The sequence below is a fragment of the Alexandromys fortis genome, unplaced genomic scaffold, assembly GCF_014885135.2.
Source record: "Alexandromys fortis isolate MF-2015 unplaced genomic scaffold, M_Fortis_MF-2015_v1.1 scaffold_82, whole genome shotgun sequence".
NCBI classification, from domain to species: Eukaryota; Metazoa; Chordata; class Mammalia; order Rodentia; family Cricetidae; genus Alexandromys; species Alexandromys fortis.
In genome coordinates, this window is record NW_026067963.1 from 4,363,846 (window position 1) to 4,435,934 (window position 72,089).

A 72,089-nucleotide genomic window follows, 5' to 3' on the forward strand; every position below is an offset into this window, starting at 1 on the left:
ACAATGCCAAGAATAGAGGGATGATGGAGGAAGGTCATTGGTTAATTAAATAAAGAAACTGCTTGCCCTGATAGGTTAAAACATAGGTGGGAGGAGTAAACAGGAGGAAGAGGAAGTGAGGTAAGACTCCTCAGACAGACCCAACAGCTCTGCTCTCTGGAGCAGAGACACCATGCTCAGCTCTCCTGGGTAGACTTGCAATAGCTCTGTGCTCTGAGGCAGATGCATGACGCTCAGACCCAGGATGGACGTAGGCTAGAATCTTCCCGGTAAGCGCACCTTGGGGTGCTTACACACATTATTAGAAATGGGCTAAATTAATATGTGAGAATTAGCCTAGAAGAGGCTAGATAGAAATGGGCCAAGCAGTCTTTAAATGAATACAGTTTGTGTGTTGTTATTTTGGGCATAAACTAGCAGGCGGCTGGGGTGCTGGGGACACAGCCCTGCTGCTCTTATTTCAACAGAGAGAAAGGAAAGATAGGGTTTTTGTTTATTTGTTTGTTTGTTTGTTTGTTTTTCAAGACAGGGTTTCTGTGTAGCTATGGAGCCAGTCCTAGAACTTGCTCTGTAGAACAGGCTGGCCTCTAACTCACAGAAATCTGCCTGCCTCCTGAGTCATGGGATTAAAAGTATGTGCCACCACTGCCCGGCTGAGCTGATAGTTTTTGTTTTGGTTTGGTTTTTGCTTTTTTTGAAACAGGGTTTCTCTGTAGCTTTGGAACCTGTCCTGGCACTAGCTCCATAGACCATACTGGTCTTGAACTCACAGAGATCTGCCTGCTTCTGCCTCCCAACAGCTGGGATTAAAGGTGTGGACCACCACTGACCAGCTGAAAAGATAGTTTTTAAAAAATATAAATTTAAAAAAGTTTGGTAGTATTTACTGATTAAAAACAGTTCCCCCAAGAAATGACTCAGTTTGTAAAATGCTTGCTCTGAAAGTCTGTGGAACTGATTTCAGATCCCAGTAACACAAGTAAAAAGTCAGGCATGGCTGGGCTGTAGTGGGAGGCAGAAGCAGGCGGAACTCTGAGTTCGAGGCCAGCCTGGTCTACAGAAGGAGTTCTGGGACAGGCTCCTAAACTACAGAGAAACCCTATAATCCTATAGGGGAAGTGGAGATAGGAGGCTCGGTGGCCATTCAGTCATAACTGAAATGGCAAACTCCAGGTTCAGTAAAAGGCCTTGTCTCAAAATAAATAACTAAAAAAAAGTAGATGGACAGAGGAAGACACTGGATGCCAACCTCTGGCTTCCACACATGCATGTGCACACATGTCCACATACAAATCAACCTCTGGCTTCCACACATACATGTGCACACATGTCCACATACAAGCCAACCTCTGGCTTCCACACATACATGTGCACACTTGTCCGCATACACGTAGATATGCACACACCATATGCACAGTTACCTCTGCCTGAAAAGTGTCCCCCAAATCTTTACCAAGCTAAACTTCTTATTCTAAACATCTGGGTTCAATTCACCTTCTCCATGGCCCCATCTACCACCTCCATGACATCTAATTTTATGTATCCACTCACTTCGTTGTGAATGTCCCTTATTATAAGGCCTCTTCTGTGGGAGCAGGGATCTTTTCCATTGATGTCATTTGCCACCACCTCCAGCCCAGTGCCTGGCACACAATGACTATCTGTCAAACAGAGACGCTTATCTGCTAAGAGCCAGTGTTAGGCATAGCCACATGCCGGGCTTTGAGGAAAGAAGCCCCTCATTAGGACTTGGCTACTAGTGTCTAAGAGTTATCTACCTTTTTCTCAGGGACCAGGAGGCGATGCAGAAACAACAAAAAGTGTTTGGCTCCCTTGTGCCCCACCCCGGAAGGGCTACCCTGCCCCCCACCTCAGTGGTGACATCACATAGGGCAAGATTCTCTAACCCTTCTCATTCCTCCCCAGTGCTGTAAACAGTTGTTTTTCATTATGGTGAGGAGGGAGAAGGAGGGAGGGGATGGGGTGGGGTACCCCACCCCTGAAGGAAATTAGTTTAGGGCTCTCTATGTTCAAGTTCAGGAGAAAATGGGTAACAGAAACTACATTTTGGACTAAGCTATTCAAGTCAAGGAAGAGAAAGATGAAGGTGAGAAAGGAAAATGAGCTAAGAGTACAGAAGAAGGGGCGAAGAGAGACAAGAGGAAAACAGACAAGAGGACTCCACAAGTGGCTTTGGGAGAGAGAGAAGCACGAACCAGGTAGTGAAACAGCAGAAGAGGCAGCGGAAGGGGGAGCTGGACCTCTGGCGCCCTTGGCTTCCAACTCTTGGGTAGCTCTCAGCATGTTGTGGAAGGATGGTTGGCTGGCTGGGGGAGGGGGCTTCTCAGGCATCCTGTGCCCGTCACTTACTTGCCGGAGAAGCATTGTGAGAGGCCCAGGTGAGGCCATCTCAGGGCTGAGTCTCTGGGTGCATCCCCAATAGTTATGGAATATGGAATGTCAATCACCTTCCAATGCTTTTTCTTCTCTTAAAGTCAGGATTGTAGAGAAAATGGAGAGAGTATTGAGTGTAACTAGGGTCTAAATGTATACTAATAGATCATCTTTAGAAATGGGAGACTATTGAGCATAGCAGGCTTTCATTGCAAATTAACAGTGCATTTCAATACTAGACTTTAGCTTCTCTACTGTAGTCCTAGTCTTTGCCCAGGTCTCTCAGTCCCTAAGCGGCTCGGGCACAGTAAATTCAGCACTTTGAACCCAACCTTTCAGCTTCCTTCCTCAATGTTAACTAAAATAGAAACATCAGATTCTCCGTGTAGAATACGATAGTTTGAGATATGTAAAAAATGACCAAACTGATATGTCACCGAAACTTATTGTGAAGACTTCATACATGTGTTGGAAGATTAAGTAAAGTCTTATAGTTCAAAATGGAAAAACATTTATCCCCCCCCCTTTTTTTTTTTTTTTGGGTTTTTCGAGACAGTGTTTCTCTGTAGCTTTGGAACCTGTCCTGGAACTAGCTCTTGTAGACCAGGCTGGTCTAGAACTCACAGAGATCCGCCTGCCTCTGCCTCCCAGCGTGCTGCTGGGATTAAAGGCGTGCGCCACCACTGCCCAGCAACCCTCTTATTTCTAAAGTTCCTTCCCTCCTCTATACATTTCCCCTTCTTTCTAGGTATAAGATTTAATAAGAGAGCTGGGTGCTGGCACTCATCTTCAATCCCAGCACTGGGGCCGAGGCAGGTGGAGCTCCATGAGTTCAAAGCCAGCCTCTTCTACTCAGTGAGTTCCAGGACAGCTTAGCACTGTATAAGGAGACCCTGTTTCAAACAACAAAGCAACTTAATAAGACAAGGGAATAGCATAACCAACATTTTAATTAGGCAATATTAATATGTCTTATTCCAAGTTTTTAAATGTTAGCTTTACAGCACACAAGTTTCCTCATTTGAAAATGTCCCTGCAAATTGTGTCCAAAAATGAGACTTGGTAAGCACAGCTGACTGGCTGGCTGACGTACTGGGAAGACTCCTGGAAAAAAAAATCTCCTTAAATTGCATTTTTAAATTTTCTACCTCTCTTGTTACCCGGGCTTTCTAACAAAGGTAGAACAGAGAGGCTTCAGGAATGTAAACCTAGAAGAAGCCTGACAAAACCCTATAGCGTACCCAGATGACTCAGCTTCTCCTACAACAAGAATATTTGTTGCTTCGGGAACACTCTAGACAGGTGTGGTGGTGCCCCCAGGAGTAGTGAGGTGAAAGCCAAGGGGGGTGAATTAAAAGAGAGTTGAAGGTCAGTCTGAAATAAAACCCCAGCCCTGAAACACACACCCACACACAGAGAACTGAATGACGGCTGTCACATGACTTTGTATGGCAGAATGTTTATGAATTTACTAGCAAGCTCCTCCTGCCGTAACTTGTTGGAGTATTAAAAGTACTAAGAATTTAATTTAACCTGGTGTGGTGGAACATGCTGGTGATACCAGCAATCCAGGGGCAGAATCAGGAGGTTCACTGTATGTTTGAGGCTAGTTTGATCTACATAGAGAATTCTAAGCCAGCCAGAGCTACATAGAGACTCTGTCTCAAAAACAAAATGAGACAAACACAGGCACATACACACAAAAACCACCACCAGCAAAAACCCTAACCAGGGCTGAGGACAGAGTACAGCGATTGTATACATGACTAACGAGCAAAGGGCCTGACTTCAATCCCCAGCATCTCCACTTAACAATAACAACCCTAAATATATTAATATGTATTATAATATATAATCATTCCAACAAGGCAGCATTTTATTAAAAGATTTTCCATTAAATTTCATTTATTTTCAGCACTTGTGTAGAGAACTAAGAAATGCATAGCGAATCTTTAAATTCCTGGAAATCTTACATTTTCATCTTACTCCTAGATATTGAGTGATCTGGAGGTTCGGTGAAGATGTGGTCATTGACGTTAGGTGTCAGGTGTAAAAGTGAAGGAAACAGAATCTTCTCTCAAAAGCCATGCTGAAAGTATCGGAAATGGTTTCACAACTTCCCAAGTAGAGACATAGTTTGCTGGACTGCAGACAGAGAAAAGCAGTTTGCATTTGATCTAACAGCCAAGACAATGGAGTAATTTTAGGAGACACAAAGTAGCAGGGTACAAATTGCGGCAGTAAGCTCCAGCGTGAAAGAGGGAAGGCCTTAATGCAATTCATCTTCTTACTGGCCAGAACTCAATTTGGTCAATTAATTCGTATTCGTTTTAAAGTACTAGCTTATTTCAACAAAATATTTGGTTTTCCTTTGTATTATACCAGAATCTCTCTTAAACTTCGGTTCCTGCGAATTTGGTGGAAGGGTTAAACTGGTGACCGAGAAGCTGGGAAGGCACCCCAGCCAATGGGAACTCATAGTGGTGATGTACTGCTTTCCAGCTCTGATTCATTGGCTGCCTAGGGTTTGTCATTCTATCTCCCGGCGTCTGCAAGCAGCGTGGGTCGGGTTTTCTGTGGTCTAGCTAGCTAAACTGGATTCTGGCCGCCTGCACGTGCAGTTTCAACTACCTTTAGCGCATCCCTGGCTTTTCGAGGAGGCAGCTGTCACGTTTCTGATTGTCCTCTAGATTTTGAAAAACCCTCGGTTCCAATAACCTCATTGGAGGTCTTTGGAAATGCCCGTTGAGATGGAATCACGTGACCGTGTAACGTGCACATAAATAAAATTCGGAATCCTTGGAGCGACACAGGGACGACCTGCCAAAAGCTCTAGGCACGTGTCCCAAGGCGTGAGCTGATTACACGTACACACACGTATGCGGTATGTGGCACCCGTGTGGGACTCCTGGGGTCGAAGGGGAGGCTGACTCCCCCACGCAGGGCCCTAACCGCGACTGCGCCAGAAGATCGGCGTCGGTAGGCAGGTGTAAGAAGGCGGTGTGACAACGACGACCGGGTCTGGAGGGGACCTCAGCGCCCCAGCGCGAAGGTCTGGCGCCTGGCTCCCACCCAGGACTCCAGGGCTCCCTAGAGACCGGCCCCAGGCGCCGGCCGCCCTACAGAAACCCGCTAAGGAGCAGCGCCGGGCAGTGACGTCACCGCAGCCCCTCCCCCGCCCTCGCCGCAGTTCCGGCCCTCCCACATCCGGGTCCCTCCAGCCGCTGGGCCGCGCCGCAGCTGCCGGGCGGGGGGGGGGGGCGGGCGGCGCGGGGCGGGGCCCGGCGGGGGGAGGGGCGGCGCCGTCGAGAGCGCGCGTGCGCGGGGCCGCGCTAGAGGCGGCGGCGGCGCGAGGGGCGGGAGCGCGCGCAGGAGCCAGAACGCCGTGGTCTCCGCGCCGGCCGGGTCCGCAGCTCGGGATCGGGTGGCTGGGGCGGGGGGAGGGGGGCCCAGGCAGGTGGGGCGGCAAGCGATGAGTCCTCGGCGCCTCCTCCGCCTCCCGCGGGCCCCGCTCTCTGCCTCCCGCTCCGACGCCCGGATGATCTGAGCCGCGAGGGCTCCGAGAGCTGGGGGCCCGGACCCAGCCCGGCTCCTCCCCTCCTTCGCCCGGGCCCGGCCGCTGCCGTCGCGGGACCCCCGAGCCCGGCCGCCGTCGCCGCCGCCGCCGCCCCGGCCGATCAAGGGACCCGCCCGCCCGCGGCTGCTCCGGGTAAGCGCGTCGCTCGGGCGAGGGCGGGCGGGCGGGCGGGCCTGCACGGCGGCGGCGGCCAGGCCTGGGGCCTGTAAACAAGCCGGGCGTTTGCCCGGGCGCTCCCGGGAGGAGACGCGACAACTCCACCCCCTGGGCGGCCTCCTCCCGGAGCCCGCGGCTGGCGACGAGGGGTTAACGCGCGGCGGGGGCGGGGGAAGGCTGAGCGCGGTGGCGGGGAGGGGGGCGCGACCCTCGCCCGGGCGGGGCGGGCCCCAGCTGCCCCGGAACTTTCGGGGAGCCCGAAGCGGGGCCGCCCCTTGGAGCTGACCAGCCCGCGAGTCCCCACGATTTGGAGACTCTGCGACTGGGCTGAAAGTGAGGCCCCTAATTCGGTAATGATGCCTCCAGTTCATTCATTATTCCGACTTCAAGCAAACCCATTGAAGTCAACGACAGGTTTTGCATCATTTTGGCCGTGTATCTTGGAGGAAAGTTCTTTTATGTTAGAGTTTAGTTGAGGCGCGGCTCGTTTCTGTTTGGAGGTTGTAAATACACACTCGGATCCTTTTCTTGAAAGACAGCTGGCTGTGGAGAGCCTCCTGCCAACTGGAGTTTTAGATGCTTTGCAAATTTCACCATCCGAAGTTATTTTTCTCAAGCACCGCATGGTACTTAGACATTCACAGAGATCAGAGTCTTAAGCAACCTGCAGTGCCACCCCCACCCCAAGTTTCCTGCTAGTTGGAATAATGAGCCTGATGTATTTTTAAACGTGGTTAGTGTATAGGAGAATGGCGTGGTTTGGGAAGAATAAATGATTTGACGATATGGAAATTAGTAACTTTCAACATTTGTCAGAAGAAAAAAATGATTCTTTTAGACGCGGGATTTGAGATTTCAAACATGACCACTTTCTGGACGGAGGAGAAGCCTTTTGGAGATTCATAGAATTTAAACGGTTTCTCTTCTGGGCTTTAGGGTTCCTGAGCCTTCGTTCGTTCACTCCATAGTCAAGTAGTGCTTGGTTCCCACCTCCCTTTAACCGGACAGAATGCCCCACTTTCACACTTTTGTCTTTTATATATATTCTGGGCCCTTTCCAAAGATTATTTCTGTAGTTAGAGACGAGGAAACTTGAGACGAGGAAGATAGTGAGCAGTTTTACCCCTGTTTTTAAATCTTAGATACTACCTTTATTGGTCTGCTTTAGCGCTTAATGGTTTGAAGCACAAACCACATCCTCCTCCCGGTGTTACAATTCTTTCCTGGGGTTTTTATGTTTGTTTTGTTTTTTGCATTGTTGGGCATAGGTCTGACCCAGGGCCTCTCCCCTGGTGCAAGAGGTACACTGTTGGCCCACGTTCTCATTTGTCTACCTTGTATATATTGATTAACATTCAGCTGTGTTGGGATGACTGCCTTTGACCCGGAAGCTTGCAGCAGTAACGCATCGCAATTATAGCGAACTACATGTGTAAGTTGCTTCAAACATTTTTAGTTAATATTAAACACATCTGGGAAGTAGTTATGATGGTGGTATGAAATATTAAGACGGATAACATTCCACATTAGTTACCTTAATACGTGTTTGAGAAATAGTATAATTGGCTACTGGAAGCGTCAAGTTGCTTCTTGGGTTTGTATCCATATTTTCACATGGATTGGATAACTATATTTCAGTATGAAGGGCTGAAGAGCTGAACATAATTATAGTATAACCTGTTGGAAGGAACGCTGCCCTGCTGCAATTATGTAGGAATGGCTGTGCTCCGAAATATTTGTGTTCATGGACAAGTCCTCTACCCTCTGGAGTCTCGGTTCTGAGTCAGTGAAGCTGAGAGGTAGCTTATGTCATCACATGTCCACTTAGTGGATTTTTTGTTCTCTTGGCATCCTGTGGCAGTTACACATACCTTTAATGAATACATGCCTGATAGGTGCCAGCCACTTAGATATTTCAGCCTTCTGCAGCTTATTTTTCTCTGGGCTATGATGTATTTAAGAGAACATGAAATTTGGGGCTGTGCTTTAGGAAACTTCCTGTGGTGGCCCTCACAGGTCTTTCTCTTGCCATTGGGAAGCCTGGAAGAACTCCTGGGAGAGTGAGGAGGGTGGACATCCTATGTCCTACGGCCTGTTTGAAGAAGTTGGGACCCTCAGTACTTGGATATGATGGGCATTATAAGAATATATAGGGCTGGAGAGATGGCTCAGTGGTTAAGAGCATTGCCTGTTCTTCCAAAGGTCCTGAGTTCAATTCCCAGCAACCACATGGTGGCTCACAACCATCTGTAATGAGGTCTGGCGCCCTCTTCTGGCCTGCAGGCATACAGACAGAACATTATATAAATAAATAAATATTTAAAAAAAAGAATATATAATACATATATGGTGTATGTGTATATTTTGTTGGTTCAAGCTGAGTGTTGTTGATTTTGCCTTATTAAACTTTTGTTTGGAAATTTTTCTGATTTCCCTCCCCCTTCAAGTGTACAGCAACCTCATTTGTCACCTGGTAAATATTGCTAAGTGGTTGCTAAATGCCTTCATCTTGTTAATTTTTTTAGACCACACCTTGACTTTTTACTGTATGACCAATGATTGTATTGCTGATTGTGGTTTCACCGAAATTATTTACTTTATAATTTTAAACTAAAGACTGGATTATCCTAAGGTACAAAAATAATTCTGATATTATATTTGATTTTTTCCTTCAAATGATCATCTGTTGTCTGACTTATAACCTTGAATACTTTCTATTATTAGTTAAATCAGAAGACTGTCTTAAACAAAAAAAAAAACAGCTTAAACAGAATTTTGTTAAGAGTTAACACAAAATGTCTTGGCCGTATGACATACGTATAAGGATGTACCTTGGGAAAGGGGAAATAGACAATATGAGGTAATTAGGAAAATATTTCTTTGTATGTGTTGTCCTGTTTGTCCTGTTTTTAGGTAGCAAAAATGTTTAAAAACTCACTTGCCTCATGAATTATGTTGCTGTTTTTAGCAGGATGTATTTATTTTCTGGCACATTATTTAGTCATTCTCATAAAAGAAGCTTGGATTAATGTATAGCAAAAGAAAGAGTGATTATAGTTTTCCATGCTTTAAGCTGTCTATTGTTTAATGTACTCAATATTATTTAAGTTACGTTTTTATAAATGTATTTTTGTTGTTTCATTTTTGAGGTGGGAGTCTCACTATGTAGCCTTGGTTGGCCTGGAACTCACTCTGCAGACCAGGTTGGTCTGAAACTAGTAGAGGTCCATCCACCTGATTCTTGTCTCCCCAGTGCTGGGAATAAAGGCGTGTGCCACCACACCTGGATACAAGTAACAATTTTATACTTCATTATCTTTCCAGAATAAATATATATATGTATTCATATATATGATTTTAACCTTTATAATACCTGTCTATATGCTACCTACACTATAGAACTCCCCCCACCCCCAGGTGGGAAGAGCTAGAGAAAGTATTGAGTGCAATGAGCTCATAAACCTTTACCTAAAATGTAGTAAGACTTGACAATTCTTATAAGAAACTGAGAAGTGCAAATTTATATCCATTGATAAATTAGACTGTGGTGTCTCTGGTTAAGAACATTTACTGCTCTTGCAGCAGAGAACTGAGATTTGGTTCTTAGCACCAACATGGCAGCTCATAATCGTCAGTAATTCCACTTCCAGGGAATCTGATGCCTTCTGGCCTCCCTCCACCAGCTGTAGTATGCAGATACACATTATTATGTATGTGAAGGCAAAGCATTCACATACATAATAAAAATAAATAATTAGGCTGTAGATACTGATCCATCTGTGCCCCCCCCCCCCCCCAGTATAGCCTTGGCTGTCCTAGAACTTGCTCAGTAGACCAGCCTGGCCTTGAGCTCACAGAGAATTTTTGTTTGTGTTTTTGAGAGGGTTTCTCTGTAGCTTTGGAGCCTGTCCTGGAACTAGCTCTAATAGCCCAGGCTGGCCTTGAACTCACAGAGATCCACCTGCCTCTGCCTCCCAAGTGCTGGTGTTAAAGGCTTACACCACCACCGCCCAGCTTGAACTCACAGAGATTAATAGTGTGTTTTTAATAGAGATGTTTTAAGCTATCTTTGAGTGAGCGATGAGTTTTCATAATTTTTAGTTTTTTTGTTGTTGTTTTGATTTTGGTTTTTCAAGACAGGATTTTTCTGCTCTGACTGTCCTAGAACTGGCTTGGTAGACCAGGCTGAACTCATATATAGAGATCCACTTCTGCTTCCTGTGCCTTCAGAGTGTTGAGATTAAAGCATATGCCACCTTGTCGGGCTGAATTTATTTTTTATTTTTATTTATTTATTTATTTTTGAGACAGGGTTTCTTTATAGGTTTGGTGATGTGGGAGTGTCATCAATCTGTTGATTTCATTGGATAAGTAATAAACTGCTTGGCTTGATAGGTTAGAACATAGGTGGGTGGAGTAAACAGAACAGAATGCTGGGAAGAAGAAGAAGAAGGGAAGTGAGCTCAGATGCCATGCCTCTCCTCACCAGAGCAGATGCAATGAAGCAAGCCGCCAGGTCAGACATGCTGAATCTGTCCTGGTAAGACTGGTGCTACACAGATTACTAAATATGGGTTAGGCAAGATAAGTCACCACCTCGTGGTGCTACACACATTAATAGAAATGGGCCAAGCAGTGTTTATATGAATACAGTTTGTGTGTTGTTATTTGGGGGCATAAGCTAGCCAGGCAGTCGGGAGCTGGGTGGCAGGAATATCCAACTCCATAAGGAGTCTCTTCGATGTCCAACTTCCTCTTGAAGTAGCTGGTGCTGCCAGGAGCAGATGTGTCTCATTGTCATGAAAAGCCCTAAGTTATTAAAACATTTAAATGCCATATTCTGCAGTCTTTGAAAGATATGAAGAATGCCTATCTAACTGAAATATATCTATATATCTAGAAAATCTAACTAACATGACTACAAGCTTGACTATTATTGATGATTATCCATTAACAACCTATATTTCTAATTATACATTACATTTTTAAATGAACTACACAATCACAATACCTTAATCAAGATCAGAAATACATATACATATAACAAAATTGACCTTAAAATTCATACCAATGCAAATTATTCATATCTATATCATATCCCCCTTTAAATGTAAAAGAACATTTTTAAACAATATTTGGGAATATGGGCACAGTTATTTCTCTCCAAACTGCTTCCTGCTGAATGGGGGCAGTGTTAATTAGGTCTTTCATGGTATAACCTGTCTGCTAGGTTCATCTCAGTCGGCAGTTGAGCAAAGCAAATTTTTGAAGGTGTTCACAGCAACCTTTCAGGAGTGCTTGGTCTATCATACCATATGTGGATAGAAGCAATCCACAGGGTCTCATCCTCTGTGAAAACAAAAGAAGAGTCTCTTTTCCAAAGTATATCCTTAGATCCAAATTCTGAAGTCAAGGTATTCTCAAAATATCTATCTTGGATTAGCTCAGCAGCATTTATAAACAAATATCTTTTAGCAGCTGTTGCTCTTTCCTCAGCATTCAAACAATTCCAAGAGAGTGTAATAGCATAGAGTATCAAGGTTCTCTGTGTATTTTCCATCTTTGTGTAGCTTTATTTTAACCTCTATTTTGTTTATTTATACTTTTATTTTTTGAGACAGGTTCTTTGTATATCCTTGTCCTGGAATAACTCTGTAGACCAGGCTGTCCTTGAACTCTCAGAGATCCACCTGTCTCTGCCTCCCAGGCATTGGGATTAAAGGTATATGCTACCACACCCAACTGCTCTCTTTCTTTTTTTTTTTTTACTTTAAGAACTTTAACTTTTAGCCTGCATATATTTTTAACACACTGTAAACCATTTAGCCGTTTTCTTCGACTTTGAATCTTTCTTTTACTGTATATGTCTCTTTTTTTGACCACATAAGTCTTTAATTTACCAAGCAATATGGATAGTATTAAAGCCGTGGCTTTGATGGCTATTCCTTAGCTTTCCAGCCTCATGGCAGAAGTACCGGCTGTAGCCATTTTTATTGCCACAACTCTATGGCATTTCAAGGTCCTTGCCAGCAAACAAGCTACTACACTCAAATGCTCTCTCTGTAGCTGACCTCCTGCCTCAAAGAGTCAGAGTTTGCCCTGGCAGGACGGCCCAGAAAGCCAGCATTTTAAAACAGCACAACTTTTTTCCTGCTACGGCTGAAAACTGAAAACCATGTGTTCAGCTGTTCATCAACACCTTTTAAGTGTTTCGTGGCAGGATCTCTTAAAAGAGCTGCAGGGTTTTGCAGCTGAAGCTGAGTCAGGAAGCCTCTCTTAGATGAGAGTGCTTGCTTGCCTCTAGCAAACAGAGCAGACCCGAGAAATTGCTGCTACCAAGAAAGCATGCTTTACTCTATCTTTCCCAAGCTTTCTCAGGCTTTCTGTGGATGCAGTTATCCACATGGGTGCCATATGAAGGCGTAAGTCACAAACAATCCCACACTAATTTGGAATTATGATTAATAGAATGGTTATTTATTTAAAGGGGAAAACTTACAGATCACCATCCCAGACAACAGCCCTCTGTACAGTCAGGAAAGGAGCCTAGTCGCCAGAAGCGGAGCCGAAAGCCAGAGAGGAGAGGGAAGTGGCCGCTTTTTTAAAGGGAGAGAGACCACACCCCAATGGGCTGGTATCTCATCGGCTATTGGCTGAAGGAGCTCCCGCAACAGTTTGGAGCCTGTTCTGGAACTGATGCTTGTAGACCAGGCTGACCTTGAACTCACAGAGACCTGCCTGTGAGTTTTATTTCGAACCTATTGATTCAAGTATATGTAGTATTAATATTCAAGATCTGAATTTTGTGGCAGTTTGGAAATCATGAAACTAAAGTTCTTTGATAAATAGCAGAAAATAAATAATGAAAACTATACTTTCCTGGCAGTGGTGGTACATAGCTGTAATCCCAGCACTAGGGAGGCAGTAGTAGTATTAGCCTGATCTACAGAAAGAGTTCCAGGACAGCCAAGGCTACAGAGAGAAACTCTGTTTCAAAAAATAACAACAACAACAACAAAAACCCCTATACTTTATTGACTATTTATTTGTGTCAAGCTAACAGTCCTCTAAAATACTTGATGGTAACTCCTCTTGTTTTGTTTTGAGATAGGGTTTTTCTACATAGCCATAGCTGTCCTAGAACTTACTATGTAGATCTCATAGAGATCATCCACTTGCCTCGTCTCCCAAGTGCTGGGATTAAAGGCGTGCACCCTCACCACCCAACTAGAATTCGATTTTTTAAGTTGGCATACACACGGGTTTTAAGCTAGGCATAGTGGTGGAGTCCTAGCACTTAGGAGGCTGAGGCAGGAGATACACAAGTTGGAGGTCAATCTAAACTAGTCAGGAGTAAAATTTTGGGCTAGAACGAGTCCTTCCCCCACCCCCAACAAACACACACATACATACAGCATATACACAAAAACAAAATCGATTTCCTTGTGGTTCTTATTGGTCCCCCTCCACAAAAACCTCCTTTCTCCTTGGATACTTCAGTTAGTTACCCTTAGCTTTGATGACAGGTGTCTATCCATTCCTTTCTGTTTGTTTTTCAGGATAGGGTTTCTCTGTGTAACAGTTCTGGCTGTCGTGGCGTTAGCTTCCTCTTGACAAATAGTTTGCCTCCTTGGTTCAAGCAACCTTGAATAAGTATTTTTAAATTGCATATGTTTCTAAACATTTATACATTTATACATATTTTTGTACTTATTCTCTAAATAATATATGCTTAATTTACAGTAGCATTTCCATTGTATTTGTATTTGGTATTAAGTGATCTAAAGGTGACTCAATGTATACAGGAGAGTGGTTATAAGTTCCATGAAGATTCTACACCTTCTTAAATGAGGGATGTGTGGAATCCTACAACCAATGCCTTGTTAAGTGCCAGTGGATAGCTTGGTGAACCTAAGTGACATTGCAGAATCATATCTATAGATTTAAAAATAGTCTGAAAATGCTCCCAAGTGGGTTCTCTTGTTATTCCTGGAACTGGAATTTTAAAAGCTGAAGGTTAGCATTTCTGAATTGTGGGTTTCTGCAGTTAGAAGGAGTAAGTACATAATTGTCATCCTCTGCAAGAATCTCTTCAGAAAGGATGTGTGATGATGCTTAGCTTTTCATTTCTCGGGCTTTAGAAGTTAAAACCAAAGATGTTGGCCTGGCCCAGCACTGTTGAGATGGAGGAGTAGAGTTGGTATTGTTGAGTGGCTGAGAGCCGGAGTGGAGTCGTCTCTGAGCCGGTGGACCAGCAGAGCCTCACGAAAGGCTCCACAGAGGAGAAGGAGGGCAGAATCAGCTATTTACTTAATTTTAGGTCTGTTTTCTTTATCTGTCAAATAGAACTTTATATTAGAAGGTTGTCTTAAAAATATGGTGGAATAATTATGTAAACACTTTCATTGAGCCAGGTGATGATGGTGCACACCTATAATCCCAGCACTTGGGAGGCAGAGACAGGTGGATCTCTGTGAGTTCGAGGCCAGTTTGGTCTACAGAACGAATTCTAAGACTGGCTCCATAGCTACCGAGAAGCCCTGACTTGAACCCCTGCCACTCCCCAGAAAAAGAAAAAGACTTGTATTGGCCATGGTGACTCACACCAGCACCTGGTGTGATCTTGTAAGTTTCATGCCAGCCTGATCTATATAGGAAGCTCAAGGCCTGCCAAGGCTACATAGCAGGGTCTTGTCTCAGAAAAGGGGGTGGCAGGGTGCTTGAAATTTTCTATCATAAAAAAAGTACCAAATAATTGTTAGCTATTATGGAATCTTATTTTTTTTTTCTTTTCTTTTTTTCTCTTGTTTTTCCTGGAATTCATTTTGTAGACCAGACTGGCCTTGAACTCACAAGATTGCCTCTGCCTCCCGAGTGCAGTGATTAAAGGTGTGTGCCACCACACTGGGCTAAGTTTATGGAATCTTAAGATACTTAGGGTTGAGTGTGAGTAGAAAATTGAGAACATACTGTAAAGACTGTTGGGTATATAGAGTTTTCATATGCACAGAATGAATGTCAAGTAAAAGAAAGTTAAGTATGAAAATTTTACCTGGCTGTCTGGAGTTGGAAAGGGTCATCCTGGGTTTGGAGTTGGTAATTAAGCAATAGTAGATGATGAAATTGGTGATAAAGAATAGCAGCAATAAAGCAAAGCTGAGACTAATCAATAAGTAGGGAAGAGTTGAGTTGCTAATTTGAAGAGGAGTTAAATTTCATGGTTAGAAACAAGCAGAAAAGATTCTGGGTTTTTTTTTTTTTTTAACTCATCTTTATAATGGACAGTAAGGCTTTGTGTCTGTCATGGGTTGTTCAAGGCTGAGCACGCTAGATCCTGCTACCTCAGCCCAGACCAGCACCAGTGCTGTAACTGGTCTCTGTCCCTTTAATCCTGTACCACCACCAATCCAGTCTATAAATACAAAATTCTCCCCCTAATACCATTATTCATAGTTTCCCTCTCCTCGTTCTTCAGTAATTCCTTCTAGTGCCTTCTATGATTAGATACCAGGCCATCATTTTTCTATTAAGCTGGACCCTTGTCTCTGGAGTGCATCCATTACTTTTCTTGCTAGGATTTTCCTTATACTAATTTGCAGTCGGGAATTTGCCCCGGCCACCCTTCTTTTTTTAAATCAAAGCTCATTCTTAATAGTATAACTGTATTATTTCTGTGGCTTTTAAGTCATGTATTTTACTTCTAGGGATGTGTATTTTAGTTATGCTTGATTCTGAAAGGGAAAACAAAATAATTTATTTCCAGGGCCTACTGCTATGCTATGTGGCTCGTTAGACGTTCAGATATTTGGTAAGGAGTAATCAAGGTCTGTCTGACATGTGAGTTCCTGCTAGAGGAGGTGGAGTAGCCTGTGAGCTTCCTGATAGCAGACATATGACTTGTGAACAGAGATGTTTTAAGTGTGAAGGTTACATAAATCTGAAGTGGGACAAGATTCTTATTGGTATGGAGGTTAGGGTCTCTGATTACAGACTTGACAGCTTCACTTTAACATCTTTGGACTTTGGGGGTTAATAGGACATTTATGATCGATCATACATTTCTTTTCAGGATATCTGTCAATGCAAATATTATGTCATAGTTGTCCTTGTAATAACAGGGGAATTATATAGTCACAGGAATTTTACAGTGCATTCGTTAAAGAAAAGTTATCAACAGATTTAATTTCAACCAGTTTGCTAACATGTAATCTGTTCATATAGACCTCCAAGCTAAGCTTTACAAATTTTTTTTACAAATGTACAAATTGTAAACTAGCTCTAGTATTTAGAAAATGTGTTAATATTCTCTTACTAGATTTTAAGTAATTCCTTATAATTAGTGACTTCAATTTATTTATTGACTATGATCCTAATGAGATCAGAGTCATGACTTAATCTTTATGTGCTTTTTATTTTTCTGACCTTGACACTGACTAGTAACAACAAGCATTTGTATAACAGGAACCGCTAAATGATATTTCCAATTATCACTTTAAAGCTTTGCAATATTTTTATGAGATAGATAGCATTATTAGTTATATCCTAACAAACAAGGAAATTGAGGCAGCTTTAAAGCCAAATGCATATTCTGGGACTTTTGAAACTAACTCTAAATGTGGGTTATTGCACTTTTATTACTGCTGTTGGAAGTCTGTGGGTGGTAGTGGTGTGTCAAAGTCTTTGTATACAAAGGACATGACCTCAGTTCTATTGTACCAAGGATGTAACTCTTGTGATGAGTTGGAATCTAAGATGGCTGTGTACACTTCTAAAACACATCACTATGTCACATCAGCTTCCTTTAGAACTTTTCACCAAGCAGAGCTACACACACACACACACACAAGATATGTAGGGATCTAGTACAAAAGAAAGTCCTTGAAAACTGGGTCCTATCTTTACTCATTGGAAATAGATCCTCATTGTGTGCCTGTTTAATCTTTTCAGTCTCTTCTGGTTTCTGATTACATGGCAAAAATTGAATGTGAGCCAGAAATATGTCAGACTGTGAGAAAGCGTAGGTCATGTGTAATTTAGTTTAAATTTAGACTGGTGCTTTGCATTCATCTATGATGTGACTGTCTGAAGTAGAGATGGAGAAAATAATTTTTATTCATGCTATATGTATCTTAATTATTTTAGTGAATATGTTATTCAAGAACTATCTGTCTGTTCTCTTTCAAAGAATACTGTAATTGATTACCAGCTTTGAATGCCTAAATTCTTAGTGCTATTTCCTGTAGTATGGTTGGTTGAAAATTTGACCAAATTTGCTTTTACATCTATAGGATATGGTTTGCCTTCCTTTGTTAACAGAATTCCATAGTGAAAGACAAGTAAAGCGTAGTTATGTATTTTGTCATGTTTTCTATGCAAATCTCATTTAATCAGGCTTTAGAAAAACATCTTTGCAGCTTGTCATCATACCTCAGAATGGTGTAGTAGGGAGTAGGTTGATTGTCCTGCCTGGAATATGGTAGACAGTTAACATTGAGATAGGGAAGACTTGAGATGTCAGGCAGATCTTGGAAGTGGCAGGTTGTTACAAGAAGCGAGCCGCCTGGCTAGCTTACACATGAAATAATCACATAGAAACTGTATTAATTTAAACACTGCCTGGCCCATTAGCTCTAACTTTTTATTGGCTAACTCTTACATCTTAGTTTAACCCATTTCTATCAATCTGTGTATCACCACGAGGTCATGGCCTACCAGAAAAGTTTTAGCACATCTACCTCCAGCTGCAGATTCATGTCGTCTTCCTGACTCTGCTTTCTTTCTCCCAGAATTCAGTTCTGTCTTCTCTGCCTACCAAGTTCTGCCCTATCAGGCCAAGCAGTTTCTTTATTGATTAACCAATGAAAGCAACACATAAACAGAAGGACCTCCTACACCTGCAGGTTCTGTTCTATGGTCAGCCTACAGTCTGCCCCATGTGAGTTTGGATCTTTCATCTCTGTAATGATGCTTCCTTCTGCTTCTGGTCAGTCACAGAACTGCGGATGAGGCTGAGGGCAGTAGGAAAGCAGTGCTCCTCTAGTATAATTCCAAGACCACACCGAGAGAGTGGCTCCTGCTCTCATTAGTTAGTCCTTGTCGTGTCTGAATTGCCTTATAATTTTTAATTACACCATCTACAACTCTGGTGAGTTGGGGATCTCACCAGGTTGACCAGGCTGGTCTCCAAACAACACAAGAGACATCACCACCTTATTCTCCATCCCCCTTTCTTTCTTTTTTATTTATTTTTATTTATTTATTTTATTTTATTTTGCAAGACAAGGTTTCTCTGTAGCTTTTGGTCCCTGTCCTGGAACTAGCTCATGTAGACCAGGCTGGCCTCGACTCACAGAGATCCGCCTGCCTCTGCCTCCCTAGTGCTGGGATTAAAGGCGTGCGCCACCACCGCCCAGCCTCCCTCCCCCTTTCACATGTGCACTGCCATGCCCTGTTGTAGGAGGCTGCTTGTTCATTCCCGGCCACCCACACTCTGGAAATAACCACTCAAAAACTGTATTAATTACAACGCTGCTTGGCCGATTAGCTTATACACATTTTTAGCTCACTCTTAGCTCTTAAATTAACCCATTTCTATTATTTTATATTTTATCACGAAGCTTGTGGCCTACCAGCAAGGTTCTGGCTGCTGACTTGAGTCTTTTCTTGTGGCTCCATGGCGTCTCTCCGACTCCACCTTTTCTCTCCCAGCAGTCAGTGTAGTACCCCCCTTCCAGCTCTACTCTCCCCTATCACAGGCCAAGGCAGATTCTTTATTAACCAATAAAAGCAACGCATATACAAAAGGACTTCCTACACCAATGCCCTGCTCAGTGTTTTCATATTTATGATGTATTATTGTTTCTGTGGTGATGGAACAGAATGAACTGTGCATTCTGTAGCCTAAGCAAGATGGAAATGGTTGAGACACTGTTGACAGATCAGCTTCCATAAGATTATCTCCTTCTGTAGAAAAGAATCACTGGGCAAGTCAAGATGGTTGCTGCCATTCATTTCCTCCACTCATGTATCCTAATCCTATTAGGTATTAGCTTCTGCTAAATACTGACCAAAAGCCATGCTCTCTTCCTTTATGAATCTGAAATGTAAAGGGGGAGATTGCTCTGGCAGTGAGTGCTACTAAGGGAGATACAGGCTGCTATGAGCATGAGGCTATTGGTGGATCTGTTTCCTGAGACAAGGAAAATGATAGGGACATGATGCTCCTTTTGGGCTATGCCATTAGAGGCGAGACTATCCAAACTAGGCTGCAGTTAGATAGGATTTTTTTCATCGTAAGTTTTTTTTTTTTTAATATTTATTTATTTATTTATTAAGTACACAGCATTCTGCCTGCGTGTATGCCTGCAGGTCAGAAGAGAGCATCAGATCTCATCACAGATGGTTGTGAGCCACCATGTGGTTGCTGGGAATTGAACTCAGGACCTTTGGAAGAGCAGGCAGTGCTCTTAACCTCTGAGCCATCTCTCAGCCCTCATCGTAAGTTTTTATTCTTTCTTATTTTCCGGGTACTCCATCTTACTTATTAGAAAGTATGTGTGCCCGTGTGTAGATTCAGTGACTGTTTGGTTAGGAAGACACATCTACACAGAAGTCTTTTCAGAGCAGCTGCTATTGGCTTTCCTAGAGGAGACATTTCATGTGTAAAATATTTAGAACCCCATATACTTCATTTGTTGATGAAGCATTTCTTGCCTTAACTATTAAATAAGTTACATTGCTCCCCTCTTATGAGCAATATACAAGGTTTTTAGCAAATATTGAAGATGTTCAGTTGAGGGACTTGTTTTTAGCAAACAAAAAGTATATTGGCTTAGTAAGTCAACTATTGTTTTTTGGGTCAGCCAAATCTTATCGTTATGCAAGGATTAAAAATTACCAAACTATGAGTTCGAGACCAGCCTGGTCTACAGAGCTAGTTCCAGGACAGGCTCCAAAGCCACAGAGAAACCCTGTCTCGAAAAAAAAAAAAAAAAAAAAAAAAAAAAAAAAAAAAGAAAAAGAAAAAGAAAAGAAAAAAAAATACCAAACTAGGAATTAGCTATATTTTAAAATTTGTATTCAAAACTGATAAATTTGGATCAGTTAACAGATGAGATTGTGCATATCAAACATTCTTAGAAAACTTCACAGATGAAATAGCTCTGTCCCATTTAAATCTAAATGAATCAGTCTCTAATTTTTATGGTCACTACTATTTTTTCAGGCAGTTATTCAATATATTTGTAAAATTTACTTTAAAAAATTGTATGAGGGGCTGGAGAGATGGCTCAGCCGTTGAGAGCATTGCATGCTCTTCCAAAGGTCCTGAGTTCAATTCCCGGCAACCACATGGTGGCTCACAACCATCTGTATTGCGATCTGATGCCCTCTTCTGATGTGCATAAGGACAGAGCACTCATGTTACATAAAATATATAAATAAATAAACTTAAAAAATTTTTTTAAAAAAGTTGTGTGAGATACACCTAGGTAAAACTTGAGGCAGTGACCTTATGCAATATGCAATCATCTCAACAGGTCTAGAAGATAATTGCTTTTTTCTTTTCTTAAATGAATCATAGGTAACAAAACTCTAAAAAATCTGTACAAACTGACTAGCTGGGATACCTGTAAATTTGTACCTAGTCTGGCAACTGATTCTTTCTTAATAATTCAGGGCTTAGAAAAATGACCTTTAGCAGAGTAGACCTTTGTTTTACTTTGATTGGTTCAATTAGTTGATTCTAGTTTCATTCTGAATTTTTTAAAAAGCTTTTATTTGGGGGCCTATTTAATACAGGGGTTCATTTGCATTAGAATTATTTAAAGCTGCTGGGCTGTGGTGGCTCACCAGCGTTTGGGAGGAAGAGGCAGGTAGATCTCTGAGTTCAGGGTCAGCCTGGTCTACAAGAGCTAGTTCCAGGACAGGCTCCAAAGCTACAGAGAAACCCTGTCTTGAAAAACCAAAAACAAACAAACAAAAATTATCAACAGCTTTTTGTTGTTGAAATATTTAATTGAAAAAATATTTAAGTGAGGCTATACCATGAAATATTGGGCAGCCAAGAAATTATCCAGTAATTTCTTTCACCTTTAGAAAAACAAATACAAGTCTTTTCTCTATTAGTATGTCTATTAGTATTTTCCATATTAGTATAGCCATTTTATGTTAAAATACAGAAAAAGCTTTAGTGATAGTCTATAGCCATTTTATGTTAAAATACAGAAAAAGCTTTAGTGATAGTCTTAAACAGCTTTATAACTCACATCATAAATTTGCCTATTTAAAGTTTATAGTTGAGGCTTTTTTGTGTTCACAGAATTATGCAGCCATTATTATAGTTGTGCTGTGTGCTTGTTTTTAAACTGTTTGGGGGACAAGATTTTTTGGCTAGATTGTTTTTTTGGGGAGGGGACAGGATCTTAATACTGCCACCCAAACTGGTCTCCAGTTCCTGGGTTTCATCAGTCCTCCTACCTCAAGGAACTGAGACCACAGTTGTGTGCTGTGCTCCCTTTCCCCACTTTTGTTAGTGTTTTCACGGTCTCTAAGATAAACTGTACCTCCAGCAGTCAGTCCCTGTTCCTTTCTCTCCTGTTTTTAAAAATCTCTTTGTTGCTTTTCTGTTTATAGATTTGTCTATGTGAACATCTTATATAAGGCAATGCAGGTAACTTTGATCAATGTTTTAATTTTTAAACTCAGGAGACATAAATGCTTGCAGGAGAGCTAGTTATAAGTAAACCCTCCCAATAATGATCACTGCTTTCTTGTCTGACGAGGAAAAAAATACATGGAAATTCAGAGATTGTGTCCAGATTTAAATCAAGAATTCAACTTGTCTCTCGTAACTGAATGTGTGCTGTAGGCCGCTAGTGCTTTTGGTGGTTGCTCAGTTGCTTCTGCTTTTTAAAATGCTACTGTTGTAGTCTTTTTGTTTTTCCTCCCCTTAGTCTGAAACTCAGACTTCCCTGAGTTCCACTGAAATGGTTTTCTTTGCAATGTCAGCCTTGGATTTAACTGTTCTTCTTTGGTCCTAAATTCTATAAGGAAAACTTAAAAGCAAGATGGGTACATTGTGTAACATTGTTCCAGGTGTGAAGGAGTATAATGGTAAGAACGGAATTAGAATGGCTGTTTGGATCTCCATCACACTGAATTTATGGACAATAGAATAAAACTTGAAGTTGTTTATAGTGTTTTTTATTTTTATTTTTCAAGTCAGGGTTTCTTGTGTAACAGCCCTGACTGTCCTAGAACTAGCTCTTGTAGACCAGGCTGTCCTCGAACTTACAGAATTTACAAGAGATCTGCCTGCTGCTGGGTTTAAAAGTGTGCGCCACCACCTCCTGGCTATAGCAATGTTTTAATAAACAGAGTTTGCCTAAATATCAGAAGGGCAAAGCTAAGCCACTATAGGTGAGGCAATGGTAGCACAGGTCTTTGATCCCAGGATTTAGGAGACAGAGGCAGAAGGATTGAGTTCAAGGGCACCTTGGGCTGCACAAGATCAATGCAGAAACAAATCCAAGTGGTAGTGCCTCACACCTTTAATGCTAACACTAGTGGAGACAGAAGCTGGTCTGCTTAGTCTGCAGTCGCCCAGCCTTGGTAGAGGCAAGACTTCTCGGGTGGATACTTTGGTTTTTTGTTTGTTTGTTTTGGTTTGGTTTGGTTTTTGGGTTGAGCCCCAATACCTGTCTCTGGGTTTTTATTATTCTTGCTACAGTTGTTGAAGAAAAGAATAAAGCTGGGCATTATAGGATACAACTATAATACCAACACTTGGGAGGCAGAGGCAAACCAATCTCTGATTCAAGGCCACACCTGGTTTACACAGCAAGTTCTAGGCTATCCAGGGCTACAGAGGAGACCCTGAGAGAGATGGGGAAGGAAGAGGAGCACTTCAAGCAAAAAAGTAATGTGATAAACGTCACAGACGGAGGAGTTTGGAAACAGTGCTGTGTGATCCCAGTCATACTTCAGTGACAGACAAAATTAACTACCTTTCTGAACTTTCTAGACCCTTGTTTAGGAATTTTGAAGGTGAGCAATAGTCTTGTCTGACATTACCCAAGCTATTCAGTTTGGAGCTAGTGAATAGTAAAGCCATAGAGTAACCTTAAAATAGGTTTTTGGAGGAATTTCCCAGAGGACTCAATAGCATCTGCCTGGGTTTGAATACTGCTCACACTGGGTTGTGATGCATTTAATTTAATTATTCTTTATTGATAAGAACTTGGGAGGCAAATATTGGAATAAGAACCTGAGTGATCAGGAACAAGACAAGGTTGGCCACTCTCTCCTTATCTATTCAATATAGTACTTGAGGTTCTAGCTAGAGCAATAAGACAACAAAAGGAGATCAAAATGTGACAAGAAGAGGCCAAACTCTCACTGTTTGCTGATGATAGGATAGTTTACATAAGTGACCCCAAAAGTTCTACCAAGGAACTTCTACAACTCACAAACACTTTCAGTAATGTAGCAGGACACAAGATTAACTCAAAAAAAAAAAAAAAGTCAGGAGCCCTCCTGTACACAGATGATAAATGGACTGGGAAAGAAATCAGAGAAACATCACCATTCACAATAGCCACAAATAACATCAAATGGCTTGGAGTAACTCTAACCAAACAAGTGAAAGACCTGTATGACAAGAACTTTAAATCTTTGAAGGAAGAAATTGAAGAAGACAACCAGAAAATGGAAAGATTTGCAATGCCCATAAAAATCCCAACAAAATTTTTCACAGACCTCAAAAGAACAATGCTCAATTTCATATGGAAAAACAAAATACTCAGGATAGACAAAAGAGTCAGTACAATAAAGGAACTTCTGGAGGCATTATAATCCCTGACTTCAACTACAGAGCTACAGTACTGAAAACAGCCTGGTATTGGCATAAAAACAGACAGGAGGACCAATGGAACCAAATAGAAGACTAGAATGTCAATCCACACACCTACGAACACCTGATTTTTGACAAAGAAGGAAAAAAAGAAAGCATACTTAACAAATGGTGCTGGCATAACTAAATATCAGCATGTAGAAGAATGAAAATAGATCAGTAGATCTATCACCATGCACAAAACTCAAGTTCAATGGATCAAAGACCTGAATAGAAAATCAACCACACTGACTTTCATAAAAGAGGAAGTGGGGAGCACACTTGAATGCATTGACACAAGAGACCACTTTCTAAATACAACCGCAGTAGCACAGATACTGAGAGAAACAACAAATGGGATCTCCTGAAACAGAAGCTTCTGTAAAGCAAAGGACACAGTCAACAAGACAACATGACAGCTTACAGAATGGGAAAAGATCTTTACCAACCCAATACTAGACACAGGGCTGGTCTCCAAAATATACAAGGAATTCAAAAAATTTGTCATCAAAAGAACAAATAATCCAATTTTGAAAATGGGGTACATGTTAAAGGAGGCTGCTTGTTTGTTTCCTGGCTGCTCAGACCCAAACTGCTTGGCCTATTAGTTCACAGTTCTTGTTGGTTAGCTCTTACATCTTAAATTAACCCATTTCGATTAATCTGTGTATTGCCACATGGTTGTGGCTTACTGATAAGGTTCCCATGTCTATTTCCTGTGGTGGGCACATGCCTTCTCCCTAACTCTGCCTACTCTCCCGCTATTTGCTTGGAATTTCCACCTTGCCCTTTTCGGCCCTGCAATAGGCCCAAAGCAGCTTCTTTATTAACCAATGGTATTCACAGCATACAGAGGGGAATCCCACATCATGTACAGACCGAAACAGAGAATTCTCAACAGATGAATCTAAAATGACTGAAAGACACTTAAGAAAATGTTCAACACCATTAGCCATCAGAGAAATACAAAACAACTCTGAGATTCCATCTTATACCTGTAAGAATGGCCAAGATCAAAAACATTGATGATACTTATGCTGGAGAGTATGTGGGGTAAAGGGAACACTCCTCCATTGCTGGTGGGAGTGCAAGCTGGTACAGCCCCTTTGGATATCAGTATGGCAATTTCTCAGAAAATTAAAAAAACAACCTTCCTCAAGACCCAGTAATACCACTTTTGGGTATATATCCAAAGGATGCTCAATCGTAACACAAGGACATGTGCTCAACTATGTTCATAGCAGCTTTGTTTGTCATAGCCAGAACCTGGAAACAACCTAAATGCCCCTCGACCAAAGAATGGATAAGGAAAATGTGGTACATTTACACAATGGAGTACTACGTGGCAGAAAAAATAACATTTTGAAATTTTGGACAAATGGATGGATCTAGGAAACATCATATTGAGTGAAGTAACCTAGACCCAGAGCTACAAATATAATATGTATTCACTCATAAGTGGCATTTAAGCATAAAGAAAAACCAGCCTATAATTCACAATGCCAGAGATCCTAAACAACAGTGAGGACCCTAAGAGAGAAATACATGGATCTAATCTACATGGAAAGTAGAAAAAGACAAGATACTCTGAGTAAATTGGAGCATGGGGATCATGGGAGAGGCAGGAAGGGGAGGGAAGAAAAACATATAGCTCAATAAAAAACAATTAAGAGAACCTGAAAGCAGCAAAAACAAGTGAGTGGTGACCTCCTCTGTCATTCCTCCATCCAAAGGGGCTGAGACCTCTCTCTACTTCTGCTCCCTATCTGTCTTCAGTCCTTCGAAACCTCTATGGTTAATTTTTTCTAGCTCTGTCCTTTAATTCAGAGCAATTTTTTTGGCAGAACATGATCAAAATATCACACAACAGGATTACTTTGGAAGTCCCTCATTAGCCAGCAAATTAGAGCTAATTAGAAAATTACTCAGTGGGGGAAAAGAAAGACTGGTTTAGTCAGAATTATTAGTGAGATTTTAGGGTCAGTCAGTGAAAGTGCCCTTCAGAAGTCAGAAAGCCATGTAATGTAGAATTTGAAGTCAGTAAAGTGCTATGGTAAAGAAATTGGAAATTTGAGGGTGCAGGGTATGAACTATCAGAAGTCATACTATATGTGTGATGACTAGTTGGATACTATAGAGTAAACATTGTATTCAGCTTTTTTGTTTTTTTGGTTTGGGGTGTGTGTGTGTTTTGAGACAGGGTTTCTCTGTAGACTAGGCAGGCCTGGAACTCACAGAGATCCGCCTGCCTCTGCTCCTGGAGTGCTGGGATTAAAGGTTTGTGCCACCACTGCCCGGTTTATATTCACTTCTTTAGATTAGAAATAGTGTCAAGAATATTTTATGTCTAGTTTATTTTATGTATATGAGTGTTGAATGTGCATGTATGTCTGTGAACCATGTGTGCTGGTGCCCTTGTGGTCAAAGGACGCACTGGATCCTCTGGAATTCGAGTAAACATGATTGTGAGCCACCATGTAGGTGCGGAGAAGCAAAGTCAGATCCACTGTGATCTTCTTAAATGCCAAACCTTCTCTCTAGCTCCGTGTATGTACAGTTTTTAAGGAGGTGATGAAAATAGGCTTTTACCCCTTCCCCCATTAGCTTATAAATTAACTTGTTTCGGCTTTTTTTGTTGTTGTTCTTATACAGAATAAAGGATTTGATTGACATCTTTGTACACATGTACACTGTACATGTACATTATCACTGTACTTTGCTCTCATAGGCGAGCCTCCTTGCTGTCTTTCCCCACTCCGCCTTCACTGGTCCTCTCTTTGAAGCAGTTCCTGTGGCAGTGTGAGGGCGTGTGTAAAGCATGCAGTGTTCGGCTTTTCCATTTTATTTCATTTAATAGGCCTTTCATGTTCCTACAGATATTTAGTTCTTTGTATTCAATATTGCCTAGTTTTTTTTTTGTTTGTTTGTTTTTTGCTTTTGTTTTTCGAGACAGGGTTTCTCTTTATAGCCTTGGCTGTCCTGGAACTCACTCTGTAGACCAGGCTGGCCTTGAAATCAAAGAGATCTGCCTGCCTCTGCCTCCTGCGTACTGGGATTAAAAGCGTGTGCCACCACCGCCCATTCTGCCTAGAATATTTTTTATATAATTCTTTTAAGGACCAAGTGGGAAATGTCTTGTTTTCTTAGAGCAAGTAGGGTTCTTTTTGGGCGTGGGGGCGTTTCAAGGCAGGGTTTCACTTTGTAGCCCTGGCTGGCTTGGAACTCACAGAGATCAGCCTACCTCTACCTCCCCAGTGCTGGGATTAAAGTCATGCCCACATCACCTGTTGAAGTTCATAATTTTAACAAAATTAACTGTTTTATATTGAACTTGTAATGGAAACGGGTTTATAATATGTGTATTATTTGTTTTAGTAATAAGGATGCTTTGTAAAGAATTTCCATATAAATCTTCATTAACTTTTATAAATTACTCTTATAAAAAACTAGGAGAAACTTATGAGTATTTATTGTTTTTTTAGCTAGTTAATGTGCAGATTACATTGGGTGTTTTGTTTTAAAATAATAATTGAATCAAGAGAAATCTAAGAAAATATTTATAATCCTGAGAGGGAAATTAGTGTGACATTCTAAAGATGTTGGCTTTGTAAACTACCAACTAATAGGCCTTGTCAGAAAATCTGAGCCACTAATATAAGTATGTCCAACATCAACATGGTGGCTCACAGTCACCTGTTAATTCCAGTTCCAGGGCATCTGGTGGCACAGATTTCTCCTTGATATAAAGTATTTAGAAAACATGAACTGTCAGAATATTTGCTAAACAAGATTTTGCTCATTGTAGGTGCCACTGCTTTCCTGTCTTTGAGTGTCTGCAGTAGGTGACACTAGGCACTCTGCCACCCCCTTCAACCAGGGAATCAATAGGAACACAGCCCAGTTAATAGACCTTGGGCTTCCGATGTTCCACAGCGCCTGCATCTTCATTCCTTAGAGCTGTTATCTATGTTTGTTACTCATTATTCTAACAGAGCTTGCTTATCCTTTAGAATGATACTAGTATGAGATACTTAAAAAAAAAAAAAAAAAAAAAACTCCTTTGCCAGTAGTGGGAATTATGAATAACCTTCAAGAAGACGGGAGAAATGGCTCAGGTAATATGCTTGGGCCTGACTCAACCAAAGAACTCATGCAAGGTTTCTGGCTCCTTCAGACATCCGAGAGTACCAAGCACAAATGATGCATATATATACATTCAGGCAAAACACCTATATATGTAAATAAATGTAAAAAACTTTGAAAAAGTAAGGTAATATGACTAGTGAGGTTGGTCATTGTTCCCTGTACTTACTAGTCATTTGTTTTATTATTCATTTAATCACTTGTTCATATCTTTTCTCTCTTTCATTTCTTTTGAAGGGTTTTTCCACTGGTGGAAGGTGGAGGATTAGGACTTTTAAGTTGCCTTGGGCCTCACCTAGCTCCACGCCCCTGACTACTGTAGACTCAAATCTCAAAATGATTCTTAAAAGAACCTTTTGCACATTTTAGAAATATTCATTTTTTGCAGATACTTAAAATTGCTTGCCCCTCTGAATTTTTTGTTGATTGTTCCTGTGTTATTTTGTTTTTGAACTGCATAGGGTCTTGCTGTCCTCAAATGTGTGACTCTTCTGTCCAGAAGGGCGCATCACTAAACATTCCCCTTACAGGTTTATGAGCTTTGTTTTGAGTATAAGAGTTTATCAGCTGCAGCTCTTTCCTCTTCCAGAGTTCGTATTTCCCTCTGCACCAACACTGCCGCTCTCAAAAATGCCCTTTCTGCCGTAAGACTATAGAAACCTTTCCAGGGGACCAGGATGGCTTTGTTATTAAATTCAAGACAGAACTCTTAAACTCTTGTGTTGTTTTTAAGGTGCGGGGTAGCCTCCCACTGCAGGGGTGGGAAAGATCAGCTGGTCTCACCATTGCTGAACCTGTTCCCACATTCCCTCAGAAATCATATAGTTCTCTCTCCCTCATCAGTTTTTTCTGTTTCAGCACCACTTCTTACTTGATTGTGCAAATTCTCATGATATTTGAGAATATGCCGGACATCCACTTGCTTGGTGTTTTTTCAAGTGTATTTTGAAAAATACATTTTTCATCAAGGTCTGGGAACCAAAAGGGCTACTTGTGATAGGCAGGGAAAGAATGTTTTCAGGAGGGATCATAGTGGGGAAAGGTAGTATGAGCAGTTGGTTAGATGGGGCCATGAGATGATGGTAAGAGCACTGACTGCTCTTCCAGAGGACCCAGGACACTTCCCAGCACCCACCTGGCAGCACACAATTGTCTGTAACTCCATTTCCAGGGGATCTGATGCCACCTTCTAGCCTCTGTGAGTACTGGGTAGGCTTGTGGCCCACAGACATACATCAGGCAGAACATTCATACACAAAGTAAAAGCACTCTCCCCCCCCCCCCAAAAAAAAAGGTATCACTCCAAAATGATACTTTGGAGTATCACTGCTTTTCAGAAAGGTTAGCTGGAAAGGCGGGTAGCTAGAAGAGTGTACACTGAGATATTGGTGGGTGACATGAATAGTGCTCGAGTGTCTCCAAGCATCATGTTTCAAGATCTGGTATAGAGGCACATTGTTTTAACCAGTACTCCTGAAACAGTGTGAGTGCAGGGCTCTGTGATCTGGAGACTGCTCTTATTTATATAGCCAGCCAGGGCTACTACGCGGAAACCCTGTCTCAAAAAAGAAAGTAGTCCCACCAATCAAAAGATGATGATGTGAAGATCCAGGGAAGATAATAGTGTGGGGGCCCAGAAAAGTAGCCTGGACTCCAGAGCGCTCACAGAAGGGTTCATCATGGACAAGAAACAGTCTCCATCAGAATAAAAATAGACGAGGCCAGAAGAGTTCTGAGAGGAGTTGGATCTTACTTCCCGACCACTACCATCTCTGTCCATTGCAGCTCTCCATTTTTCATCTTTATTTTTCATTTCCAGAAAACTATTTTCAGAATGCTGTTTTAAAAATTGATAGCCTCATTTAGTGTCATCTTGATAGGTGACTTCGGATTTGGAGTTAATACAGTCCGTTACTACAGCACGAATAATAAAACCCAGAGACAGATACTGGGGTTTGAGTGGAAGGTCAGAAAAGCAGAACAGCCAGCCACTGGAGAGACCTTTTACCTCTTCCTGTCTCCGCGGATCCTCAGACTCCACACTCCACTGAGTGCCTGTCTCTTCCTCTATATTCCTCTCTCCATCAGCCATATCACTCCTCTCTCCTAGTACTGGGATTAAAGATGTGAGCCACCACTACCACCTGGTTCTGTTTCTGGATCAATCTCATTGTAGCCTATGCTGGCCTTGGACTCACTGAGATTGTCTGCCTCTGTCTCCTGGGTCCTGGAATTAAAGGTGTGTGCCACCACTCCCTGGCCTTTATGGCGGACTAGTGTGGCTGTTTTGCCCCCGATCTTCATTCATAAGCTTTATTTATTAAAACACAAATAATGTACCACTATAACCACTTCTTGACTTTTGATGTCAAATACAGCCTTTTATGTGTAAGGTGCTACATGCTTCTGATGTATGTGGCCTTTAATCATAAATTTTAGATTTTTTTTCCCTCTCTTGAAAGTATAGGGATTTAAAAAATTATAGACTTATAGGCAAGGAATAATATTAACTCTGAAGGAGTTTTAATTTTGTTCTCTGACAACCCTGAGTACTTCATATCATCTTCAAACATATACCTCCCATATTTTAAGTTTTCTGTTATTGTATTTCCATGTACATGTGATGGCATGTGTAGAATTGGAGTGCAAATCTAGAAATACGGGTCCTCTTTTCAGCCTTACCTCTACTATTTCCCTGTACCTTCTTGTTTGTAAAATTAGATTTTGACAGATTGCTTCTGTGTTTATACCAGAACTAAATTTGTGAATATGTATTTCTGTTTTTGTATGTTTTCCCTTTTTATTAGCTCTTCCCTCCCAATCTGTTGCAGTTTTTTATGTGCTCCTCTCTCATTTCTATAGATAACCTTGAGGTAGCTGCCTTAATTAATCGTGGCTTAGGAAATTAAAAGTGTTTTGTGTGGCCAAGTTACCCTTTTCAGGGATGTGACAGTAAGCAGTTTGTGTTGCTTTCCTGAGCTGCAGCTGTTTGATGTGTTGCCCAACACTACTCGTCAGTGTGCACTTGAGAAGCCACTGACTCTGAGGACAGCAGCACTGATGGACCATGTGCAGTGCAGACATGGGTGGCTCTGGTGCTTTTCTGCACCTCTGCTTCCTGTGCTCTCAGCCAGGGCCTTTGCACTTCTTCTTTGGGCCTTTCTTTTCCATCTTTAGGTTCCTATCTCTTAGGCAGATCTATTCCAGATGCCCCCCCTTTTTTTTAATAACAATCTATTTTAATGCCCACCAAAGGCCCTCTAGTTCCCAACATCCTTCCTGTTAGTGCCAGCTTAGCAGGGCTCTTTGTTATTTGAGTATATCCTTGAATCTTACCAACCCCCGCTATAAATATCCACATTAAATGTTGCTTCTCAGCATGTAGGGCTCCATATGAGAATGATGCAGTACCAGTTGCTAAGAGAGTTTCATTTTCCCCATATTGTTTACATGGGTCTGTTTGACATAGAAACTTGGAGGATTGTTTCATTAGACTGTACACAGGCAAACAAATACTTGTAAAGTTTAATTCAATTTTTTTAAAGACTGCTCAAAATGGATTTGCATAGGGATGTATAGTATGGTATAGTATGGTATGGTATAGTACCGTTACAGGGAGTGGGGCCCCTTGTTCTGGCCACCTGACTAGCTTACACCCGAAATAATTACACAGAAACTGTATTAATTAAAACACTGCTTGGCCATTAGCTCTGGCCTCCTATTAGCTAACTCTCACATCTTGATTTAACCCATTTCTATTCATCTGTGTTCACCACAAGGTTATGGTTTACCGGGAACGATTTAGCATGTCTAACCTGGCGTCTCCATGGCAGCTCTCTGACTAGCTCTTTCTTCTTCCTAGCATTCAGTTCTGTCTTCTCCACCTACCTAAGTTCTGCCCTATCAGGCCAAGCAGTTTCTTTATTGATTAACCAGTGAAAGCAACACATAAACAGAAGGACCTTCTAAACCATAGTATAGTATAAATAGTATCCCCTTACTTATTTCTTATGCCTTTTAAGGAGCAGTCAAGTTGTTTCCATGTTTGGCTATTACAGTTTTCAGAGGTCAACAGTAAAATATGTAAAGCTTGTTAAAACTATTATTTATTCAATGTGATTCTGAGGGAATTAAACCTCTTGACTACTAGATTATTACATTAGCTTTGCTTGTGAAAGGCACAAGCTGCTGAGGGGTTGCAGGTGTAGTTTGCTATCGACTGTAACATACACCTGGGCATTGCAGGAAAGAGCAGGCAGTGGTTGACCTTTAATGAGTGAATTTCTCAATTTAGATGTTGGTTTCATTTTAAAGAATTCAAAATGTTTACCACAGCACTCTTGAAATTCAGATCAGCTGCTAATATTTGTGATGAGATGCAGTATGTATTCAAGTAGGTATAAGACTCAGAAACTGAGTTAAACTTTCATTCACACACACACACTTGTTCATTTGATAATTGTACTAAATAAAACACTGTGTAGTCATCCATGTATGCAAGAGGCCTATGCAAACAATATTTATATTAGTAAAGACTTTCTGACATAGTTATATAATCAGCATCATATTTTTATATAGTTTACAGTTGGCAACTTCACTAAGTTTTTATAAATTATTCAAACTCTTAAGTAGATAAGATTCATAAATTGCATACTTTAGTTTTGCGGAATTAATTTATTTGGTAATTTTATATGCATATCTGGTAAATAAGTCCTGGACTTGTTTCTAAAGGGGAGAGTAAGGTCTCTGTTATGCAAAGTGAAAATCTAGATTTGCTATTTGTAGGAATATATTAGTGATTGAATAGTATTATTTTGCTCAGTGCCTTCATTCTTACCAGACTGACTGCATTGAAGTATCATTTAGAGGGTCATATTAATAAGTCTGCTGCACAGTGAAGAAATCGAGGGATGCTAGTCTAGATAGGCATCTATCTAGATTTGTTAATCATCTAGGTGTCTTAATCACAACTCACACATAACTGGCTAGTCAACCTTGCAAGGCAGTTCACACCCAGATGAGGCAACTTGGCTGTTGGCCTTTAGTAGGTAACTTAATGGCTCACTTTCTTCATTGGTAAGATAGGGGTATAATAATGCCAATATTGGCATAATGATTTAAAAACAATACATTAATAAAACTTCTGAATAGTGCTTGGCTGGTACCCCTCCCCCACATGCACCCAGTCTCTGTGAGATGTTACTTCTAGGCCAGTAATCATTCACTAATACCTTCTCCAGTTGTTGAGAGGTGAGGGTGTGGGCTCTAGGTTTTAAGAGAATGTCATGTGCTTTTAAAACATGTCTTGGTTTGGTTTTCTTTGGACCTCTCGGTAGAGAAGTACCCTTTAGAGGAAGTGGTGTTCTCAAGTCCCTTTGTCCCTTTAATACAGCCAAACTCCCATGTTGGACTTCTTCCTGAAGCCATGCTGTCTCTTTTTCTTTCCAGAGAGAAACCAGTAGTTTTATATGCTGTTGAGTTTCTGCTGTTAGGCTCTGAGTGCTGGGGGCACACCAATGGAAGTCCCTGTCCTCACGGAGTTTGCAGCCACTGTCCTTAAGCTGACTGCTGCCCTCATTATATGTACTGTACTGTGTATTATGTAGAATTGCTTTGCTGCATTCCTCAAGATACTGCCTTTTGTTGGGAAAAAATAGAATTAAATGTCTATTGTTAAGTGCTATCTACTGTACTTTCTAATCAAGTTATTTCCAGTGTTTGCCATTTATAGCTTTTAGTAATGGTCACTACACATTTTCTTGGTAGATAGGACAGTTTCTTTAAGATGCTGTATGTCAGTCAGGTTCTTTAACCAACTACAGTTAGAATCATGGTGTGCTTGAGCCTGTTAATGCAAGTGAACATGTGGAGCAGAAACCTTACCTTTGCTCCCTTACTCCAGCCCTATAAGATACAGGTCAGACACAGCCACAGAGGTGACTCCATCACCTGGGCATTGCCTGCCCTTGCTAGCGCACTACTCTGGAACGGCCATAGGATCGCTGTGCTGTCGTGTAGTGCATCTTCCAGCTTTTGCTGTTAGTACAGTCACTGGAGTTCCTGTTTTCCTCACACTCTACCTGCTTCTGGTGTGTCAGGCGGGCAGGAAGTGACTTTCTTAATCACCTCCCCTATTTCTAATAATGTGTTTAAAGTATGTTTTAAAGTATATTACACAAAGAATAAATGTGTAGCTCATTAGTAGAATAGCATTAGTGAGGTTTGAGTTAATCACTACCACTCCCAAAAGTATATTATGTACAAAGCTGGTGTCCAGGAGAAAAACATTATTATAACTGACTCCCTTGCTCTGGTAGAAAAATAATACTATATAAGCATTGCTTTATAATAAACAGCTTCACTATATTAAGTGTGGGTATTGTATTAGACATGCTGCAAGTGCATTATACATTTATTCTTTGTAAGGATCCCAGAAGATTAGCACCTATGCCAGGCATGATGGTACACACCTTTAATCTCAGCACTTCAGAAGCTGAGACAGGTGGATTTCTGTTAGTCTCAGGCCAGCCAGAGCTATACAGTGAGACCCTGTCTTTTGATGTTTTTTTTTTTTTTTTTTTTTTTTTTTTTGAGACAGGGTTTCTCTGTGCAGCCCTGGCTGTCCTGGAACTTACTCTGTATAGATAAACTGGCCTCAAATTCAGAGATCCCTGCCTTTGCCAGAGATTAAAAGTGCTGGGATTAAAGGCATGAACCACCATACCCAGCTGTCTTTAAAAAGAGTTTAGCTAGGTGGTGGTGGTATACACTTTTAATCTCAGCATTCAGGAGGTAGAGGCAGTCAGCTCTCTCTGAGTTCAAGGCCAGCCTGGTCTACAAAGTGAGTTCCAGGACAGCCTAGGCTGTTGTTACACAGAGAAACCCTGTCTCGGACAAACCCTGTCTCGGCGATGTGGGGGATTAGCGCCTTATTACACAGATGAAGAAAGCAGTTCAGAAAAACTAGTATGCTTGCTGTGGTCACACTGTTACAAAGAGATAGAGCTGGTCAGGTCTAACTTTATAACTTGTATTCTTCGGTGCTTGGTTCCATTGGGAAAGTCTTATGAGTCTGTGGTTCATGATCTTTCTTTTGCTTTGTCTATGAAATGAGCTTCAATTTGAATTTTACTCCCCCCCCACCTTCGAGTAGTTATTTCTAGTAATCATATTTTGAGCTGTTTTTCTCTTTGACTCTTAACCCATTGGCGTCTTTTCCCATCCCTCCCCGCCATTTTGGAGGGTTTGATGGACAGTGAGGCAGTTTCTCTATGATGTATGTAGTCATGGTTGTCCTGGAATGCTTCTCACAGAGATGCCTGCCTCTGCTGGGATTCTAGGCATGAGCCACTACACCTGGCTTTACCTCGTCTTTTACACTTTTTGTGTAGTTCATCTGATTTTTTCCCCCTATGCTCTGCAACTTTGGTATGCTTTATAAAATCACAAAGGAATTTTAAAACTGTAATCCTTTGAGTTTTTATTGAGTGTGTGTGTGTGCGCGCGCATGTGTGCACACACATCTGCACACAGTGGAAGCCAGAGAACTTGGAGGAGTTTTGAGCTTTCTTTCTGTTCAGTTGGTTAGAAGGAAAAAGGAAGTAGAGGGGAGAGGATGTCTGCAAAAACAGAATTTTTTATTTCTTTCCCAAGGAGTTTCTATACTATTTCTCTTCTGAGTTTATCATTACTGGTATCTTTAGTCTCCTAGTTTCAGAACATCACCTGGACACTGTCCTTCCCTTATTATATACGTCTTCTCTACCTCCTTTCCAGTATTCTGTTTTACTTAAGATTTTCTTTAGTTTATAACTCATTTGATTACTTGGACTGAATTATTAAATGCATTATTAAAATATTGCTTGATCAAGAGCTAGCCTACGTCTTGACCCACTGTGTCTGCTTTGTGGGTCCATTCCAAATCAGGGAACTGGCTGGTAAGTGTTGGCAAAGGACTAGATGAGCCGAGCTAGACCCTTCAGATCTTTTATGATTTATACCTGGTGCTCATAAAGCATATAATAATGATACTTGTTATTACTGTTAGCTTAGTTATCAGATTAATTCTGTTAAATTTTTTGTATAATAAAATTTGTCATTAAAGCGCATTATTACTTGAAAATTGAAGCTGACCGCTTTAGTAACTGACTGGATTTGTCAAAGACTGCAAAGTGTGATGAAGGGAGTAGAATCTGAGCTGGACTTTAAAGGATAGATACAGGTGTTTTTTTTTTGTTTTTTTGTTTTTGTTTTTTTTCCTGTTAGTAAAGAGATGAGGCAGGGGATTCCAGCTAAGGAGTATGACCTGCACAGGGCTTAAAGAAAGGCACTGAAAGCTGGGCGGTGGTGGCGCACGCCTTTAATCCCAGCACTCACTCTGTGAGTTCGAGGCCAGCCTGGTCTACAAGAGCTAGTTCAGGACAGGAACCAAAAAACTACGGAGAAACCCTGTCTCGAAAAAAAAAAAAAAAGGCACTGAAAATTTGGACCAGTGTGAGTAATATACAGAGTTTTCTTGTTATGGAAACAAAATGAAATGGCTTGAAATCAAACTTTCAAAATTTCTTAGTACTCAGCTAAGGTTTCTGAAGTAGGAGATACTCATATGTCTTATGAATTAACTTTTTTATTGACACACAACATAATTGCAAGGTTACATATGATGCGTGCACCCTGGAATCTTGCCTGGTTCATGAAGTTAATGGTCACTGCTGGGTCTCCTTAGTATCAGAGAGAGGCAGACAAACTCCTTTTCGTGGTGACTTAGTTCCCTTTGCTGCTTGTCTAAATGAGCTCTATTCCATCAGCCGCCCCCTTTCTTGTTAACTGCACATTCCAGGTCAGTAACACAGTGCTTATGGCTGTAGCCCATGAGTCTTTACAATTTCCTATCTCAGAGGTGCTACAAAAGACTGTTGGGTGTGTGTTTTGTTTCAAAGACAGTTACTGACTTTCTTATTTCTCTTCCTTTACAGACCTAGAGGATCAAGTCATAATGGGAGCATTTTTAGACAAGCCAAAGATGGAAAAGCATAATGCCCAGGGGCAGGGGAATGGGTTGCGATATGGCCTAAGCAGCATGCAAGGCTGGCGTGTTGAAATGGAGGACGCACATACAGCTGTGATCGGCTTGCCAAGTGGACTTGAGACGTGGTCATTCTTTGCTGTATATGATGGGCATGCTGGTTCTCAGGTTGCCAAATACTGCTGTGAGCATCTGTTAGATCACATCACCAATAACCAGGATTTTAAAGGCTCTGCAGGAGCGCCATCTGTGGAAAATGTAAAGAATGGAATCAGAACAGGTTTTCTGGAGATCGATGAACACATGAGAGTTATGTCAGAGAAGAAACATGGTGCAGATAGAAGTGGGTCAACAGCTGTGGGGGTCTTAATTTCTCCCCAGCACACCTATTTCATTAACTGTGGAGACTCGAGAGGTTTGCTTTGTAGGAACAGGAAAGTTCACTTCTTCACACAAGACCACAAACCAAGTAATCCGCTGGAAAAAGAACGAATTCAGAATGCAGGGGGCTCTGTGATGATCCAGCGTGTTAACGGTTCTCTGGCTGTGTCAAGGGCCCTTGGGGATTTCGATTACAAATGTGTCCATGGAAAAGGTCCCACAGAGCAGCTTGTCTCACCAGAGCCGGAAGTCCACGATATCGAAAGGTCTGAAGAGGGTGATCAGTTCATTATTCTTGCATGTGATGGAATCTGGGATGTCATGGGAAACGAAGAGCTCTGTGACTTTGTGAGATCCAGACTTGAAGTCACTGATGACCTTGAGAAAGTTTGCAATGAAGTAGTCGACACCTGTTTGTATAAGGTAGCTAGACTTTTTCTCTTCAGTCAACTTTATGCCATTAATTACTGTTCCTTTTAATTATTGTGGAGCCTGTAGATATCAAAAATAAATTTTTGGCACAATTACAGGATACTCTATCAACTGTGAAAATACAAGGATACTTTAGAAACTAGCCAGTTACCATCTGTGCAAGAGCTGAATCTAAATGCTTGATCTTTAACCATGGGTACTTAAGCTTTTAGTACTATAAAAGACTATTAGAGAGAAAGAGGGTGGGGAGATCTGGAGCTCTGTATCTGTCTGTAAGCTCTGGATATGCTTTAGGACGCTGGTTGAGTGTTTCCACCACTCGAACATGAGTTCTGTAGCGTGAGAACAGCAGAGTTCAGTGAGTGTGGGTATGGGGCAATAGAAATAGCCTTGGTTGTGGGCGCAGAAGGACCTCGGTGAGACCCTGTGGCTGGAGGTCAGCTCGTGTTTCCTGGAAGAACAGAGATTGCCCTGTCTAGTGGGGCTGCTGGGAGGAGGATCAAATAGGCTCATGTACATAGAGAAGCAGATAAGGAAGCTGAAGACAGAGAAGGTTCTGTGGACTTAGGAGTCAAACAGACCTGGAATCAAGGCTTACCTCTGTTGCTTTTGTACTCTTCAGTCCTAAACAAGTTCAACCACTCTCTGCTATAAAATACAGATAATATATAACTTCTAGCCTCTATTAAGGATTTACATGTGCACACATGCTTGCCTGCATGTGTGCTCGTGTACACTCTAGTCTGATAGGTAATACATAGTCGATTCATGCTCGAGAACTCAGAACTCATTTCTACAATATTACACAGCTTTAGTCGCAGCCCCCAGACTAGAAAAGCTGGGGCCTTGGTTTAACATCAGTGTTGCTTGTGCCGCACTGTTGTATTTTGTCAGCGATGCTTGCTGACTACTATTTGAAAGCAAACGTTTATGTATCCACACATTCATCTCAATGTAAAATCCTAATTCTATTAGAAGTAGAATTTGTGTACCTTCCGCTTGTGTGTCTGTAAAGGGCAGCAGTGATAGTGTGCTGCAGTCTAGCTTCCTTATAAACGGTTTGAGGTATTCGTTTAATGTGTATAAGACCAATGTTTCCCTATAGCTGAATTAAATACTAAAGTAAGGAAAATGTAGGAAGGCTATCAATTCAAGTGTTCTATTTAAAAACAGTTTGGATAATGATTTGAATGTACTTCCTAAGTTAAATCAGTACTTTCATTATAAAAGTAATACATAATATGTATTACAAAAGTATAAACTTCTTCTAGTTTTCCTTCTGATTTCATATTTCTACTGCAGAAATAAATGCATTGACCGCACAGTGCATTGTGACTAAAGTGTAAACTTGTGACAGGGACAGTAAAGACTAGTACTAACAAGCTTCGCCATATTACGTGGCGTGTGCAGCTGCGTGATACTGACATGGCAGGTGACTTCAAGCAAAGTGACCACCAGAGAAGATTTAGGGAAATTTTTGTTTTATAGGCTCTTTGGCAATAATTTTCTCACAGAGAATGTAGCCTGTAATGATTGCTCCTTATAATAGTTAATATATTATATGGAGGCAACTGTCCCCCACCAACATGTCTGCTTTTTTCTCCTTAAAAGTAACTTGTTTTGTTTTGTTTGTTTTTCGAGACAGGGTTTCTCTGTAGCTTTGGAGCCTGCCCTGGAACTAGCTCTTGTAGACCAGGCTGGCCTCGAATTCACAGAGATCCACCTGCCTCTGCCTCCCGAGAGCTGGGATTAAAGGCATGTGCCACTGCTGCCCGGCTAAAAATAACATTTTTATAGACACAGTATAGTTATAATTGGCATAGGTACAAAGATTCTCAAGGTTTTAAAAAGTAGAAAGAAAACCAAATATTTTCTTGCCCTTTCTCTTTCCAGGGAAGTCGAGACAACATGAGTGTGATTCTGATCTGTTTTCCCAATGCACCTAAAGTCTCAGCAGAAGCCGTGAAGAAGGAGGCAGAGCTGGACAAGTACCTGGAATGCAGAGTAGAAGGTGGATCATTTAACAAAAAATAAGTAGCTTTCTTTAAAAAACAAAACCTACAACAGAAAGTTTAATACTCTAGAGTTTTTAATTCTTTACATGCCTTTAACATCTAGTACTTAGCATCTAAAAGTGGAAAGGACATTTCGTAGTAAGCATTTAGATGTCCGCCCAAGGCACCCTGTCAGATTAGAGATGACTAGTACAGCCTCATGCAGACATGAGTTTTCTGCTTAGGAAGCTTCTGTTCTGAATGGTTGAAGTGTGCATCTAAAATTCTTGCTGACCTCACTGGTGTGAGGAGTTTTATGCACGGAGAACACTTGAGTATTTCTTCTTCCTGTGAGAAAGCCATGTGCGCTAACTTCAAATCTCCAGAATAGTTTGTGTATGACCTGTGTTTGGTTGGTTGTTTTCTGGGTGGTTTGGTTTTTTTGTTTGTTTGTTTTGTTTTTGATAACTTGGAAGTCAGATGGTTCCTAGCAGCTGTCACATCCCACAGCTTTCCACACTTAGTTTTCAGTTCTTTGACGGCTTCCCTCCTAAGCCATGAGCTCTTTGACCTTACAGCACAGACCTGGCAGGAATCAACTCTCAAATGAGATCAGGAAAGTGGTTTGTAACTGTAGGAGTGTGGTTCTTAGATTTCTGCAGATTATTTTATAACAGATGGAAAGCATTTGTACCTCAAAAAAAATGTGATGCTTTTAAATATTGTAAGAAATTTATCTTTTGTTGGTGGGGTGGGTAGATAGGTTGGTTGGTTGTAGAACTGGGGACCAAATCTAAGGTTTCTTGCACAGTGAGCAAGTACTTCCCTCTGAACCCCACCCCAGCCCTTCCATGATCTTTGATGAAGCTGCTCACTAAGCATAAGCTTAAACATTGTCTCCCCAGACACTGGGTTCACTGTGTGGACAGATACAGTAAGCACGGAGATTATGCATGCCCTATAAACAGAAACACTTGAGGGTAAAAAGTGCGTTTTAATTGGCATGCAAGCATCGACCTACCGTACTATTGCATCCCATTGTGTCTCATTATTAAAATTAGTGTGCATCTTAATTTTATTTTCTCTTTTTATTGCTTGATATCATTTGTAATCTGTCTATTAGAGTTGTGCTTGGTTTGGGTTGTTAGTGTACCTAGAGATTTGAGGTTTTGTTACTATCTTCCCTCCCCTGATGGTAACGTCTGTTTGTATTGTTTAGTATTTCATTCATTAAGTATACTAGTCAATGCATTTTTCCTCACTATTTTCAAGGGTCTTGTAATTTTTCACATCTTAAGTTATTTCAATTGTTATTCTAAAATATTCTAAAATACTCTAAAAATACTTAGAATAAGAGGCAGGCGGATCTCTGTGAGTTCGAGGCCAGCCTGGTCTACAAGAGCTAGTTCCAGGACAGGCTCCAAAACCATAGAGAAACCCTGTCTCGAAAAACCAAAAAAAAAAAAAAAAAAAAAAAAAAACTTAGAATGTTACAGAGTGTTTGGTCTAAATTGCTGTTTAGTAGAAAATTATGAAACCAAAAAGATGTGTATGGGGTAAGTTGATGTTGCTGTTTTGGCACCTTAGCCTGGGAATACTTTTTATCGGTATAAAGAAATAACACGTAACTTAGTATTTTTTACTATGGAATAGGATCCAGTTTTAGGAATGAATTACTATTTTTCTCTTCAGTGTGCTTATTTTAAAGTGAGTTTTTGGTGGAATTATAAAATAGTCACTGCATATAATTTTATTATAATAAGTTTTATATTTCATGCTATCAAATGGCAGTTGCCACCTGGGCAGAGTTTACATTATAGTCAATATTGTACTATGTTCAACTGTTACACCGTGCAATTGGAGGTAATGTGTCGTAAATTAAGTATGGTATTTTAGAACTGATGAGATGCAACTAGAGAGAAAGTCGTGTTAAAGTTGCTGCTACTTAAAAGCACAGAAGGAATGTATCTTTGCACTGTGAAGATGTATGTCTAGTGAACAAGTACGCGGCTTCTAACACAGACACCAAATACCTTTCTCCTTGTTTAAATACATGCCTTGACTAAATTGCTGTGACCTACTAAGCCTCATTTATTTGTTTTCAACATTTTTGGCTTCTGTGTCTACAACATTGAAAGGACAAAGCTCCTCAGACCCTCCCTCCTCCCACTGTGTCACCTTTACTGAGGGGAGGTGATGAGGAGACTCTTGCTGCCTTAGTAACCAGATGGCTGTTGCGCTGCGGTCCTTAGGCAGTTTAAGATTATACTCACCTGTGTGTGACTCTCTCGTCTGCTACTGGCCTGACTCCCTGAAAAGTTGCTAATCTGGAGGAAACTGAGGATTCCTTAAGCTTTCTTGAGGAAAGAGGGGGATCAGGGTGTATTTGTCTCTGTTTATGAAACAGAGTTCTTGACATTTCTATTCTTTATGGCAGCACCGAGTTTTTGCAGTCTAATTAAAATGTATAGTCCAGGAACAATTGCAGGAATTTTTCTTAACATCCAGAACTTTTCTAGAAGCTGAAGGAAGCAGAATAGTGTAAGTGTTCATAACAGTTTAAATGACTGTCCCACATCAAATAAGAGATTCTAATTGTTTCTAAAGTCTTTATTATTCTTAAAAGAATTTGCTTTCCTGTATTCTTAACAATTAAAATATCATAACATATTCTAATGAAGATGTAAGCTACATCAAATACAGCGGGTTTTTTTTTAAAAAAAACTTAGAACCAAAACCATCATTGGTTGAATTTATCAGTGTTCATTTCTCCTGTATCCAGAGCTCAAACCAAATGATTGTATTGGCTTAGTAGACACTGTGTTGTGTGTTACCGTCTAGATTGTGAACTTGTGTAGCATAGACAAGCATCAAATCCCTTTATTTTTGTATAGTAGATCTTCAGCACTAGCACCATGTAGAACATCAATATGCCAAAATGTTAAAGACTATACAATAAAAGAACTTGGCAAACCAAATCTGAGATCCTCGCTTTTTGTTCAGATTTAAGACTGCTTTATTTTGTTCTTTTTTTTTTTTTTTTAAGGAAAAGAAGGCATAATATAACACATGCAAAGTTTGGCCTTTATTTTAGGAGGATAATTTTAAACCATTTAAAGAGATTTCATGAGAAGCGATGTCTGTCTTTACGTGTGCCTTTAATGGTGAAGAAACATTTTGAGGCTTGATAGAGAATGAAGTTTTTGTGTTACTTTCAGAGGGATTTACAAATGGAGAAATAGAATAATTTCTTGCTCTGGTGGCCAAGAAAATACCATTTATTATAAATATTGAGAAGCAAAGTGTTGTGGTGCCTTGGGCTGGGATTTGCACTGAGAGTAACTGTGCTTAGTCTCCAAATGAGGTCTTGTACTTAGTTTAGAGATGGGATGAGGGTCTTTGTTCACAGCTCGCGTTGGTCTCTGATAAGAATTACTGCATCTGCCTGTTAGCACTGCAGATCCCCTCTCTGTGCAGATCCTCGGGGAGTCTGATGTGAAACGAATCATTCTAAATGCAAGCTGTACAGTTACTAAGTCTTTCTTTCTGCTCTTAATTGTTTTGTTGTGAAATTTAGATCCTTTCATTTAAAGTGTTGCTTAAGTAACAAATGAAGGCGGTGGTGTGTGTTTATTTATATGTCATTTCCTAGAGGGAAAATTGATATGCAGAGTGATGTTCAAGTATATCATTCATTTGTTTATGCTGCTTAAGTCATGTTGCCACTATAAAAATATAGGTTAAAATTTTAGGGACTAGTATATCTTCAATAAATTGCCCTATACTTAAAGGTGCCTTTTCAAATCTTGAGTTTTTATTTATTTATTTTTATGTGCAATGTATTTTACAGAAAATCCATGTCCTGTGTAAGAACAGGAGTTGATTTCAACAGTAACTAGTTAACATCTTAAAGAAAGTCATTTATACCCACCTTGATTGTGTAACACATCAAGTTAACACAAACTATTTTTTTATTTTCACATTTTTATCTTGTTTTCATTCATTGAAGTTGATGTTTTGTGTCTTTTCTGTATTCCCTGGCCTTACATTTTTGAAGATGAGTGATTATTTTCATAGTAGTTTAGAAAGTCTCAGGTGTAGGACAAGTAATTCAGCTGTAATAACCTAAGGTGTCTTTGCTTCAGTGTTTAAAATTGAGTTTTGATAACACTTACAAAAAAGGTACTTCTGATTCCCAGAAATCATAAAGAAGCAGGGGGAAGGAGTCCCTGACTTAGTCCACGTGATGCGCACGCTAGCCAGCGAGAACATCCCCAGCCTCCCACCGGGGGGTGAACTGGCAAGCAAGTAAGTATGTTCTGTGTGTTCAGCCTTTGTCTGTGGGAGCGGTGCATGTACTCCGAAGGTTCATGCTGTGCCTTCACTGTTAGGAAGTGTGCCCCTTGATTGGGGTCAGTGCTTAATTGTCACTGTTTATAATTGTACTAAGAATTGTCCTTAGTGGAAGCTTGGGTGACACTGGTTTCCACAAGGAATAAATGAGATAATGGAGTGAGAGATTGCACATGAAATAGCATGGCTGCAGAAGGGGAAGTGGTGTAGTAGTGGTGGTGTTTTCTGTCCTCAATCCTTGTATAACTTAACACTCCAAAGACTGTCTTCAGTCTGGGCAGTGTTTCTTGTTTATTGCTGATTGGTGTTTGGTGTCAGAAAGAATAGACAGACACTTTTTTCCTTTGCTTGTTTTTCCTTTTCTCTTGTTTCATAGAGCCATACTAGTGTGTGTTAGATATTAAGCTTGTATCTGTAGTTAACAATGTACATTGTGCAATTCAGGTGGGTTTTTGTTTGTTTGTTGCGACAGCGTTTCCCTGTGTAGCCCTGGCTGTCCGGGAACTCGCTGTATAAAGCAGGCCAGCCTTGAGCTCACAGAGATCTGCTTGCCTCTGCCTCCCTAGTACTAGGTTAAAGGTGTGCACCACCACTGCCAGGCTTCAAGTGTTTCATTTTGTCTTGTTTTAGTTCAATGCTTGGCGTAAAGAGGGATATTGTGGCCGTTTCTCTGATTTTCTGTAGTTTGCACATACTGCTATCTTTATTCTTTGTAGTCATTTTACCAGGGATTCTAAAAGTTCCTATTGAAACTTGTAGTTTTTGAAAACTTTCACATGACCATCTTTGATATAACTGTCTATAAAATTTTTTCCCATCAGTTTTAGAAGTGTGAAGGCTGTAACTGTAAAAGCACCATTCGTTGCATTACAGACAGACAGACAGACAGACAGACACAGAGGTGTGTGTGTGTGTGTGTGTGTGTGTGTGTGTGTGTGGTTTCTTATACTGAAGAATAAACCCAACGTCTCACACTTGCTAGAGAAGTTCTCTGCCATTGAGGATTAAAGAGGTGTTCCTCCACACCTCTCTTTTTGTAGAAGGGGGAGGGTCCCTTGTTTATCCTGGCCGCCCAGAACTGAAATAACCGCACAAAAACTGTATTAATTAAATCACTGCTTGGCACGTTAGCTCTAGCTTCTTATTGGCTAACTCTTCACACATTAATTTAACCCGTTTCTATTTTTTAAATATTTATTTATTATACATACAATGTCTGTCTGTGTGTATGCCTGCAGGCCAGAAGAGGGCACCAGACCTCATTACAGATGGTTGTGAGCTACCATGTGGTTGCTGGGAATTGAACTCAGGAAGAGCAGGCAATGCTCTTAACTGCTGAGCCATCTCTCCAGCCCCCCCCCCCCCCCCCCCCCCCCCCCCATTTCTATTATTAATCTGTATACCGCCACATGGCAGTTGCTTACCAGCAAAGATTCCACATGTCTTACTGTGGTGGCAGATTCATGGCATCTCTCTGACTCTGTCTTCTTCCTCCTAGAATTTAGTTCTGTCTTTCCTGCCTACCTAAGTTCTGCCCTATCAACAGGCCAAGGCAGTTTCTTTATTCATTAATGGTAATCACAGCACACAGAAGGGAGGGAGCTTCCACATCACCTTTTTTCTTTGAAGGAGACAGACAGACATGATCTTCTTGTATAGCCCAAGATTTCCTGACTCAAGTAACTTTGCCTCAGCTATTCAGTACTGGGATTAGGCATGTACAAACATACGGCCAGACTTTAAAACAAAATATTCAAAAATTAATCATATACTTGTCATGGAAGTATTCAATGTTCTAGTTTTTGTAGAAGTTTTTTTGAAGGAATGTTAAAAGGAAGCAAAGACAAGATATATGTTGGATTGTTCTACTTTGACATGTTAAAAAGGTACTTCTACTTGGAAACTATGGTACATTCTCAATTGGTATGTCTTCAGATTGGTATTGCTGTTGCTCACTTGTAGCCATTTAAGTCAGCTCAAATAGAAGTAGGACCATATAGACTTTTTAGTCTGCATACGTGTATATGTGTGTGTATGTGTGTGTGTATGTGTGTACGTGTGAGCACATGTGCTGGAAGGCCAGAGGTTGCATAAGGCAGAAGACAGGCGACATCTCCCTCTGTTGCTCTCCACCTTATCTTTGAGATTGGTCTCACTACACCCAGAGTTCACTAACTAGCTGGCCAGTAAACTCCAGGGATCCACTTGTTCTTGACTTCTTCCAGTGCTAAAGTCACAGATGCAGGACACTGTGTGGGCACCGGGGTTCCAACCAAGGTCTATGCTTGTGCAGGAAACCCTTTGCCAGTGAGCTGCTGGATTTCTTGGGAGGCTACTTTTGTTTTAATTTTGTAAAGGCTCCTGCTCCCGAGCCTGGTGACTGCCTTTGATCCCCAGAACCCATATGGTAGAACTAGAGAAGAGGCTCCTGCCCGCTGTCCTATCACTCCATACATATGTGCACACAGTAAATGAGCTGAAAAGAAGAAAATCACCAGCTGGTTTGTTAACTAACTGAAATAAACTGTGACTTTTGCTCCAGTGTTCTTTAGATCAGTGGAGTGTTAGAGTATTTCAGTTAGAGAGACTGTCTCTGCTTTAGCATCGGGACACCGATGTCTTAAAGACAGACTTGGTGTTGCCAGCAGGAACTGGAATCAGATGTATTTGAAGTTTTAGTGAACACTGGACTGGGGTTATTGGCTGTGATTTACTTTCTGAAAGATTAACTTTCTGCGTTTTCTAACATTTAGGCGGAATGTAATTGAAGCCGTTTACAATAGACTGAACCCTTACAAAAACGATGACACTGTGAGTAGTGCTTGCTCCTCTGCTCTCCTGTCCTCCCTGTGGGTCTGCTCTAGTGTACAGCTGCTCTGGGCTCGGCCGGCCGTACTCTACAATCAACTTCAGAAGACCTGCCTTCCTTTTTTTTATTAAGTTAGGGATCTCTTTCCTCAGAATCTTGGATTATTCTGAGTTTTACAAGGAGCAACAGCAGAATTCAGAATGTTCATTGTGAAGCGTTTTTCTGCATGCAGATATCTTTGCCACAGTCCCGAGGCCGAACCCGCACTGAGACACTAGAGAAGTCCCTTGCAGCTGTTAGCGCAGAGTCACTGAGTGCAGCTGTTACGGGCTGCGTGCTGCATTATGAAGCTCTTAACCTCTTCACTCCCACAATGCAATAAGCGTAATGAAAGTGGAGATTTAAAATAAGTTAGATAAAGCTTTTTTAGTAATTTTGTTGGTTTAATGATAAATTTGTTCATACCTGTAGTAAAATCATTCAAATACTTTTTTCAAACCAAAGGATTTGTTTGTTTGTTTCTTTCTTTTCTTTGTTTATGGAAATTTTTGGTGGGTGGGGCCAAGGCAAAGATTTCTTATTTTTTAACTAAGCAGATTAAATATTAGTTTTCATATGTGGACATAGATATTTTTGAAACCAGCTAAGTTCTGTAATTGGTATATTATAAAACCGTGTCTGCACTCTTCAGGGAGTGGTACATCTAATGCCCTGTTTGTCTGTTCTCCCCTGTGAAGGACTCTGCGTCAACCGATGACATGTGGTGAAGCCGCTCATGGCCATGGGTTGCCTTCGCCGCCAGAGGAGAGCACAGCTCAACTTGGCCGAACCTTTGAACAGCCATCATCAACTTTAAGGAAGAAGGGGTACGACGTGGCTGAGGGACTACATCAGAGCTTGAGCAGTGGAACAGCTAGCCCAGAACGGATTTTTTTTTTTAATTGTAAATTTGAGACTTATGTAAACGTGATTTCAAACCGTAATTCATGTTGTAAATCAGACTCCAGCAATTTTTGTTGTATGATTTTGGTTTTTTGTAAAGTGTAATTGTCCTTGTACAAAGTGCTCATATTTAATTATGAACTGCTTTAAAATCACAGTCAACGATAAAGGAAATGTTTGGCTTGTTGTGTGACACAACAGATAGAGTCGTGCTGTGGACAGGGAGAGCAGCAGCCACATAGCTCGACGCTCATGTACGCATGATTATGAAGAATTCCAAAATCTTACAAAGCTCAACACCCAGGGAGTTATGGGAAACTGTCTCTGTGTTCTGGCGAGGGACTGGCTTGTTCACGCAGCCGCTCCTTCTTACCTGTCTCTAGGATGGCCTCTCCTGCAGCCGAGAGCACTGCAGGTGATACCGAGTGTTGGTGAGAGTATCGATTTGGGGCTGAAATGCCTTGATTCTTTGCACCTCTTTATGAGTCCTACATTCAGTTACTAATTGGTAAGCAGCAGCTTCCTACACAGTAGGAGACTGCCACATTTTTTTTTCCTATCATGATTGGCTGGGCCTGCTGCTGTTCCTAGTAAGATATTCTGAATTCCATTTTATCAATAAAGCTTGGTTTAACAAACAAGAAATTTAATCATGTACGCGTAGTTCCTCTTGCCCCGGCTTTCAGAACCCCATGCTATTATAAACGGGACATGCCTCCTAGGGAAAGGTGTTAGTCTCCTTAAATTGGATGGTGGTGTTACCCAGGTACAGATGGATCGAGAAGTCAGTCTGTGTTGTCCTAACCTGTTTTTAAAATGAGTTTCTTCCAGGCTGCTTGCTTGTCAGTAAGATGTGCATCAGCTTGGGTTTACCTACTGTTAATGAAAAGAATTGTCCAAGTTCGACAATCTTAACACTATGATAGATGTGTGTGTGTTGAATGTGTGTTTGTCTGTAACTTTTAATTGACCCACGTCTTTAGAATCTAAGAGGTTAAGATGTATTTGTGATTTGAAATATAGCATGTTGATAATATTTAGCTGTTGGCCTTTAAAAATAAATTTCAAAGCTTAAGGAATTGTAGATATAAAATACCGAATTTAATTTAGGCTTAACCCCCTCCGATTAAGCATGTAAGAGTAAGTTTTCTGGTCTGTCACATCATAAAGACTACTGTTCTGTACCCGTCTGTGTTTCCGTCTCTGTAGGTTGAGTGCTGCATTTACCAACATGTGACCGAGTCCCCACTAGGAACCGATTCAAATACGTTAGATACAAAGTCACAACTTTGTGTACAAAAGTTAGTGTAATACATTTTGTTCTGTGTGTTTTCCCCAATCTTGGAAATAGACATGTTTGTATATACAGCCTTAAAACCACTGTAACGTTAAGGGAATGTAGGAGAGCACTGAGAAGTGTCGCAGACTTCAGTAGCTAGAATACCAGCGGACTCTTCATTATCCCTCTCGTGAGCTGATGTAACTTCATTGTATTTAATTTATATCTTAGTCCAGCATGAATGAAGAAAAGCTGAAATACTCTTGACATTTAGAAATTCATAACAGCTGCAATTAGAGAACCAATTCCAAACCTAATAAATGCTTAATGTCTAAACCTGTGGGAGAGTTGGAAGTATGGTCATGTTCGAGCTGTGGCTTGCAAAGATGGGCCTGTGCATTTCACGAAATCCAGTGCTCCTAGCACAGACTGGGCGCTAGGCTGACAGCGGAAGCTGAGATCCTGACAGCTGACCTGGGTCCTTCGTTTTTAGAAGTAACCTGAAAACCTTTAGTTTTAGAAATTTCAAAACCTCCAGCCGGGGTTTGCTTATGGCGGCTTTTGAAACTGCCTTGGTGGGAAGCTGTGTTTCACACGACAGCAGCCTAGTCAGGTCAACCTTGTTTGAGATTGTCTCGGCAGAAAAGGAAATTCAATTGCTCTTCTGTTGAAATGGTTAATTCTGAAGACTGGGGTAAGAAAGTGCTGTGATCTAAGGAGACTAGATCTTTCCACGAGTCAGCACCACACTGGGTGTCAGTTTGCATTATGGAACTGCAGGAAGGAGGTGTGCCTTGTAAAAGCCGATCATTCCGACTTCCTGGGAAAATGGCCGTGGTGGAAGCCATCAACGCTTTTTAGAAGGGGGATGTTCATGCCTGCATGGTACACTTTGTTATTGTCCCCCATCCCCTTTCCTGCTAATTAACATCTCAGGACAAATGCCTCAAAATATTTCGATGTGTGGGTTTTGTTTTGTTTTATGTGGAGAGGAAAAATGATTGTGTGATGGTAATATAACAGAGTATACTTTTATGTCAGTGAAAATTTCAGTTCTGCATAGCAGTGTTTTGCTAACTTACATTAAAAAGTTTTGAGTAAGCCAGTGGACACCTTTAATCCCAGGACTGGGGAGGCAGAGGCATGTGAATCTCTTGAGTTCAAAGCTAACCTGGGCTACAGAGCGAGATCCAGGACAGGGCTACCCAGAGAAGCCCTGTCTCAACCCCTCCCCTAAAAATGCTTTTCATATCTTACTATCTTAACAAGTGATCGTAAGAGTAAAATAAGCCAGGCACAGTGGTGCAGGCCTCTAATTCCAGCACTCTAGAGTCTTGGCAGGTGTGACTGTGAATTCAAGGCCAGTGTGATCTACAGAGTCCACAGAGTTCTAGGACTGTCCGGGCTACACAGTGAGACTCTGTCTCATCTCATTTTCACTTTCTTGTAGCATCTCCTTCCACTGATAGCAAAAGCATCTCATGGTCAGCATAAACTTTATAAAAAACCAAAGTGCTCACCTGCTTGGCTTCAGAACGCTTGTCAAACACCTTCAGTTCCTGTGCGTTTATTTGAGTCTAGATCACGAAGCAGCTGTTCTTTGGATACCACATAGTATTAGGAACTCGGTGGGAGAGCCAGGTGTGAAGGCTCTGCCTATGATCTTAGCACTTGGGAGGCTGAAGCAGGAGGATCATGGGTTTAAGACTAAACTGGCCACAAAGTGATAACCTCTCTGATTTTTTTTAAATTAAAGAGTCATGTGATATAAATAGTTTGAATTACAGTACTGCTTACAAAGACCGTGTGTTTGAGCACATTAAACCAGCTAAGCTCTGCTTTCCCACAAAGTGTTCAGTGTTAGCAAAATACTGTTCTGAGTTAAGTCCCTGGGGACTGTAAAGAGATGAAGTAGGTCCTTGTTCTCAGGGAGTTCACGTTTGGGCAGAATTTAGAATCCAGTGTATGTATTATAAGTGGATCATTCATATAAATAAAGAAAAATGCATTGCCTGCCCCTTCTTTTCCTAGTACTTTCTTCAACAAAGCAGGTCACCACCTGGAAGAATAGTTGCTGTTCCTTTGTTCCCCAAAATTGTTTAGTTTCTTCTTCCCCAAAATTGAAATCATCCAATAGAAGAATTATGCTCAGCATAAGAGTAAATTGAACTGCTGAAGTGTGTCTTAGTATCTATATGGAATTCCTGGTTCTCTCTTGGCCTTGACTTCCTGCTGACTACAGCAAGTCACAAGCAAGTAATGGATGTCCTGGAGTTCTCCAGCCCCCAGGATGAGGTGGGATCTAAGCTTAGGGCCTCCTGTAGGTTCTTCCTTAAGACTGTGGTCCTCATGGTACAGCACCAGTGTTGATGTGAAATCGCTGTGCTATCTAATGCGCGTTAGTGTTTTAGGGTAGCCATGCTTACTGCCTGTCCTTACTGAACAAATTAGCCTGGGAATTTAACACATGGATTCCCAAAAGACTGATGAATTGGCTTTGTTTTAGTTTTTAATTTCATGCTATACTCCTAGTTCAAACTTCGCTGATTTTACAGCATAGATTTGGTATCTGAGAAGATGTAAATATTTTAGCATGTAAATGTTTCTCATTTAAGGTTTTTGTTTGGAGGGACCTTCAAGAATGTTATATATTCCCACATATTCTGGTAATGAGATAATGAGATGACCATTTTAAATTTACTAGTCTTCTAATTAGATTTTCTTTCAGGCATTTGAATGTCTTTAGAAGCCTGATTTTACTTTATATCTTACAATAATGTGCTGTTCGTTTTGGTTTGCAGTTGTTTTAAATTATATATTCTTTGAGAATATGCTTGAAATATTTAAGACGGTGTTTTCACGTTGGTCAGTAACTCACTAACCGCATTACCGGGAGAATGCCGTGTGACAGGCATCGGCTCTGCTGTGTTGTCAAGTGAGCGATTTCCATTCAGGGTCAGTTCAACACATGTTCTTTGTTTTTTATCTCCTACGTACTCAGCTAGTGGCTTCTGTTTCTTCCTATCCATTTAAACAGCGTGGTGGAGTGTCAGAAAAACTCAGATGGAGCCGGGCGTGGTGGTACACAGCTTTAATGCCAGCACTCAGGAGGCAGAGGCAGGTGGATCTTTGGAGTTGGAGGCCAGCCTGGTCTACAGAGCAAGTTCCAAGACAGCCAGGGCTACATAGAGAAACCCTGTCTCAATCCCCCAAAAAGGAAAAAACTCAAATGGTATTCAAACTACAGTTGCTTTTACAAGACAGGAAGGCTGTTTAAGTTAAAATAACAATACATGACCATTTTTCCTCCTTATTCTTCATGAAATAACCGCCCCCCCACACACTTCCATTTTCTCTTTTTCCTTGGTGCCACCCCCCCCCACACTTCTTAAATAGGCCAGTTCTAGTCTCTTGAACAAGAAAAACCATGTATTACCTCATCAAGGCCAATTAATAACTTTATTTTACTGGGTTAAAAGTAAGAAAACTCAGGATGTGGAATAGTGGGGGGCGGGGCACTATAATTGCTTTGGACCTGGCTGTCGCTGTTCCAGAACTGAGCGTCACAGAAGTCAGCCAGAGACAAATGAGTTTGCTTTTCTGATCTGCTGATAGTTACTGATTCAACCCAAACAACTGAGAAAGAAACTGTGTTTATTCACCCACATCCACTCCTTTGCTCTTCATTGCTCCAAATCCATCAATTTCTACTGGCTGCCTTCTCATTAAACTAAATGTTTAAGATAGTTGTTCATTGTGTATAGTTCTGACTAATGAAAGACCCCTGAGTAATATCTGTGTCTGTATGGTCCTGTCTGAAGTGAGCTAGTTCATATAAAGCTTGGATAGCTATAGAACAAACTTAGATCTTGATTGCGTACATCGAATAGCACAGGTTTGTTCTTGAGGGTCTTAAGCTTTTGGGGGTCACAACCCTTTGAATCTGACTGCACCTGGGAACATGCAGATGATGTATATAACTCCCCAAGAATGTCTCTTTGGCCTGGTCAAGACCCTCTCTCATATCGTGGGGCACCGTCCTCCAGCAGAGCTCAAACTATCCCAAGAGCACAACAATCTTGTCAGAAGACAGTGTCTGTTTTACTTTGAAAAGAGAAAGGAGGAGAGCCGGAACCTGGCTGGAATCTGGTGTGAGGGTCTTTTTGTTTTTGTTTTTTGTCTGGTTTGGGTTTTCCCCCCTGAGGCCCTATGTTGTGGGAACCTATCTGTAAAGGTGGAAGGAGGCAATGAGGCCAGCTTTTGGAGGTTGACATCATTTAAGGTTTGCCAGTCTTGTAACTCAAAAAGTAGAATGGAAATTGAATGCGTCTGGCGTGCTTCTGCCCCTCCAGAGTGTAGGTTAATTCGTTAACATATGTTAACAGCACGTTAGCTGTCGGGTCTCACTCAGGCTTTAAGATTTTCATTAAATACTAACTTAATTTTGGATTCTAAAGAAGTAAGTACTTAATAAAGAACGTTTAAAATGAAGTCTTACATAGCAGTGTAGAAGGTTGATGATACCGCTACAAAGATACCATAATTGCATTGAAAAGTGATTGTTAAATTTGTTGCCAAAATTTCATGTTCAGTTCTAGCTTGATTTCCGTCTGTGGAAGTAGAAACAGAATTCATTATCTTACCCGGCTAGCCCTGAACTAACGCCATAGCATATCTGCAGGAGAATACTGTGTAGCAGCGATGCCCAGCACTAATTAGTTTTACAACTGTAAGTACTTCACATCGTTTCTGTGAGTGTTTTGAGTGGGGAGACATTGTACATGTTACAAGCATGTTGCATTACACATAGATTCAGTTTTTTTAAACTTATCGATGTAAGAACTGCAGAAATATTTTTCTTAAACATAATATGTAACAGAATTCTCCACTTTGCAGTTTATGTGACCCACAGTTTTAAAGAAATTCCATAAATGTATATTTTGTATTATGTACCATTTCCTGGTCCAAAGAAAATATGTGAATTTAGTTCTAATTTTAAGACTGTACTTTTGTTTTCTAGTTCTCTGAAAAACTGCATTCCGCCTGTGGATGGTTACAGATTGTATGTGAGGTGGGAAGTAGAAGTTTCTAGTTTGCAAAATCGGTGCCACTAAATAAACAGGCAATTGCATAATGTGTGTGTTCATGATTGTCTGCTGCCAGGAGTGTGTGTGTGTTGTGCTGAGGAATCTAGAAATCTGGGGATTAATTATTATGTGATCTTAAGAGAATTTTTTTCCCTAGTGGAACTTGGTAAATTGGCTGATCAGATCAATGAAATCATAATTTGAACTAGAATTGTCCCCGATTTTTGGGAGATAGTTGATAGCCACAAAGGTTGGGTTGGTGGTTATTGTTATGAAGACTCCAGAAATAAAGAAGCCGGTTGTTGTTCCTCTTGGACAAGAAGAGTGGAGACTGGGATTGGAAGTGATCTGGAGAAGGCCTGTCAGCTACAGCAGCCCTGGTGTGTGTGTATGAGGAGGGTGCAGAAGGAGGCGCTTGCTCGGCTCCTAATGTTGGCTCTAGCGGATATTTCATCTTCATCCAGGTCTCAAAATGACCTCCAGATTTCCAGTCTGGGCTTCACTTCCACCATTAGAAGTTTGAAAACTGAGTGGGTGATTTAATGGAAGTTCTGTACATTGCAAGCTGCTTCTACTCGATGCTTGCTAAAATCTAGGGTTCTGAAATGTTCCTTTCCTTGTTAGCCCTTAGTAGGGCAGACTGAACTTGCTGTCAGGTCAAATGGGATTCTAGTTGAAGATAATAGTCTTGGTGAGATGTGTTAGAGGACGGAAGGTTTACAACAGAACCCACCACATGGCCCCAGAAAAGATTTTGCTTCACTGGTTGCCTGGAGTCAGCATGAGATTCATATTGTATGTTTGTATTCTAAGGGCTTTTTATAAAATGGTTTTATGGTGATAGTTTTATTGTTGCCTACATAGGATTAGCTGCTCCAAGAGTGTCATGGCTTTAGCTTTTAGGTGCAGGCTGGCATTTTCCAGACCAAAGTGCTCCTACAGCTGTCCTTACAACCACATACAAAGTGTTTTCCAGAAGTTAATTTGAACCAGCAGGATTTCCAATATTTGGCCATTATTGATCTACTAAAGAAGTTGTTTTAAACTCTTCAATTTGATGTCCTTTTCATTTGACATCATTTTAACTGAGTTGTTTTCAACCAGCTAGGGTGTCAGTAGCAGGTATTTTTCACTATTTGAACGGGTGAGGAAAACACGGATGCATCTGTATAGAGGTACCTACATGAGCAAATTTGCAAGTCGGGAGTTTGATAATAGGCAATACTACGTTTATACAGGTTTGGTATATCCAAGCCAGTGTACAGCTTGCATGTCACTCCGGGGTGTGTTTCTCCAGCAGCGGTGAGGGAAGGAGCACTGTTCTCTTGTGGACAGTAAACTGAAGATGACAACAATATCACTCATCTGGTAAAGGTACTCTCACGTCCTGGCTACCTGAGTTCAATCCTTGGGACCCGTGCAAAGAGAACTAACTCCACAGAGTTGTCCTCTGACCTCCACACACGTGCTGCAACTTCTGAGTGCAGTATGGGTCGAAGTATATTATATATGCTCATGTCCTTATTCAAAGTCAACTCCGCAGTCACCTTGACCTTCAAAGAGGCATGGGGACTTGGAGACCAGATCTGTCCAAGAAGTTTCAGTCCAGGAGGAGCAGGGATTCATGAAGGGAACTTCTGTACAGCAAGTCTCCATAGTGAGCTAGGAGTGGGGTGTTAGGTTTTGAAGATTACATGGTTGGCTCTTGGAGCAGTTCATATTCTGACTTTCTGAGTAGAATGTCAAATGTTTTTGTTTAAAAATCTTTTGTTCAAGTATAAAACTTAAGGGTTTTCATGGGGAAAATGATTGAACTCTGCAACTTGAAGTTACTTAATGAAATTAAATAATGAACTTGGCCAGGCGGTGGTGGCGCACGCCTTTAATCCCAGTACTTGGGAGGCAGAGGCGGGGCACATCTCTATGAGTTCAAGGCCAGCCTGGTCTACAAGAGCTAGTTCCAGGACAGGCTCCAAAACCTACAGAGAAACCCTGTCTCGAAAAACAAACCAAAAAAAAAAAAAAAAAAATGAACTTGACATTTTCCTGTTTGATGACGAAGAGTGGAGAAAATGATACAATGCTTAAGGTTAGGAGAGAGTTGATTTAAGGTTAAAAACAAAAGTTACAATTATTTAAGTTGAGAAAACGCTACTTTTCTGATATTAAAGTGAAATTAGTCACCATAAATCATCAATATGCTCATAGTGATCAAAGTTGAAGAAATTACAGATGCCCCTCAACTACCAAACCTCTGAAGCCGCAGTCTGCACCTAACCAGCAAGATGGAATGACTTGGAAGCCTGAAAACCAAGCACTTTACAGGGACTGCTTTGTGGGGAAGTTCCCACTGAAAGTTCAGCTCCTCTGCAGGGAAGCCTGCACCCTCCCTTCCCTCCCCTTGGCTCACAGTCAGCTGACCCACCCTTCAAATCCCCACGCTGCGGCTGGGCATGCAGCTCTAGAGAGTGCTAGCCCAGCATATCACGAGAACCTGGGCTGAGGGCACACTCATAATCTCAGCACTTGGGACAGGAAGGCAAGAGGATCAAAAGGCTAAGGTCCTCTGATACACACCAAATCTGAGGCCATCTATGTCACTAGTCACCCTGTCGCAAAGACATCCCTCGGCTGCTCTACAAAGCCTCTAATGTCTGGTTCCTCTGCCTAGACTCACCTCCCTCTCCCTTCTGCATTGGCCACACCTCTGGCTATTCCTGACTGCACCTGTCTCAAACCCTAAAATCTTTTAGGTGTTCGCTCTTACTCCTTCCCAGATGTCTCATTGGCCAAAGCAGGTCACAGGAGAGTTCAAGGAAACCTGAAAGAACAAACCCTGATCTTTACTAGGGGAATCCAGTGTGCATTCGATTGAACAGGGTTACGTGTGTATCTGTGCAAACGAGATTGGTCTTGGTGTGTCGAGAATACAGTCTTGTCTCCTACTGCGCCATTTCATTTGTGGGTTTTTGTTGAAGGTTTTTCATTGTGTAGCTAGCCCAGAACACTGTAAATCAAGCTGGGCTTGAACTCACTGAGATCCACCTCCCAAGTGCTGGAATCAAAGGTGTATACCACCATAGCAGTGATGCTACAACCATATGAAACGGCTTCACGCTGTAAATGCTCATTGTGGTGGTGGTTTGAATAGGTTATGTCCCCCACCCCCCGTACTCAGGTGTTGGACTGTTTGGCTGGTAGGACTGGCACTGTTAGGAGGTGAGGCCTGTTGGAGGAAGTGTGTCACTGTAAGGGTAAGCTTTGAGGTCTCATACAGTCAAGCTATGCCCAGCACACGGTTTTTTCTTCTGTTGCCTGTGGCTCAAGATGTAGGACTATTAGCTCCTTCTCCGGCACCATGTCTGCCATGATGATAATGGACCAAACCTCTCAAACTGTCAGCCAGCACCAATGAAATGTTTTCCTTCAGCCAGGTGGTGGTGATGCACGACTTTAATCCCAGCACTCGGGAGGCAGAGGCAGGCGGATCTCTGTGAGTTTGAGGCCAGCCTGGTCTACAAGAGCTAGTTCCAGGACAGGCTCCAAAGCTGCAGAGAAACCCTGTCTTGGAAATAACAACAAAAAAAAGGCACTATGGTCATGGTGCCTCTTCATGGTGATAAAATCCTAAGACACTCATGATGAGGGGAAGTGTTCTGGTGGAAGAGGTTAAGTACAGTGATATTGGAGTTGCAAAAACCCAGTTAACCAGGTATCTATGCAAAAGCAACAGCTGAGCCAAGGAAAATATGGTGGCAGGAGACAAGATGTCGGACTCAACAGGAATTTTCTACTCCAAGCCCCCAGGGACGAGAGGTTACATTGAAGCACATGCCCTATGAAAAGGCCTTTTATGTTCTTTGCTGCTGCTCCTCACACCCCCGAGACAGGGTTTCTCTGTGTTGCCCTGGCTGTGCTGGAACTCACTTCATAAGCCAGGCTGGCCTCGAACTCACAGAGATCTACCTGCCTCTGCTTCCCCAGTGCTGGGATTAAAGGCGTGCGCCGCCACCACCCAGCTTGTTCTTTGCTTCTTGAAAAGAATTTTCACTATTGTTTATCAAAACTTTACTTTCCTCTCAGACTCAATGGTATTTTAATAATCCACAAGAGGGCTGGAGAGATGGCTCAGTGGTCAAGAGCAGCGACTGCTCTTCCAGAGAATGTAGGTTCAATTCCCAGTACCCACATGGCAGCTCACAACTATCTATAACTCCAGTTTCAGGAGATCTGACGCCTTTACACCAATGCACATAAAGTTTAAAGATAGCAATAATACACAAGAATCCTCATCCTGTGCGCCTTAGCCCTAGATCTAGCTATGATGACTGATATTGGTTGGCTGCTTGGTCAAGAACATACACCTGCTAGATAACCCGAGTGGAATGTTCTAGAACACAGAAGTAGAGATTACAAACATGGCTGTGGTTCTGGCAGAACTGGGCATGGTGAGGAAGTGCTTTCCATGACCAGCACCACCTTGCTGGCCTGGCTAGCTGTGGGCCAGCAGGTGTCAATGGTCAGGCTCTAACTTGAACTGTGCATACTGGATCAAGCACATACATGCAGAGGGGCCAAACCACAAATGCTGTTGGAGCTTCCTGTGTACCTTTGGGCACTGCTGCAGGCAGCCTCGACCCCAGCCCACAAATGAAGCTGCAGAAAATGGGGATGGTTTAAGCTAGTCTCAATTTGATGGGCTGCTGTTTCTTCGTGTTCCTTACAATGAATACCACCTCTATCTGGTTCATTAAGAGTTTGTTTTTAGTGTGACATATGTGTTAGGTGAATATTGTCAAGCTGTCTCTTGCAGCTATTGCAAAAGCCCACTCCTCTGGGTCTTGGGACCAGTCTGAGTCTGTGTGTTTGATACAGCATCCTCTTGCCCATGGATGCTCCACTTTCCCGGCATCATTTTTATAACATCACCAGCCTTTTTTTTTCATTGTTTCTGCTGTTTGATTTGTGTGTGTTGGTGTATGTATGTGGTGGTGGGGTGCATAGACCCAAGCACATGCTTCCAGAGGCCTGAGTACAGTCTTCCTCAGTCACTCTGCCTCCATCTTTTGAGACGGAGACTCTTGAGACCACAAGCTTGCCATTTTGGCTACATTAGTCTGCCTATCATCTCATTCCTAGGGTTACAGTTACAACATGACCATTCCAGCTTTGACATAGTCGCTGGGGATTTGAACTTGAGGTCTGTCTCCTCCGTGCATAGCTAATGCTCTTAGTCCCATCTCCCCAACACTAAAGATTACCAGTTTTATTTACAATCAATTGAGTGGCTCCTTTTCTCTTCCTGTCTCACCAGCCATGACCAAAGATGGAGACAGAATAGCCAAAAGGTTATTTCCTGTTCCTGTTAGTTGGTGAGGACCAATGACAGACCATGGCTCCTGACTTCCCATTCTGTTTTCTAGTTAGTCAAGGGAATGGAGTCTGTGAGTCTTCGTTACCAGCAATTTGCCTTTCCATGCTTCTCTTCGCCAAGAAAGTGTCAGAAAATAAATGTATAAGACACCTAACACATTGCCTGCCACACAGAAAGCAACAAACAAAAAACCGCATGTGCCTTCTTATTGACTTGTTACTTCAAGCCTACAGTGAAAGGAATACAAAGTCTATTAGAGGGCTAGGGATAAAACACCTGCTCATCCACAAGACGCAGGACGAGGGCTCTGATCCCCAGAACCCATGTAAATGCTGGGCAAACATGGTGGCCACCTGTAATTCCAGAACAAAGGCAAGCTGACTAGCTAGGCCAACAAAAATCAGTGGGGTCTGCATTCAACAAGAGACCCTGCCTCAATAAGCAAAGTAGAGAGAGTATGTGCCCACATGCATCCATATGAGCATCTTTCATGGACACCATGCATGTATATTTTTTCAGTCCATTAGAAATCTCTGTGGTGTGTGTTTGTGTGTGTGTGTGTGTGTGTGTGTGTGTGTGTGTGTGAATATGAAGGCTACAAAACAGGTTGGAAATGGGTAGATTCGGGTAACTAGAGGAGAGATCTGTCCTTAGCATATATAGTGGGGTATGGTGGGTTTGAATGAGAAATAACCCCCCCCCCCCAGTGTTCAGGATTTGAACACTTAGTTCCCAGTTGTGACAGGGCAAGACAGTGCAAATATTCTACCATCTTTTGTTTTTGTTGAGGCCATGTCAGGTTAAACTGCAACTTGATCTCCTTGATAGAAAAACCTATGGAAAATTACCTTACTCTGTTCAGGATCTGAGGCCAAGATGCCCCAGCTAACTTAACTCCTGTTAAGCACTTTGCTTATGCAGACTACCTCCTACAGCTGCTGAGCAAAATACCAGAATGTGGTTTTTGCCTTTAAAAGCTTTTTGGTCTAAATACTTGAGGGGCTACACTTGGGTCCCCAAATACCTGAGTGTAGTCCCAGCTGGATGGAACAGACTTTCGATTGTCTATGCACTGGATCTGGTCAGCTGTAGTCGACTCCCTATAATATTTTAGAGGCCCCAGCGAGATCGCTAGACACTGGATTCTCATACTTAGATGCCTCAGGACCCCCAGGGTTGGAGAAGAATGAACCTGCTGCAGAGGATTCTTAGGGGTTATGTACACGGATATGTTCCAGGGCCCCCTCTCTGAACTATCACTACCAAGCACTGTAGAGTACCCAACACTGCCTCCTGAAGGAGAAAAATTGTAAATTGAAAGTCATCTTGTCCGAACACCTCCATGGGTAAGTTTGGTCTGTAGGAGGCAGCATCTGGTTAAGACACAAGAGGGGAAGTTCAGTGTGACCATAGACCCTGTGTCTGGGATTTGTGTGAGACATCATTAAACTCCCCTGCTCTGTTGAAGTGTATGAATGTGTGGTGGCCACCCCTGTTTGTCTTCACTGTATGTTTCTCTGTATGACTGTGTTTTGCTGTCTCTTATTTAGGGTCTCTGTTTCGTGATGAAACACCATGACCAAAAGCAACTTGGGAAGGAAAGGGTTTTTTTTTACTTACAATTCCATATCACAGTTCATTATCAAAATGAATGAGGGGAGGAACTCAAGCAGGGCAGGAACCTGGAACAGGAGCTAATGCAGAGGTCATGGAAGAATGCTGCTTACTGACTTGCTCAACATCAAAAGCTGTTCGTTCAGCCTGCTTTCCTATAGAACATGCCCACCAGTGCAGGGATGGCACCACGTACAATGGGCTGGGCCCTCCCGCTGGGCCCTCCCCATCAACCACTAATTAAGAAGATGCCCTACAGGCTTGCCTACAGCCTCATCATGGAAGAATTTTTCTTAATTGAGGCTCCCTCATCTCCAATGACTAGCTTGTGTCAAGTTGACATAAATCCATCCAGCACACTCTGTGTGATTCCATCACTTCTGTTGGTTGGAGAAAACAGTTCTAAAATTGAAACGGGGAATGGGTTGTCCCAAGACCACAGCCATAGCTAGCAGAGGCGTTGCATGATTTTCTCCAGGCTCACAAGTCTCTCCAGGGATGTCCACCCATGCTTTGGTGTCCCCCTTCTAATGGTGACTGTGGCCGCATATAGTGGCTGGCTAGTGCTGTTGGTATGGCAGTACCTGCTGCTTTGGAGCCAGCTGTAGTCACCAGCTTCCATGTAATAAACAATGGCTTTCTCTGGTGTGGGGCACCACCCCCACCCATCCCTTGGCTTAAGACCTGTGCTTCTTCTTGAAGACCCAAATCCTTTTAGCCCCACCAGGTCACCCAGAGAAACCCAAAAATCTCTATCTGTTCTCTTAGCCCCACCTGACACTGGAAATTGATCTCCCTGCCCCTTCCCACTCCTGAATGCTCAATTCTAACTTATTTGGTCGCTTGGCTCGCACTTGGATTGCACAGTCCTAGGGTCTCGATCCTGGTCTCTATGTGGAAGGCCCCAGAGGGAGGAGGGAGAAGTAGGTCCCCGAGCCGTGGGTTCTGTACTCATTTCCCACACTGCTCTAGGCACCTGGTTGCTCCTGGCAGGAAGAAGTAATTCCCCAAGTCATGCCCGGGGAAAAAGCACAAGGTCAGCTCCTCCACATTGACAGCTGGTGTCTTCTTTTCCTCTAGTGGCGTGGATAATTCAAAGACCCCCCAACCCTCCAGGCTTCAGGCCCTTATCAGCCTGCTGGAAGCTGTTTTAAAGTAAGAGGGCATTGGACTTTCTTTTCTGCCAAACATTATTGGGGGAATTAAAAGAGGCAGTCAGAAATATGTCAACTGGGGGGCTGGAGAGATGGCTCAGTGGTTAAGAGCATTGTCTGCTCTTCCAAAGGTCCTGAGTTCAATTCCCAGCAGCCACATAGTGGCTCACAACCATCTGAAATGAGATCTGATGCCCTCTTCTGGCCTGCAGGTAGACACACAGAATATTGTATACATAATAAATAAATAAAATATTAAAAAAAAAGAAATATGTCAACTGATCCAAGGTAGGTCAGGTTACTCAAGGACTGCTGGGTTTCTGGAAAGGCTCTGTGAGATATATTGTATATTTACTCCCAGAGACCCCAAAAACCCAGCAAGCCACTGATAGTGCATTTGTCATGAAGTTGGCCCCAGACATAAGGAGAAAGCTCCAGAAATTAAAGGGATTTGAAGGGATGAATAGGTCTCAACTTTTGGACCTAAGGCCAAGATGCCCCAGCTAACTTGCTTGTTTGTGCAAATCTCCCCCTGGAGCTGCTGAACAAAATACCAAGATGTGGTTTTTGCCTTTAAAAATTGCTTGGTCTAAATGCTTAGGGCTACACTTGGGTCCCCAAGTACCTGAGTGTAGCCCCAGCAGCCGGAATAAAGACTTCCAGTTGGCTATGGACTGGATCTGAGTGGTTGTCTCTGCTGGGCATCCTGCGATAGCTCATGGTGCTGTTCGGAGCAATGGTTTAGGTGGTGTAGTCTTCCTGGAAGAAGGTCATCACTGGGGGTGAAATTTGAGACTATAACCTTGCCCTGCTTCCAGTTTGCTTTCTACCATTTGCAGTTAAGAATGTGAGCTCTCAGCTCCCTGCTATGTTTCCCTGCCACGATGGCCTCTCATCCCCCTGGAAGCGTACGCCAAAACAAACTCTCTAGTAAGTTGCTCCAGTTTTAGTATTTTATCAGAGCAACAGAAAACTAGCTAATACATGCAGGCCAAGCAACAATTGTGTCAACTACCTGCCATCAGGGTTCTCACTCGCAGAGCCCACACACTATTGCTGGTTATGTTTTGAAGTCCAGGCCATCTCTATTATGGCTATTGCTGATTTCTTATTGTTTGGTAGTGGAGATGGTAATTTTATGGGGTGTTTTGCTTTTGAAATAGGTTTCACTGTGTAGCCATGATTTGACCCAAACTCATCATCTTTCCCCCAAGTTCTGGGATCACAGGTAAAGGTCACCCCACCTAGCTTCTGTGATGTCTGTCTCCCATCCCAGTCTCATCTTGCCATTCAGTAATTTACATGTTAAATGGCAAATTTAGCCCACAACTAACTGTAGATTATGGGTAAATAGATAGAAAAAATATTTGAAAATTCAGATGCATACTGTGGTGGTTTGAAAGAAAATGGCCCCCAAGAAAGCTGCACTATTAGGAGGTGTGGCCTTGTTGGAGGAAGTGTGTCACCGTGGAGGTGGGCTTTGTGGTTTCATGTATGCTCAAGCCATGCACAGTGCGACAGACCACTTCCTGTTGCCTGTAATCTCTAGAACTCTTACCTACCTCTCCAACCTTGTCTGCCCGCATGCTGCCATGTCCCACCATGATGATAACAGACCGAACCTCTGAACTATAAGCAAGCCACCCCATTAAATGTTTTCCTTTATAAACGTTGCCATGGCCATTGGTCTCTTCACAGCAATAGAAACCCTTAATGCATGTACCCTAAGACTGTTGCTCTAGCTATTGTATTTTCTCCAAGATACGCCATGGCCTTCTCTAAAAGTCCTGTGGGTCATTCCCCTGGAAGGTTATACATGGATGTCCCACTGCTGGCAGGCTGGCCGAGAAGATAACTTAATCAAGCCATGCTGCTAGCCGCTCCCTGGCCACAGACTTGACACAGTTCCATGTAGAAGATATTCCATTTTCCTAGGTCCCAGAGTGAACTGCACATGGACAGAGCCACGCCTATAGTTTATAATTTACATATAGTGTGTTTGAAAGTTAAGTTCGTTATGGTAAGCCAGGGAGAGAGGGCAGTCACTTGTCAAAACAGAACATAAGTATATCTGTCAACAACAAATGAAGAACCTATGTTAGTCCCAATTCCCCAAGAGAGATCTGATTGGCTAGCTACTCAACAGCCATTATCAAGAATCTTTGCTGGGCTGAGCTCCCTTGTTGGACCCTCCCATATGCAACAGGCCAAACTACGAGACAGCTGCCTTTGACTCTGGTAGGTGCCAACTTCTGACATAGAGCAAAAGGACATGTAAGATAAAACCAGGCCCCCGATAGAGGCTGTGTGTGATATTCATACTCAGTATTTAAGTAGGAGATTTTAGTCAACATTCAGCTATCCCTGCAGCCCCCTGTGCTAACTGTAGGGAAGAAAGTTTGAGAAAAGACTTGTAGCGGCTGTGGAGGGAGTGTCATGGATGCTGTACAGAGAAGAGGGAACGGGTGGAAAAATGGCAGCTGACTGACAAGTTAGCTCCACCCCAAGAAACACAGGGGTCAGTTCTTAACTTAGGACTGTAGAGGGAGATTTCCTTGAGAGAGGGTCGTTGCTATGGAGAAGGAAGACCAGCCCCATCTGAGGCGTGTTCTCATGCTCCACTCAGTTATGCTGGACCAAGAAGGGCTCAGGAAAGTCAGGCTATGATGTGCAACGGTCTTTGTAAAACGCAAGAGAACTGGGCAGGGGGACTGTCCACGGGGCTAGCTAAGGCTGCTTGAGCTAGAGGGGCATTTCATTTAGCCGAATGTGCGGTGCACGCACCAGAAACTTCCATGCGAGCAGGCACATTAGGAAAATTTGTGTGGTCTTGGAGTTCCAGTACTTCATCCTTCCTGACCCCCTGAAATCTATGGGAATCTAGCTGGGTTCTTTGTCCCCAGCCCCTACAGAGTCTGCATGGTGATCCTTCCATGCCTGTGGAAGGCTCACATGGGGAGCCATACGATTGTGTAGACGGGGTGACCCTGTTCTCAGACAGAACTGTTTGTGGATCATGGAAAGTCACAGTGAACAGCCAGGGATACTTCAGGCAACAGCAGAAGCTGTTTTTCAGGTCCATCTGATTCTTTAGCGCGAATCCACCTGTTAGGAAAAAGCCTAAGATGAGCCACTCCACCGGCACAAAGAAATGCAATCAGGCCAAATCAAACCAAATTCAGATGCCCATGTTTTATTAAATGCAGCACTCTCGGGTGGCCGAGAGCATGTCAGGGGAGACAGAAAACCGGGGAGCACATGCAAAACCCAGAACCACGTGTTCTTCTTTTGGGCACCCACTTAAATACCCTGGGGAGGGGTCAAGACTTGGCATGCTGGGATTTGGAGTCCAGACCAATGCAACTCCCAGGCCAAGGGGCTGGGATGGAGGCCAGGGGCTGGGGTGACACTCCCAGCTTAATGTTACTGCTTTACCCTTTTCCCTCTAGAAGCAGGGGACACAGAAAAGGCTCAACACACCAGATACCACCCACAGGCTGCTTGCTCCCTGGCCTCAGCCTGGTAGCATAGAGCCAGGCAATGCAATCAAACAGATACCACCCAAAGCTGGCATTTATAGCCCACCTACCCTAGCATAGTCAGGTGGTTACTGAGTCCTAACATTAAAATCTTCCAGATAGCACCAGGACACAAGGGTACAAAGTAAAAAAAAAAAAAAAAAAAAAGAAAAAAGAAAAAAAAAAGAGGAGGAAAAAGCCAGGAGGGGGAAAAAACAGAGAAAGGGAGGAGGTGGGTCGCCATCATTATGTAAACGAAAAAGGTTTGAGAAGGCATGTGACCAGTAGGACTTGAACCTAAGAAGTCTGCCTTTAAGACCATCTTAATCGTTCTGGGGTACCCATTTCCAGCATTCATTCTAATTTGGCCAGGAACAAATAACGCACATAGGCACTTAGGGCGCAGCAGCATCCTGCGCCCACACTTCTGCCCCTTCCTTTCCCGGTTCTGGACAACCGCTATAGAGGCAGCAGTCAATCCCACCCTATCGAGGGCTAAAGAAAAGTGAGCTGCAGACTCCTTTGTTCCCGGGGTAAATTCTATTTCCTCTTCTATTGTCTCGGGCTTCGGAGTGAGGTAACATGACACCCAGCGTATCCTGCTTTTGAAAGGAAACTTCGGTGGTGGTTGGTAAATTACCATTCACAGCTCTGACTGCTGGAGTCACCGGAGAGGAGAGAGAGCCGCCGCACCTGGTGTCTGTAATTACAGGCTTTCACCGGAGGAAAGAAGGGATGAAACAGCCAAATACAGCTGAGCGCCCGAGAAGGGGAGGGTTGGCGCAGGGCTGGGCAGGAAGAGCCAGCAGCTGAAGATGCTGCCCCGCCCCGCCCCAACTCTGCACCCTCCTCTCCTTCCTTGGGGCTCGTCTGTTCCCTTTCCTCTCTGTTTTCGCTCATCTCAGAACTCTTTGTCCGGCTCCCCACAGCAGCGTCAGGCGGGTCATCACGAGGAAATCAAAGCTCTTGAGGCATCTGCGTCTTGGTGGCAAGCAACCTGTGTTTTGCTTTAGAGGCGCCCTCTCTGATGTTATGTCTGAGAATTTGCCAGAACACTCAAGCATTCCCTTCAGAGACAATGCTGGGGGACTTAGCAAAAACAGACCATGATGCTCGCTGTTCCCTAAGCCAAGCCTCTCGTCACCCCCTTTTAATTCTGAAGTGGTATGAGAACATTTTGTACCTGGAAAGCAATCTAGTGTCTTGCACCGGAACTGTAGCTGGCTGGTTTCCTCTCTTTCCCTCTCCTCCCCTCCCAGCCTCCCCCGGCTCCTCTCCCCCTGCTTCATTGCTTTCTGTCTTCTGGGCTGGATCAGAACCTCATGCAAGCAAGCTGTCTACCACTGAGCTACATTCCAACCATGGGGCTATTTAACTTATAAATCAAAAGACATCAGATGTATACACGTGAAATGACAAGTCTACTTTCAAGGAAAGGAAAGAGTTTATTCCCAGCTTAATATAAGTGATCATGGCCCGAGGAGAGATTTGGGATACCTCGCAATAACACCTTTCACAATGGAGATTACCGACCTTTTATAGCCGTAAGAAGGGGTCTCCATAAATTTTATCCAGCGCAAGAATATTAGGTCAAATACAAAAGTTGAGGTAAATGGCTATTAAAAGGCTTAAATAATTCAATGTGATTTTGATTCACAGTCTATAACGTTTTGTCTCTCCATACTTGCAATGCTTTAGCAAGTCAAAGGCAAGCATCTGCAAGATTTCTGAACCAAAGCCTCCTGTCTATCACAGAGGAAAGTGTTATCACAGAGGTTGTAGAAATGATACTTCAAGGGCTAAGCAGTTATGGGCTGAACAGCACAGGGTAGAACATTTCTCCCACAGAGCAAAGCCTCTGACACTAGGATCCTTGCCCTAATGCTGACTCTTTGCTAGGCAGAATTTCCAAAGAATGAGCTAGAAGATTCAGTTTGCTGTCAGAGCTGTTACCCTCCGAGCAGCCCACTTAACACTTTTGGGGAACCAAAGATCTGTCTTCTGTTTCTGTCTCTCTAAATTCTGAAATAAGAACTCCAAAAATTATCCTGGCATTGAAGGTGGGGCATCTGAGCCACGTGACATCCTTTGTCTTTCCCTGGCCTTGAGATACTATTTCTGTTCTCACTGGTTTTCTCACTGGTTAGTAACTGGCACTCCAGAACTGCCTTTACGGAAAAGCGCTGACTCCTTGCTTATGGCCTCAGGTAACTAAAAGTGGGAAGATGCCAACTCTGTCTTTATTCCACGTCTGTCTCTTTTACTCTGGACCAAGCTCCTGCTTAGCTCCACACAGACCTGCCAATCACTTGAAGAGCACCTGGCAACAGCTCGCCTGCCTCACTCCCCTTCAAGACTGAAGGTACAAACAGTGATGAGGCATTTGTGGTCATCTCTACATAGTCCTAGTCCAGACTCCAAAAAGGCAATGGTCGTTGTCCTAAACAGCTGCCATCTTGGATCTCAGAACAGCTGAGCTTCGCGCCCAAGCAGGAGCAAACATCTGACGCCGAATGATTGTTTCCTCAATTCACAAGGACTCTGGGCTGGGGAGGCGGATCCATGCAAGCATGGGGACCTGAGTTCAGATCCCCAACACACCCAGGTAAAAATCCTGAGAGTGGTGGTCACATGCGTAACCTTAGTTAGGGAAAAGGGGAGAACATGCTGAAGGAGGGCTTGCTGGCCAGCCCGTCAGTCATGGTGAGCACCAACTTAAAAAAAGTCACAGAGATCAAAGAAGCTAGCAGACGTGAGGCTGTCAAGCTCTGGAGACCACACTCACATGGACACCTCTGTATAAACACATGATGAATGCCAACGTACACCTATCCCTTCCTTTCTTCCCGTCCCTTCTCTCTAGGGCCAGCAGCCTTATGATGTCAACACGTACACACTAGACACACATACTCACAAATAGTAAGGACTCCTTCACATCACCTTGAAGAATGAGAAGCAAAGACAATGATCAGCCAGAGGATACCTTGATATTCCTGATTTCTGCTCCAACTCCCTCTTTGGGCTTCGCTTGGAATGGGCTCTGTCTGTTCTCCATGACCTAGGACACTCTAAGCTCACGTCGTAGTTCCTTAAATTCTAATAACTCTGCTCTCTTTTTCTCTGCAGAACAAGCTTGCCTCTTTTGCTGGGAGAAAACATTGCCACCCCCCCACTCCCTAGCCCCCCTCCCCCCGCCCCGACACGCACAACACACTTCTTACTCTCTTTCTCCTCTCTAACTTAGTTAGGCAAGAGTCAGAAAACCTGCTGGAAGAGGCCAACAGTAAGTATTTTTTGCTTTGCAGATTCAGTTTCTTGCAACTCAACTCTTTTTGCTCTAAGTGCAAAGCACTCACAGACACACAGGACCGCATGGGCATGGTTGTGCTTCAATAAAAGTTTATTTTACAAAACTTTGACCCTGCTGCTCGTGGTTTGTTAACCTCTGACTTGTAATAGAACTTTGCCTCCAAAGTTTTATTTTATTTTATTTTATTCTTTAAAGATTTGTTTATATGTTGGGTGATGGTGACAACACACGCCTTTAATCCCAGCACTCAGGAGGCAGGCAGACCTCTGTGAGTTTGAGACCAGCCTGGTCTACAGAGCAAGTTCTAGGACAGCCAGGACTACACGAAAAACTGTGTCTCAAAAACAAAAAAGATTTATTTATTTTGTTTTATGTGTTAACATCTTACTTGCTTGTATGTATATGCACCATTTTTATGTTAGTGTTTGTGGAAGGTAAAAGACGGCTTTGGATTGCCTGGAAATGCAGTTACAGATGGCTGTGGGCCACTGTGTGGATGCTGGGAACTGAACTGAGGTCTTCAGCAAGAGCATGTCTCCAGACCCATGCTCTTAATTTTAGAACAAATGTTTATAACAATAGAGAAAAATGGTTAAACTACTTTGCACATGAAAGTGTGTTGTAAGAGGAGTCTGCTGCTTTGGGCCACTCTGTTTTAAGAGGAACGAGCGGGCCGTGTCCTGCCGCCCGGCTAGCTTAACCCCTGAAATAACCACACAGAAATTGTATTAATTAAATTACTGTTTGGCCCATAAGCTCTAGCCTCTTTTTTTTTTTTTTTTTTTTTGGTTTTTCGAGACAGGGTTTCTCTGTGGTTTTGGAGCCTGTCCTGGAACTAGCTCTTGTAGACCAGGCTGGTCTCAAACTCACAGAGATCCGCCTGCCTCTGCCTCCAGAGTGCTGGGATTAAAGGCGTGCGCCGCCGCCGCCACCACCGCCCGGCAAGCTCTAGCCTCTTATTGGCTAACTCTCACATCTTGATTTAACCCATTTCTAATAATCTATATGTCACCATGAGGTTGTGGCTTATGGGGAAAGATTCAGCGTGTCTGACCTGGCAGCTTCATGGCAGCTTGGCTCTATCTGCTGCTTTCTTCCTCCCAAAATACAGTTCTGTCTTCTCCGCCTATCTAAGTTCTGCCCTATTAGGCCAAGCAGTTTCTTTATTGATTAACCAATGAAAGCAACACAAATACTGAAAGACCTCCCACACCAAAAGTGAGCTGAAGCCAGGCAGTAGTGGCCCATGCCTTGAATCCTAGCACTCAAGGAGGCAGAGGCAGGTGGATCTTTATGAGTTCAAGGCCAGGCTGGTCTACAGAATGAGTTCCAGGACAGCCAGAGCTGTACAGAGAAACCCTGTCTTGAAAAAAACAAAACAAATAAACAAACAGAAAAGAAGGTGAGCTGAGTGTGCTATAGATGTAAAAGTCACTCAACATGGGCTGCGCTCGAGCTTAGTGGCAGAGCCCACCACAGGGCCCTGGATTTGACCCATAGCACTGGGGGCAGAGGGGCTTGTTTTGAACTCAAACACCAAGAATTTATTTTGTTCTTCTAGGCACTCTAGTCGTACCTACAGAGAGAGCATGTAGAGATTTATCCAGATGTTGAATGGTAAGCGAGAGAGGATGAGGCAAAGGATTAGGAAATCATTAAGACTGGATATCTGAACTGCACTGACAAAGTGGACCAACGGTTCTTCCGGAGCAGCGGTTGCCAGGATTCATGATCGGGACCTTTAGTAAAATGCAGTTCAGTAATTGACAAGCTTGTGATTAATGTTCAATACACACCATTCTTTTCCCTCCCCTCCCCTCTAGGATCAATTACTGGAACATCATTAGAGAAATAGCAAGAAGTTAACTTACTCTGAAAATACCCGTTGTTTCTATTGCTGTGAAGAGACACCATGACCACGACAACTTTTACAAAGGAAAACATTTCACTATGGTGGCTCTCTGACAGTTCACAGGTTTAGTCCATTATCGTTATGAAGGGGAACATGGTGGTGTGCATGGCTTCATTCAGGCAGACGCGGTGCTGGCTACGTCTTGGTCAGAAGACATCAGGAAGTAGATAGTCTCACTGGGCGTGGCTTGAGCATATATGAGCCCGCCTCCACAGTGACATACTTTCTCTAGCAAGACCACACCTACTCCAACAAGGCCTCCTAATAGTGCCACTCCCTTTGGCAGCTATTTTCTTTCAAACCACTACATCCATATTCCTAAATTTCTTTCTTCTTTTCTCTTCCTCCCTTCCATTCTTTCTTTTTTATTTTTTATTCTTTTTTTGGTTTTTCGAGATAGGGTTTCTCTGTGTAGTCCTGGCTGTCCTGGAACTCACTCTGTAGACCAGGATGATATCAAACTCATAGATCCTCCTGCCTCTGCCTCCTGAGTGCTGGGATTAAAGGCCTGTCCCACTACTGACTGACTTGTAAAATTCTTTTTACCTTAAAAAACAAACAACAACAACAAAAAAAACTCCCAAAAGAGGCTTTGATGTTCTCAGCATTATATTTTTCTTTTCTTTTTTTAAAGACTTATTTTGATGATTTTTAATTATGTGTGTGTTGGGGGTGGTGTACATGAGTGTTTGGAAGCCAGAGATGTCAGATCCTCCTGAAACTGCAATTAGAAGTGGTTGTGATA

The 72,089-nt window shown here is 42.3% G+C and overlaps 1 protein-coding gene across 2 annotated transcripts; it reads left to right on the forward strand.

Annotated features, from left to right (window-relative positions):
• Positions 1-5,054: 5,054 nt before the first annotated feature.
• Positions 5,055-54,509, forward strand: Ppm1a (protein phosphatase, Mg2+/Mn2+ dependent 1A). 2 transcript variants are annotated; one of them, XM_050153582.1, is made up of 6 exons: positions 5,055-5,278; positions 37,136-37,989; positions 39,892-40,009; positions 44,192-44,300; positions 47,099-47,156; positions 47,892-54,509. In XM_050153582.1, the coding sequence occupies exons 2-6, from the start codon at positions 37,156-37,158 to the stop codon at positions 47,919-47,921; spliced, it is 1,149 nt and encodes a 382-aa protein (XP_050009539.1). In that variant the 5' UTR covers positions 5,055-5,278; positions 37,136-37,155; the 3' UTR covers positions 47,922-54,509. The 2 variants fall into 2 exon arrangements, with proteins under 2 accessions (XP_050009539.1, XP_050009540.1); XM_050153583.1 differs by lacking the exon at positions 5,055-5,278 and adding an exon at positions 5,738-6,103.
• Positions 54,510-72,089: the final 17,580 nt, after the last annotated feature.

Excerpts from the sequence above, each read along its gene's own strand:
- Ppm1a (XM_050153582.1), top strand. The coding sequence starts at position 37,156 with ATGGGAGCATTTTTAGACAAGCCAAAGATGGAAAAGCATAATGCCCAG. Across the intron at positions 44,301-47,098 it reads GGGGGTGAACTGGCAAGCAA|GCGGAATGTAATTGAAGCCG; the intron begins GTAAGTATGTTC and ends TCTAACATTTAG. Across the intron at positions 47,157-47,891 it reads CTTACAAAAACGATGACACT|GACTCTGCGTCAACCGATGA; the intron begins GTGAGTAGTGCT and ends TCCCCTGTGAAG.